Source organism: Oncorhynchus nerka, linkage group LG18, assembly GCF_034236695.1.
Source record: "Oncorhynchus nerka isolate Pitt River linkage group LG18, Oner_Uvic_2.0, whole genome shotgun sequence".
Taxonomy (NCBI): domain Eukaryota; kingdom Metazoa; phylum Chordata; class Actinopteri; order Salmoniformes; family Salmonidae; genus Oncorhynchus; species Oncorhynchus nerka.
In genome coordinates, this window is record NC_088413.1 from 62,063,748 (window position 1) to 62,128,496 (window position 64,749).

A 64,749-nucleotide genomic window follows, 5' to 3' on the forward strand; every position below is an offset into this window, starting at 1 on the left:
ATAAACCCTCACACTAGACCACTGCAACACCGTTACTCCTGCCATAAACCCTCACACTAGACTACTGCAACACCGTTTCCCCTGCCATAAACCCTCACACTAGACCACTGCAACACCGTTTCTCCTGCCATAAACCCTCACACTAGACTACTGCAACACTGTTTCCCCTGCCATAAACCCTCACATTCAACTACTGCAACACTGTTTCCCCTGCCAAAACCCCTCACACTGGATTACTGCAACACCGTTTTCCCTGCCATAAACCCTCACATTCAACTACTGCAACAATGTTTCTCCTGCCATAACCCCTCACACTAGATTACTGCAACACCGTTTCTCTACCATAACCCATCACACTAGACGACTGCAACACTGTTCCCCCTGCCAAAACCCCTCACACAAGACTACTGCAACACTGTTCCCCTGCCATAACCCCTCACATTCAACTACTGCAACAATGTTTCTCCTGCCATAACCCCTCACACTAGATTACTGCAACACCGTTTCTCTACCATAACCCATCACACTAGACGACTGCAACACTGTTTCCCCTGCCATAAACCCTCACATTGAACTACTGCAACAATGTTTGCCTTGCCATAACCCCTCACATTCAACTACTGCAACACTGTTTCCCCTGCCATAACCCCTCACATTCAACTACTGCAACACTGTTTCCCCTGCCATAACCCCACACACCAGACTACTGCAACACCGTTTCCCCTGCCATAAACCCTCACATTCAACTACTGCAAACTGTTTCCCCTGCCATAACTCCTCACACTAGAGTACTGCAACACTGTCTTCCCTGCCATAACCCTCACACTAGAGTACTGCAACATTGTCTTTCCTGCCATAACCCCTCACACTAGACTACTGCACCACCGTTTCCCCTGCCATAAACCCTCACATTCAACTCCTGCAACACTGTTTCTCCAGCCATAAACCCTCACATTCAACTCCTGTAACACTGTTTCTCCTGCCATAAACCCTCACACTAGACTACTGCAACACCGTTTCTCCTGCCATAAACCCTCACACTAGACCACTGCAACACCGTTACTCCTGCCATAAACCCTCACACTAGACTACTGCAACACCGTTTCCCCTGCCATAAACCCTCACACTAGACCACTGCAACACCGTTTCTCCTGCCATAAACCCTCACACTAGACTACTGCAACACTGTTTCCCCTGTCATAACTCCTCACACTAGACTACTGCAACACTGTTTCCCCTGCCATAAACCCTCACACTAGACCACTGCAACACCGTTTCTCCTGCCATAGCCCCTCACAGTTGACTACTGCAACACCGTTTCCCCTGCCATAGCCCCTCACAGTAGACTACTGCAACACCGTTTCCCCTGCCATAGCCCCTCACACTAGACTACTGTAACAATGTATCTCCTGCCATAACGCCTCACACTAGATTACTGGAACACCGTTTCTCTGCCATAACCCCTCACACTAGACGACTGCAACACAGTTTCCCCTGACATAACCCCTAACACTGGACTACTGCAACATAGTTTCCCATGCCAAATCCCTCACATTCAACTACTGCAAAAAAATGTTTTCCTTGCCATAACCCCTCACACTAGCCTACTGCAACACCATTTCAACTGCCATAAGCCCTCATACTAGACTACTGCAACAATGTTTCCCTGCCATAAACCCTCACACTAGACTACTGCAACACCGTTTCCCTGCCATAAACCCTCACATTCAACTCCTGCCACACTGTTTCTCCTGCCATAACCCCTCACACTAGATTACTGCAACACCATTTCTCTACCATAACCCATCACACTAGACGACTGCAACACTGTTTCCCCTGCCATAAACCCTCACATTCAACTACTGCAACAATGTTTGCCTTGCCATAACCCCTCACACTAGACTACTGCACCACCGTTTCCCCTGCCATAAACCCTCACATTCAACTCCTGCAACACTGTTTTTCCTGCCATTACCCCTCACACTAGACTCCTGCAACACTGTTTCCCCTGCCATAACCCCTCACACTAGACCACTGCAACACCGTTTCCCCTGCCATAAACCCTCACATTCATCTCCTGCAACACTGTTTCTCCAGCCATAAACCCTCACATTCAACTCCTGCAACACTGTTTCTCCTGCCATAAACCCTCACATTCAACTCCTGCAACATTGTTTCTCCTGCCATAAACCCTCACATTCAACTCCTGCAACACTGTTTCTCCTGCCATAAACCCTCACACTAGACTACTGCAACACCGTTTCCCCTGCCATAAACCCTCACACTAGACTACTGCAACACCGTTTCCCCTGCCATAAACCCTCACACTAGACTACTGCAACACCGTTTCCCCTGCCATAAACCCTCACACTAGACTACTGCAACAGTGTTTCCCCTGCCATAACTCCTCACACTAGACGACTGCAACACTGTTTCCCCTGCCATAAACCCTCACACTAGACCACTGCAACACCGTTTCTCCTGCCATAGCCCCTCACAGTTGACTACTGCAACACCGTTTCCCCTGCCATAGCCCCTCACAGTAGACTACTGCAACACCGTTTCCCCTGCCATAGCCCCTCACACTAGACTACTGCAACAATGTATCTCCTGCCATAACGCCTCACACTAGACTACTGGAACACCGTTTCTCTGCCATAAACCCTCACACTAGACCACTGCAACACCGTTACTCCTGCCATAAACCCTCACACTAGACTACTGCAACACCGTTTCCCCTGCCATAAACCCTCACACTAGACCACTGCAACACCGTTTCTCCTGCCATAAACCCTCACACTAGACTACTGCAACACTGTTTCCCCTGTCATAACTCCTCACACTAGACTACTGCAACACTGTTTCCCCTGCCATAAACCCTCACACTAGACCACTGCAACACCGTTTCTCCTGCCATAGCCCCTCACAGTTGACTACTGCAACACCGTTTCCCCTGCCATAGCCCCTCACAGTAGACTACTGCAACACCGTTTCCCCTGCCATAGCCCCTCACACTAGACTACTGTAACAATGTATCTCCTGCCATAACGCCTCACACTAGATTACTGGAACACCGTTTCTCTGCCATAACCCCTCACACTAGACGACTGCAACACAGTTTCCCCTGACATAACCCCTAACACTGGACTACTGCAACATAGTTTCCCATGCCAAATCCCTCACATTCAACTACTGCAAAAAAATGTTTTCCTTGCCATAACCCCTCACACTAGCCTACTGCAACACCATTTCAACTGCCATAAGCCCTCATACTAGACTACTGCAACAATGTTTCCCCTGCCATAAACCCTCACACTAGACTACTGCAACACCGTTTCCCCTGCCATAAACCCTCACATTCAACTCCTGCAACACTGTTTCTCCTGCCATAACCCCTCACACTAGATTACTGCAACACCATTTCTCTACCATAACCCATCACACTAGACGACTGCAACACTGTTTCCCTGCCATAAACCCTCACATTCAACTACTGCAACAATGTTTGCCTTGCCATAACCCCTCACACTAGACTACTGCACCACCGTTTCCCCTGCCATAAACCCTCACATTCAACTCCTGCAACACTGTTTTCCTGCCATTACCCCTCACACTAGACTCCTGCAACACTGTTTCCCCTGCCATAACCCCTCACACTAGACCACTGCAACACCGTTTCCCCTGCCATAAACCCTCACATTCATCTCCTGCAACACTGTTTCTCCAGCCATAAACCCTCACATTCAACTCCTGCAACACTGTTTCTCCTGCCATAAACCCTCACATTCAACTCCTGCAACATTGTTTCTCCTGCCATAAACCCTCACATTCAACTCCTGCAACACTGTTTCTCCTGCCATAAACCCTCACACTAGACTACTGCAACACCGTTTCCCCTGCCATAAACCCTCACACTAGACTACTGCAACAGTGTTTCCCCTGCCATAACTCCTCACACTAGACTACTGCAACACTGTTTCCCCTGCCATAAACCCTCACACTAGACCACTGCAACACCGTTTCTCCTGCCATAGCCCCTCACAGTTGACTACTGCAACACCGTTTCCCCTGCCATAGCCCCTCACAGTAGACTACTGCAACACCGTTTCCCCTGCCATAGCCCCTCACACTAGACTACTGCAACAATGTATCTCCTGCCATAACGCCTCACACTAGACTACTGGAACACCGTTTCTCTGCCATAACCCCTCACACTAGACGACTGCAACACAGTTTCCCCTGACATAACCCCTAACACTGGACTACTGCAACATTGTTTCCCATGCCAAATCCCTCACATTCAACTACTGCAAAAAAATGTTTTCCTTGCCATAACCCCTCACACTAGACTACTGCAACACCATTTCAACTGCCATAAGCCCTCATACTAGACTACTGCAACAATGTTTCCCCTGCCATAACCCCTCACATTAGACGACTGCAACACTGTTTCCCCTGCCATAACCCCTCACATTCAACTACTACAACAATGTTTCTCCTGCCATAACCCCTCACACTAGATTACTGCAACACCGTTTCTCTACCATAACTCCTCACACTAGACGACTGCAACACTGTTTCTCCTGCCATAAACCCTCACATTCAACTACTGCAACACTGTTCCCCCTGCCATAACCCCTCACACTGGATTACTGCAACACCGTTTTCCCTGCCATAAACCCTCACATTCAACTACTGCAACACTGTTCCCCCTGCCATAACCCCTCACACTGGATTTCTGCAACACCGTTTTCCCTGCCATAAACCCTCACATTAGACTACTGCAACACTGTTCCCCTGCCATAAACCCTCACATTCAACTACTGCAACAATGTATGCCTTGCCATAACTCCTCACACTAGACTACTGCAACACCGTTTTCCCTGCCATAAGCCCTCACATTCAACTACTGCAACACTGTTTCCCCTGCCATAACCCCTCACATTCAACTACTGCAACACTGTTTCCCCTGCCATAACCCCACACACCAGACTACTGCAACACCGTTTCCCCTGCCATAAACCCTCACATTCAACTACTGCAAAACTGTTTCCCCTTGCCATAACTCCTCACACTAGAGTACTGCAACACTGTTTTTCCTGCCATTACCCCTCACACTAGACTCCTGCAACACTGTTTCCCCTGCCATAACCCCTCACACTAGACCACTGCAATACCGTTTCCCCTGCCATAAACCCTCACATTCAACTCCTGCAACACTGTTTCTCCAGCCATAAACCCTCACATTCAACTCCTGCAACACTGTTTCTCCTGCCATAAACCCTCACACTAGACTACTGCAACACCGTTTCTCCTGCCATAAACCCTCACACTAGACCACTGCAACACCGTTACTCCTGCCATAAACCCTCACACTGACTACTGCAACACCGTTTCCCCTGCCATAAACCCTCACACTAGACCACTGCAACACCGTTTCTCCTGCCATAAACCCTCACACTAGACTACTGCAACACTGTTTCCCTGCCATAAACCCTCACATTCAACTACTGCAACACTGTTTCCCCTGCCAAAACCCCTCACACTGGATTACTGCAACACCGTTTTCCCTGCCATAAACCCTCACATTCAACTACTGCAACAATGTTTCTCCTGCCATAACCCCTCACACTAGATTACTGCAACACCATTTCTCTACCATAACCCATCACACTAGACGACTGCAACACTGTTCCCCCTGCCAAAACCCCTCACACAAGACTACTGCAACACTGTTCCCCTGCCATAACCCCTCACATTCAACTACTGCAACAATGTTTCTCCTGCCATAACCCCTCACACTAGATTACTGCAACACCGTTTCTCTACCATAACCCATCACACTAGACGACTGCAACACTGTTTCCCCTGCCATAAACCCTCACATTGAACTACTGCAACAATGTTTGCCTTGCCATAACCCTCACATTCAACTACTGCAACACTGTTTCCCCTGCCATAACCCCTCACATTCAACTACTGCAACACTGTTTCCCCTGCCATAACCCCACACACCAGACTACTGCAACACCGTTTCCCTGCCATAAACCCTCACATTCAACTACTGCAAAACTGTTTCCCCTGCCATAACTCCTCACACTAGAGTACTGCAACACTGTCTTCCCTGCCATAACCCCTCACACTAGAGTACTGCAACATTGTCTTTCCTGCCATAACCCCTCACACTAGACTACTGCACCACCGTTTCCCTGCCATAAACCCTCACATTCAACTCCTGCAACACTGTTTCTCCAGCCATAAACCCTCACATTCAACTCCTGTAACACTGTTTCTCCTGCCATAAACCCTCACACTAGACTACTGCAACACCGTTTCTCCTGCCATAAACCCTCACACTAGACCACTGCAACACCGTTACTCCTGCCATAAACCCTCACACTAGACTACTGCAACACCGTTTCCCCTGCCATAAACCCTCACACTAGACCACTGCAACACCGTTTCTCCTGCCATAAACCCTCACACTAGACTACTGCAACACTGTTTCCCCTGTCATAACTCCTCACACTAGACTACTGCAACACTGTTTCCCCTGCCATAAACCCTCACACTAGACCACTGCAACACCGTTTCTCCTGCCATAGCCCCTCACAGTTGACTACTGCAACACCGTTTCCCCTGCCATAGCCCCTCACAGTAGACTACTGCAACACCGTTTCCCCTGCCATAGCCCCTCACACTAGACTACTGTAACAATGTATCTCCTGCCATAACGCCTCACACTAGATTACTGGAACACCGTTTCTCTGCCATAACCCCTCACACTAGACGACTGCAACACAGTTTCCCCTGACATAACCCTAACACTGGACTACTGCAACATAGTTTCCCATGCCAAATCCCTCACATTCAACTACTGCAAAAAAATGTTTTCCTTGCCATAACCCTCACACTAGCCTACTGCAACACCATTTCAACTGCCATAAGCCCTCATACTAGACTACTGCAACAATGTTTCCCCTGCCATAAACCCTCACACTAGACTACTGCAACACCGTTTCCCCTGCCATAAACCCTCACATTCAACTCCTGCAACACTGTTTCTCCTGCCATAACCCCTCACACTAGATTACTGCAACACCATTTCTCTACCATAACCCATCACACTAGACGACTGCAACACTGTTTCCCCTGCCATAAACCCTCACATTCAACTACTGCAACAATGTTTGCCTTGCCATAACCCCTCACACTAGACTACTGCACCACCGTTTCCCCTGCCATAAACCCTCACATTCAACTCCTGCAACACTGTTTTTCCTGCCATTACCCCTCACACTAGACTCCTGCAACACTGTTTCCCCTGCCATAACCCCTCACACTAGACCACTGCAACACAGTTTCCCCTGCCATAAACCCTCACATTCATCTCCTGCAACACTGTTTCTCCAGCCATAAACCCTCACATTCAACTCCTGCAACACTGTTTCTCCTGCCATAAACCCTCACATTCAACTCCTGCAACATTGTTTCTCCTGCCATAAACCCTCACATTCAACTCCTGCAACACTGTTTCTCCTGCCATAAACCCTCACACTAGACTACTGCAACACCGTTTCCCCTGCCATAAACCCTCACACTAGACTACTGCAACACCGTTTCCCCTGCCATAAACCCTCACACTAGACTACTGCAACACGTTTCCCCTGCCATAAACCCTCACACTAGACTACTGCAACAGTGTTTCCCCTGCCATAACTCCTCACACTAGACGACTGCAACACTGTTTCCTGCCATAAACCCTCACACTAGACCACTGCAACACCGTTTCTCCTGCCATAGCCCTCACAGTTGACTACTGCAACACCGTTTCCCCTGCCATAGCCCCTCACAGTAGACTACTGCAACACCGTTTCCCCTGCCATAGCCCCTCACACTAGACTACTGCAACAATGTATCTCCTGCCATAACGCCTCACACTAGACTACTGGAACACCGTTTCTCTGCCATAACCCCTCACACTAGACGACTGCAACACAGTTTCCCCTGACATAACCCCTAACACTGGACTACTGCAACATTGTTTCCCATGCCAAATCCCTCACATTCAACTACTGCAAAAAAATGTTTTCCTTGCCATAACCCCTCACACTAGACTACTGCAACACCATTTCAACTGCCATAAGCCCTCATACTAGACTACTGCAACAATGTTTCCCCTGCCATAACCCCTCACATTAGACGACTGCAACACTGTTTCCCCTGCCATAACCCCTCACATTCAACTACTACAACAATGTTTCTCCTGCCATAACCCCTCACACTAGATTACTGCAACACCGTTTCTCTACCATAACTCCTCACACTAGACGACTGCAACACTGTTTCTCCTGCCATAAACCCTCACATTCAACTACTGCAACACTGTTCCCCCTGCCATAACCCCTCACACTGGATTACTGCAACACCGTTTTCCCTGCCATAAACCCTCACATTCAACTACTGCAACACTGTTCCCCCTGCCATAACCCCTCACACTGGATTTCTGCAACACCGTTTTCCCTGCCATAAACCCTCACATTAGACTACTGCAACACTGTTCCCCTGCCATAAACCCTCACATTCAACTACTGCAACAATGTATGCCTTGCCATAACTCCTCACACTAGACTACTGCAACACCGTTTTCCCTGCCATAAGCCCTCACATTCAGCTACTGCAACACTGTTTCCCCTGCAAAAACCCCTCACACTGGATTACTGCAACACCGTTTCCCCTGCCATAGCCCCTCACACTAGACTACTGCAACACCATTTTCCCTTCCATAAACCCTCACATTCAACTACTGCAACACTGTTTCCCCTGCCATAACCCCTCACATTCAACTACTGCAACAATGTTTCTCCTGCCATAACCCCTCACACTAGATTACTGCAACACCGTTTCCTACCATAACCCATCACACTAGAACTGCAACACTGTTTCCCCTGCCATAAGCCCTCACATTGAACTACTGCAACAATGTTTGCCTGCCATAACCCCTCACACTAGACTACTGCAACACTGTTTCCCCTGCCATAAACCCTCACATTGAACTACTGCAACAATGTTTGCCTTGCCATAACCCCTCACACTAGACTACTGCAACACTGTTTCCAATGCCAAAACCCTCACACTGGATTACTGCAACCCGTTTCCCCCTGCCATAGCCCCTCACACTAGACTACTGCAACACCATTTTCCCTTCCATAAACCCTCACATTCAACTACTGCAACACTGTTTCCCCTGCCATAACCCCTCACATTCAACTACTGCAACACTGTTTCCCTGCCAAAACACACTGGATTACTGCAACAACGTTTCCCCTGCCATAAACCCTCACACTAGACTACTGCAACACTGTTTCCCCTGCCATAACCCTCACACTAGACTACTGCAACACTGTTTCCCCTGCCATAACCCTCACACTAGACTACTGCAACACCGTTTCCCCTGCCATAAACCCTCACAGTAGACTACTGCAACACCGTTTCTGCCATAGCCCCTCACACTAGACTAATGCAACACTGTTTCCCCTGCCGTAACCCCTTACACTAGACTAATGCAACACTGTTCCCCTGCCATAAACCCTCACATTCAACTAATGCCATACTGTTTCCCCTGCCATAACCCCTTACACTAGAGTACTGCAACACTGTTTCCCCTACCATAATCCCTCACATTCAACTCCTGCAACACTGTTTTTCCTGCCATTACCCCTCACACTAGACTCCTGCAACACTGTTTCCCCTGCCATAACCCCTCACACTAGACTACTGCAACACCGTTTCCCCTGCCATAAACCCTCACATTCAACTCCTGCACCACCGTTTCCCCTGCCATAAACCCTCACACTAGACCACTGCAACACCGTTACTCCTGCCATAACTCCTCACACTAGACGACTGCAACACAGTTTCCCCTGACATAACCCCTAACACTGGACTACTGCAACATTGTTTCCCATGCCAAATCCCTCACATTCAACTACTGTAAAAAAATGTTTTCCTTGCCATAACCCCTCACACTAGACTACTGCAACACCATTTCAACTGCCATAAGCCCTCATACTAGACTACTGCAACAATGTTTCCCCTGCCATAACCCCTCACATTAGACGACTGCAACACTGTTTCCCCTGCCATAACCCCTCACATTCAACTACTACAACAATGTTTCTCCTGCCATAACCCCTCACACTAGATTACTGCAACACCGTTTCTCTACCATAACTCCTCACACTAGACGACTGCAACACTGTTTCTCCTGCCATAAACCCTCACATTCAACTACTGCAACACTGTTCCCCCTGCCATAACCCCTCACACTGGATTACTGCAACACCGTTTTCCCTGCCATAAACCCTCACATTCAACTACTGCAACACTGTTCCCCCTGCCATAACCCCTCACACTGGATTTCTGCAACACCGTTTTCCCTGCCATAAACCCTCACATTAGACTACTGCAACACTGTTCCCCTGCCATAAACCCTCACATTCAACTACTGCAACAATGTATGCCTTGCCATAACTCCTCACACTAGACTACTGCAACACCGTTTTCCCTGCCATAAGCCCTCACATTCAACTACTGCAACACTGTTTCCCCTGCAAAAACCCCTCACACTGGATTACTGCAACACCGTTTCCCCTGCCATAAACCCTCACATTCAACTACTGCAACACTGTTCCCCCTGCCATAACCCCTCACACTGGATTTCTGCAACACCGTTTTCCCTGCCATAAACCCTCACATTAGACTACTGCAACACTGTTCCCCTGCCATAAACCCTCACATTCAACTACTGCAACAATGTATGCCTTGCCATAACTCCTCACACTAGACTACTGCAACACCGTTTTCCCTGCCATAAGCCCTCACATTCAACTACTGCAACACTGTTTCCCCTGCAAAAACCCCTCACACTGGATTACTGCAACACCGTTTCCCCTGCCATAGCCCCTCACACTAGACTACTGCAACACCATTTTCCCTTCCATAAACCCTCACATTCAACTACTGCAACACTGTTTCCCCTGCCATAACCCCTCACATTCAACTACTGCAACAATGTTTCTCCTGCCATAACCCCTCACACTAGATTACTGCAACACCGTTTCTCTACCATAACCCATCACACTAGACGACTGCAACACTGTTTCCCCTGCCATAAGCCCTCACATTGAACTACTGCAACAATGTTTGCCTTGCCATAACCCCTCACACTAGACTACTGCAACACTGTTTCCCCTGCCATAAACCCTCACATTGAACTACTGCAACAATGTTTGCCTTGCCATAACCCCTCACACTAGACTACTGCAACACTGTTTCCCCTGCCAAAACCCCTCACACTGGATTACTGCAACCCCCGTTTCCCCTGCCATAGCCCCTCACACTAGACTACTGCAACACCATTTTCCCTTCCATAAACCCTCACATTCAACTACTGCAACACTGTTTCCCCTGCCATAACCCCTCACATTCAACTACTGCAACACTGTTTCCCCTGCCAAAACCCCTCACACTGGATTACTGCAACAACGTTTCCCCTGCCATAAACCCTCACACTAGACTACTGCAACACTGTTTCCCCTGCCATAACTCCTCACACTAGACTACTGCAACACTGTTTCCCCTGCCATAACTCCTCACACTAGACTACTGCAACACCGTTTCCCCTGCCATAAACCCTCACAGTAGACTACTGCAACACCGTTTCCCCTGCCATAGCCCCTCACACTAGACTAATGCAACACTGTTTCCCCTGCCGTAACCCCTTACACTAGACTAATGCAACACTGTTTCCCCTGCCATAAACCCTCACATTCAACTAATGCCATACTGTTTCCCCTGCCATAACCCCTTACACTAGAGTACTGCAACACTGTTTCCCCTACCATAATCCCTCACATTCAACTCCTGCAACACTGTTTTTCCTGCCATTACCCCTCACACTAGACTACTGCAACACTGTTTCCCCTGCCATAACCCCTCACACTAGACTACTGCAACACCGTTTCCCCTGCCATAAACCCTCACATTCAACTCCTGCAACACCGTTTCCCCTGCCATAAACCCTCACACTAGACCACTGCAACACCGTTACTCCTGCCATAACTCCTCACACTAGACTACTGCAACACCGTTTCCCTTGCCATAAACCCTCACACTAGACTACTGCAACACTGTTTCCCCTGCCATAACTCCTCACACTAGACTACTGCAACACTGTTTCCCCTGCCATAACTCCTCACACTAGACTACTGCAACACCGTTTCCCCTGCCATAAACCCTCACAGTAGACTACTGCAACACCGTTTCCCCTGCCATAGCCCCTCACACTAGACTAATGCAACACTGTTTCCCCTGCCGTAACCCCTTACACTAGACTAATGCAACACTGTTTCCCCTGCCATAAACCCTCACATTCAACTAATGCCATACTGTTTCCCCTGCCATAACCCCTTACACTAGAGTACTGCAACACTGTTTCCCCTACCATAATCCCTCACATTCAACTCCTGCAACACTGTTTTTCCTGCCATTACCCCTCACACTAGACTCCTGCAACACTGTTTCCCCTGCCATAACCCCTCACACTAGACTACTGCAACACCGTTTCCCCTGCCATAAACCCTCAGATTCAACTCCTGCAACACCGTTTCCCCTGCCATAAACCCTCACACTAGACCACTGCAACACCGTTACTCCTGCCATAACTCCTCACACTAGACTACTGCAACACCGTTTCCCTTGCCATAAACCCTCACACTAGACCACTGCAACACCGTTTCTCCTGCCATAGCCCCTCACAGTAGACTACTGCAACACCGTTTCCCCTGCCATAGCCCCTCACACTAGACTACTGCAACACCGTTTCCCCTGCCATAGCCCCTCACACTAGACTACTGCAACACCGTTTCCCCTGCCATAGCCCCTCACACTAGACTACTGCAACAATGTTTCTCCTGCCATAACCCCTCACACTACACTACTGCAACAATGTTTCTCCTGCCATAACCCCTCACACTAGACTACTGCAACAATGTTTTTCCTGCCATAACTCCTCACACTAGACTACTGCAACACTGTTTCCCCTGCATTAACCCCTCACACTAGACTACTGCAACACCGTTTCCCCTGCCATAGCCCCTCACACTAGACTACTGCAACAATGTTTCTCCTGCCATAACCCCTCACACTACACTACTGCAACAATGTTTCTCCTGCCATAACCCCTCACACTAGACTACTGCAACAATGTTTCTCCTGCCATAACCCCTCACACTACACTACTGTAACACTGTTTCCCCTGCCATAACTCCTCACACTAGACTACTGCAACACTGTTTACACTGCCATAGCCCCTCACACTAGACTACTGCAACACTGTTTCCACTGCCATAACTCCTCACACTAGACTACCTCAACACTGTTTCCCCTGCCATAACCCCTCACACTGGACTACTGCAACACTGTTTCCCCTGCCATAACTCCTCACACTAGACTATTGCAATACTGTTTCCACTGCCATAGCCCCTCACACTAGACTACTGCAACACCGTTTCCCCTGCCATAAACCCTCACAGTAGACTACTGCAACACCGTTTCCCCTGCCATAGCCCCTCACACTAGACTAATGCAACACTGTTTCCCCTGCCGTAACACCTTACACTAGACTAATGCAACACTGTTTCCCCTGCCATAAACCCTCACATTCAACTAATGCCATACTGTTTCCCCTGCCATAACCCCTTACACTAGAGTACTGCAACACTGTTTCCCCTACCATAAACCCTCACATTCAACTCCTGCAACACTGTTTCTCCTGCCATAAACCCTCACATTCAACTCCTGCAACACCGTTTCCCCTGCCATAAACCCTCACATTCAACTCCTGCAACACTGTTTCTCCTGCCATAAACCCTCACATTCAACTCCTGCAACACCGTTTCCCCTGCCATAACCCCTCACACTAGACCACTGCAACACCGTTACTCCTGCCATAACTCCTCACACTAGACTACTGCAACACCGTTTCCCCTGCCATAAACCCTCACACTAGACCACTGCAACACCGTTTCTCCTGCCATAGCCCCTCTCAGTAGACTACTGCAACACCGTTTCCCCTCCCATAGCCCCTCACACTAGACTACTGCAACACTGTTTCCCCTGCCATAAACCCTCACACTAGACCACTGCAACACCGTTTCTCCTGCCATAGCCCCTCACAGTTGACTACTGCAACACCGTTTCCCCTGCCATAGCCCCTCACAGTAGACTACTGCAACACCGTTTCCCCTGCCATAGCCCCTCACACTAGACTACTGCAACAATGTATCTCCTGCCATAACGCCTCACACTAGACTACTGGAACACCGTTTCTCTGCCATAACCCCTCACACTAGACGACTGCAACACAGTTTCCCCTGACATAACCCCTAACACTGGACTACTGCAACATTGTTTCCCATGCCAAATCCCTCACATTCAACTACTGCAAAAAAATGTTTTCCTTGCCATAACCCCTCACACTAGACTACTGCAACACCATTTCAACTGCCATAAGCCCTCATACTAGACTACTGCAACAATGTTTCCCCTGCCATAACCCCTCACATTAGACGACTGCAACACTGTTTCCCCTGCCATAACCCCTCACATTCAACTACTGCAACAACGTTTCTCCTGCCATAACCCCTCACACTAGATTACTGCAACACCGTTTCTCTACCATAACTCCTCACACTAGACGACTGCAACACTGTTTCTCCTGCCATAAACCCTCACATTCAACTACTGCAACACTGTTCCCCCTGCCATAACCCCTCACACTGGATTACTGCAACACCGTTTTCCCTGCCATAAACCCTCACATTCAACTACTGCAACACTGTTCCCCCTGCCATAACCCCTCACACTGGATTTCTGCAACACCGTTTTCCCTGCCATAAACCCTCACATTAGACTACTGCAACACTGTTCCCCTGCCATAAACCCTCACATTCAACTACTGCAACAATGTTTGCCTTGCCATAACTCCTCACACTAGACTACTGCAACACAGTTTTCCCTGCCATAAGCCCTCACATTCAACTACTGCAACACTGTTTCCCCTGCAAAAACCCCTCACACTGGATTACTGCAACACCGTTTCCCCTGCCATAGCCCCTCACACTAGACTACTGCAACACCATTTTCCCTTCCATAAACCCTCACATTCAACTACTGCAACACTGTTTCCCCTGCCATAACCCCTCACATTCAACTACTGCAACAATGTTTCTCCTGCCATAACCCCTCACACTAGACTACTGCAACACCGTTTCCCCTGCCATAAACCCTCACAGTAGACTACTGCAACACCGTTTCCCCTGCCATAGCCCCTCACACTAAACTAATGCAACACTGTTTCCCCTGCCGTAACCCCTTACACTAGACTAATGCAACACTGTTTCCCCTGCCATAAACCCTCACATTCAACTAATGCCATACTGTTTCCCCTGCCATAACCCCTTACACTAGAGTACTGCAACACTGTTTCCCCTACCATAATCCCTCACATTCAACTCCTGCAACACTGTTTTTCCTGCCATTACCCCTCACACTAGACTCCTGCAACACTGTTTCCCCTGCCATAACCCCTCACACTAGACTACTGCAACACCGTTTCCCCTGCCATAGCCCCTCACACTAGACTACTGCAACACCGTTTCCCCTGCCATAGCCCCTCACACTAGACTACTGCAACACCGTTTCCCCTGCCATAGCCCCTCACAGTAGACTACTGCAACACAGTTTCCCCTCCCATAGCTCCTCACACTAGACTACTGCAACACTGTTTTTCCTGCCATAACTCCTCACACTAGATTACTGCAACACTGTTCTTCCTGCATTAACCCCTCACACTAGACTACTGCAACACCGTTTCCCCTGCCATAGCCCCTCACACTAGACTACTGCAACAATGTTTCTCCTGCCATAACCCCTCACACTACACTACTGCAACAATGTTTCTCCTGCCATAACCCCTCACACTAGACTACTGCAACAATGTTTTTCCTACCATAACTCCTCACACTAGACTACTGCAACACCGTTTCCCCTGCCATAAACCCTCACACTAGACCACTGCAACACCGTTTCTCCTGCCATAGCCCCTCACACTAGACTACTGCAACACTGCTTCCCCTGCATTAACCCCTCACACTAGACTACTGCAACACCGTTTCCCCTGCCATTGCCCCTCACACTAGACTACTGCAACAATGTTTCTCCTGCCATAACCCCTCACACTACACTACTGTAACACTGTTTCCCCTGCCATAACTCCTCACACTAGACTACTGCAACACTGTTTCCACTGCCATAGCCCCTCACACTAGACTACTGCAACACTGTTTCCACTGCCATAACTCCTCACACTAGACTACTGCAACACTGTTTCCCCTGCCATAACCCCTCACACTGGACTACTGCAACACTGTTTCCCCTGCCATAACTCCTCACACTAGACTACTGCAATACTGTTTCCACTGCCATAGCCCCTCACACTAGACTACTGCAACACTGTTTCCCCTGCCATAACCCCTCACACTAGACTACTGCAATACTGTTTCCCCTGCCATAGCCCCTCACACTAGTCTCCTGCAATACTGTTTCCCCTGCCATAACCCCTCACACTAGACTACTGCAACACTGTTTCCCCTGCCATAACCCCTCACACTAGACTACTGCAATACTGTTTCCCCTGCCATAGCCCCTCACACTAGTCTCCTGCAATACTGTTTCCCCTGCCATAGCCCCTCACACTAGTCTCCTGCAATACTGTTTCCCCTGCCATAGCCCCTCACACTAGTCTCCTGCAATACTGTTTCCCCTGCCATAGCCCCTCACACTAGTCTCCTGCAATACTGTTTCCCATGCCATAACCCCTCACACAAGACTGCTGCAACACTGTTTCCCCTGCCATAACTCCTCACACTAGACTACTGCAATACTGTTTCCCCTGCCATAGCCCCTCACACTAGTCTCCTGCAATACTGTTTCCCATGCCATAACCCCTCACACAAGACTGCTGCAACACTGTTTCCCCTGCCATAACCCCTCACACAAGACTGCTGCAACACTGTTTCCCCTGCCATAACCCCTCACACAAGACTGCTGCAACACTGTTTCCCCTGCCATAGCCCCTCACACTAGTCTCCTGCAATACTGTTTCCCCTGCCATAACTCCTCACACTAGTCTCCTGCAATACTGTTTCCCCTGCCATAGCCCCTCACACTAGTCTCCTGCAATACTGTTTCCCATGCCATAACCCCTCACACAAGACTGCTGCAACACTGTTTCCCCTGCCATAACCCCTCACACAAGACTGCTGCAACACTGTTTCCCCTGCCATAGCCCCTCACACTAGTCTCCCGCAATACTGTTTCCCCTGCCATAACTCCTCACACTAGTCTCCTGCAATACTGTTTCCCCTGCCATAACCCCTCACACTAGTCTCCTGCAACACTGTTTCCCCTGCCATAACTCCTCACACTAGACTACTGCAACACTGTTTCCCCAGCCATAACCCCTCACACTAGTCTCCTGCAACACTGTTTCCCCTGCCATAACCCCTCACACTAGACTACTGCAACACTGTTTCCCCTGCCAAAACCCCTCACACTAGTCTCCTGCAATACTGTTTCCCCTGCCATAACCCCTCACACTAGTCTCCTGCAACACTGTTTCCCCTGCCATAACCCCTCACACTAGTCTCCTGCAACACTGTTTCCCCTGCCATAACTCCTCACACTAGACTACTGCAACACTGTTTCCCCTGCCATAACCCCTCACACTAGTCTCCTGCAACACTGTTTCCCCTGCCATAACCCCTCACACTAGACTACTGCAACACTGTTTCCCCTGCCATAACTCCTCACACTAGACTGCTGCAACACTGTTTCCCCTGCCATAGCCCCTCACACTAGTCTCCTGCAACACTGTTTCCCATGCCATAACCCCTCACACTAGACTGCTGCAACACTGTTTCCCCTGCCATAGCCCCTCACACTAGTCTCCTGCAACACTGTTTCCCCTGCCATAGCCCCTCACACTAGTCTCCTGCAATACTGTTTCCCCTGCCATAGCCCCTCACACTAGTCTCCTGCAACACTGTTTCCCATGCCATAACCCCTCACACTAGACTACTGCAACACTGTTTCCCCTGCCATAGCCCCTCACACTAGTCTCCTGCAATACTGTTTCCCCTGCCATAGCCCCTCACACTAGACTACTGCAACACTGTTTCCCCTGCCATAGCCCCTCACACTACACTACTGCAACACTGTTTCCCCTGCCATAGCCCCTCACACTAGACTACTGCAACACTGTTTCCCCTGCCATAGCCCCTCACACTACACTACTGCAACACTGTTTCCCTGCCATAGCCCCTCACACTACACTACTGCAACACTGTTTCCCCTGCCTAGCACACTAGACTGCTGCAACACTGTTTCCCCTGCCAAGCCCCTCACACTGACTACTGCAACACTGTTTCCCCTGCCATAGCCCCTCACACTAGACTGCTGCAACACTGTTTCCCCTGCCATAGCCCCTCACACTACACTACTGCAACACTTTTTCCCCTGCCATAGCCCCTCACACTAGTCTCCTGCAATACTGTTTCCCTGCCATAACCCCTCACACAAGACTGCTGCAACACTGTTTCCCCTGCCATAACTCCTCACACTAGACTACTGCAATACTGTTTCCCCTGCCATAGCCCCTCACACTAGTCTCCTGCAATACTGTTTCCCATGCCATAACCCCTCACACAAGACTGCTGCAACACTGTTTCCCCTGCCATAACCCTCACACAAGACTGCTGCAACACTGTTACTGCATAACCCCTCACACAAGACTGCTGCAACACTGTTTCCCTGCCATAGCCCCTCACACTAGTCTCCTGCAATACTGTTTCCCCTGCCATAACTCCTCACACTAGTCTCCTGCAATACTGTTTCCCCTGCCATAGCCCCTCACACTAGTCTCCTGCAATACTGTTTCCCATGCCATAACCCCTCACACAAGACTGCTGCAACACTGTTTCCCCTGCCATAACCCCTCACACAAGACTGCTGCAACACTGTTTCCCCTGCCATAGCCCCTCACACTAGTCTCCCGCAATACTGTTTCCCCTGCCATAACTCCTCACACTAGTCTCCTGCAATACTGTTTCCCCTGCCATAACCCCTCACACTAGTCTCCTGCAACACTGTTTCCCCTGCCATAACTCCTCACACTAGACTACTGCAACACTGTTTCCCCAGCCATAACCCCTCACACTAGTCTCCTGCAACACTGTTTCCCCTGCCATAACCCCTCACACTAGACTACTGCAACACTGTTTCCCCTGCCATAACCCCTCACACTAGTCTCCTGCAATACTGTTTCCCTGCCATAACCCTCACACTAGTCTCCTGCAACACTGTTTCCCCTGCCATAACCCCTCACACTAGTCTCCTGCAACACTGTTTCCCCTGCCATAACTCCTCACACTAGACTACTGCAACACTGTTTCCCCTGCCATAACCCCTCACACTAGTCTCCTGCAACACTGTTTCCCTGCCATAACCCCTCACACTAGACTACTGCAACATTGTTTCCCCTGCCATAACTCCTCACACTAGACTGCTGCAACACTGTTTCCCCTGCCATAGCCCCTCACACTAGTCTCCTGCAACACTGTTTCCCCTGCCATAACTCCTCACACTACACTACTGCAACACTGTTTCCCCTGCCATAGCCCCTCACACTAGTCTCCTGCAACACTGTTTCCCCTGCCATAGCCCCTCACACTAGTCTCCTGCAATACTGTTTGCATAGCCCCTCACACTAGTCTCCTGCAACACTGTTTCCCATGCCATAACCCCTCACACTAGACTACTGCAACACTGTTTCCCCTGCCATAGCCCCTCACACTAGTCTCCTGCAATACTGTTTCCCCTGCCATAGCCCCTCACACTAGACTACTGCAACACTGTTTCCCCTGCCATAGCCCCTCACACTACACTACTGCAACACTGTTTCCCCTGCCATAGCCCCTCACACTAGACTACTGCAACACTGTTTCCCCTGCCATAGCCCCTCACACTACACTACTGCAACACTGTTTCCCCTGCCATAGCCCCTCACACTACACTACTGCAACACTGTTTCCCCTGCCATAGCCCCTCACACTAGACTGCTGCAACACTGTTTCCCCTGCCATAGCCCCTCACACTAGACTACTGCAACACTGTTTCCCCTGCCATAGCCCCTCACACTAGACTGCTGCAACACTGTTTCCCCTGCCATAGCCCCTCACACTACACTACTGCAACACTTTTTCCCCTGCCATAGCCCCTCACACTAGACTACTGCAACACTGTTTCCCCTGCCATAGCCCCCACACTAACTACTGCAACACTGTTTCCCCTGCCATAGCCCCTCACACTACACTACTGCAACACTGTTTCCCCTGCCATAGCCCCTCACACTAGACTGCTGCAACACTGTTTCCCCTGCCATAGCCCCTCACACTACACTACTGCAACACTGTTTCCCCTGCCATAGCCCCTCACACTAGACTACTGCAACACTGTTTCCCTGCCATAGCCCCTCACTAGACTACTGCAACACTGTTTCCCCTGCCATAGCCCCTCACACTAGACTGCTGCAACACTGTTTCCCCTGCCATAGCCCCTCACACTAGACTACTGCAACACTGTTTCCCCTGCCATAGCCCCTCACACTAGACTGCTGCAACACTGTTTCCCCTGCCATAACCCCTCACACTAGACTGCTGCAATACTGTTTCCCCTGCCATAACCCCTCACACTAGACTACTGCAACACTGTTTCCCCTGCCATAACTCCTCACACTAGACTACTGCAACACTGTTTCCCCTGCCATAACCCCTCACACTAGACTGCTGCAATACTGTTTCCCTGCCATAACCCCTCACACTAGACTACTGCAACACTGTTTCCCTGCCATAACTCCTCACACTAGACTACTGCAACACTGTTTCCCCTGCCATAACCCCTCACACTAGACTACTGCAACACTGTTTCCCCTGCCATAGCCCCTCACACTAGACTACTGCAACACTGTTTCCCCTGCCATAGCCCCTCACACTAGACTGCTGCAACACTGTTTCCCCTGCCATAGCCCCTCACACTAGACTACTGCAACACTGTTTCCCCTGCCATAGCCCCTCACACTAGACTGCTGCAACACTGTTTCCCCTGCCATAACCCCTCACACTAGACTGCTGCAATACTGTTTCCCCTGCCATAACCCCTCACACTAGACTACTGCAACACTGTTTCCCCTGCCATAACTCCTCACACTAGACTACTGCAACACTGTTTCCCCTGCCATAACCCCTCACACTAGACTGCTGCAATACTGTTTCCCCTGCCATAACCCCTCACACTAGACTACTGCAACACTGTTTCCCCTGCCATAACTCCTCACACTAGACTACTGCAACACTGTTTCCCCTGCCATAACCCCTCACACTAGACTACTGCAACACTGTTTCCCCTGCCATAACCCCTCACACTAGACTGCTGCAACACTGTTTCCCCTGCCATAGCCCCTCACACTAGACTGCTGCAACACTGTTTCCCCTGCCATAGCCCCTCACACTAGTCTCCTGCAACACTGTTTCCCCTGCCATAGCCCCTCACACTAGTCTCCTGCAATACTGTTTCCCCTGCCATAGCCCCTCACACTAGTCTCCTGCAACACTGTTTCCCATGCCATAACCCCTCACACTAGACTACTGCAACACTGTTTCCCCTGCCATAGCCCCTCACACTAGTCTCCTGCAATACTGTTTCCCCTGCCATAGCCCCTCACACTAGACTACTGCAACACTGTTTCCCCTGCCATAGCCCCTCACACTACACTACTGCAACACTGTTTCCCCTGCCATAGCCCCTCACACTAGACTACTGCAACACTGTTTCCCCTGCCATAGCCCCTCACACTACACTACTGCAACACTGTTTCCCCTGCCATAGCCCCTCACACTACACTACTGCAACACTGTTTCCCCTGCCATAGCCCCTCACACTAGACTGCTGCAACACTGTTTCCCCTGCCATAGCCCCTCACACTAGACTACTGCAACACTGTTTCCCCTGCCATAGCCCCTCACACTAGACTGCTGCAACACTGTTTCCCTGCCATAGCCCCTCACACTACACTACTGCAACACTTTTCCCCTGCCATAGCCCCTCACTAGACTACTGCAACACTGTTTCCCCTGCCATAGCCCCTCACACTACACTACTGCAACACTGTTTCCCCTGCCATAGCCCCTCACACTACACTACTGCAACACTGTTTCCCTGCCATAGCCCCTCACACTAGACTGCTGCAACACTGTTTCCCCTGCCATAGCCCCTCACACTACACTACTGCAACACTGTTTCCCCTGCCATAGCCCCTCACACTAGACTACTGCAACACTGTTTCCCCTGCCATAGCCCCTCACACTAGACTACTGCAACACTGTTTCCCCTGCAACTAGACTGCTGCAACACTGTTTCCCCTGCCATAGCCCCTCACACTAGACTACTGCAACACTGTTTCCCCTGCCATAGCCCCTCACACTAGACTGCTGCAACACTGTTTCCCCTGCCATAACCCCTCACACTAGACTGCTGCAATACTGTTTCCCCTGCCATAACCCCTCACACTAGACTACTGCAACACTGTTTCCCCTGCCATAACTCCTCACACTAGACTACTGCAACACTGTTTCCCCTGCCATAACCCCTCACACTAGACTGCTGCAATACTGTTTCCCCTGCCATAACCCCTCACACTAGACTACTGCAACACTGTTTCCCCTGCCATAACTCCTCACACTAGACTACTGCAACACTGTTTCCCCTGCCATAACCCCTCACACTAGACTACTGCAACACTGTTTCCCCTGCCATAGCCCCTCACACTAGACTACTGCAACACTGTTTCCCTGCCATAGCCCCTCACACTAGACTGCTGCAACACTGTTTCCCCTGCCATAGCCCCTCACACTAGACTACTGCAACACTGTTTCCCCTGCCATAGCCCCTCACACTAGACTGCTGCAACACTGTTTCCCTGCCATAACCCCTCACACTAGACTGCTGCAATACTGTTTCCCCCTGCCATAACCCCTCACACTAGACTACTGCAACACTGTTTCCCCTGCCATAACTCCTCACACTAGACTACTGCAACACTGTTTCCCTGCCATAACCCCTCACACTAGACTGCTGCAATACTGTTTCCCCTGCCATAACCCTCACACTAGACTACTGCAACACTGTTTCCCTGCCATAACTCCTCACACTAGACTACTGCAACACTGTTTCCCCTGCCATAACCCCTCACTAGACTACTGCAACACTGTTTCACTAGACCTGCCATAACCCTCACACTAGACTGCTGTGTTCCCCTGCCATAACCCCTCACACTAGACTGCTGCAACACTGTTTCCCCTGCCATAACCCTCACACTAGACTCCTGCAACACTGTTTCCCCTGCCATAACCCCTCACACTAGACTACTGCAACACTGTTTCCCCTGCCATAGCCCCTCACACCTGCTGCAACACTGTTTCCCCTGCCATAGCCCCTCACACTAGACTGCTGCAACACTGTTTCCCCTGCCATAGCCCCTCACACTCTGTTTCCCATGACTCACACTGCAACACTGTTTCCCCTGCCATAACCCCTCACACTAGACTACTGCAACACTGTTTCCCCTGCCATAGCCCCTCACACTAGTCTCCTGCAACACTGTTTCCCTGCAGCCCCTCACACAGTCTCCTGCAACACTGTTTCCCATGCCATAACCCCTCACACTAGACTACTGCAACACTGTTTCCCCTGCCATAGCCCCTCACACACTCCTGCAATACTGTTTCCCCTGCCATAGCCCCTCACACTAGTCTACTGCAACACTGTTTCCCCTGCCATAGCCCCTCACACTACACTACTGCAACACTGTTTCCCCTGCCATAGCCCCTCACTAGACTACTGCAACACTGTTTCCCCTGCCATAGCCCCTCACACTAGACTACTGCAACACTGTTTCCCCTGCCATAGCCCCTCACACTACACTACTGCAACACTGTTTCCCCTGCCATAGCCCCTCACACTAGACTGCTGCAACACTGTTTCCCCTGCCATAGCCCCTCACACTAGACTACTGCAACACTGTTTCCCTGCCATAGCCCCTCACACTAGACTACTGCAACACTGTTTCCCCTGCCATAGCCCCTCACACTACACTACTGCAACACTGTTTCCCTGCCATAGCCCTCACACTAGACTACTGCAACACTGTTTCCCCTGCCATAGCCCCTCACACTACACTACTGCAACACTGTTTCCCCTGCCATAGCCCCTCACACTACACTACTGCAACACTGTTTCCCCTGCCATAACCCCTCACACTAGACTGCTGCAACACTGTTTCCCCTGCCATAGCCCCTCACACTACACTACTGCAACACTGTTTCCCCTGCCATAGCCCCCCACTAGACTACTGCAACACACACTAGACTACTGCAACACTGTTTCCCCTGCCATAGCCCCTCACACTAGACTGCTGCAACACTGTTTCCCCTGCCATAGCCCCTCACACTAGACTACTGCAACACTGTTTCCCCTGCCATAGCCCCTCACACTAGACTACTGCAACACTGTTTCCCCCTGCCATAACCCCTCACACTAGACTGCTGCAATACTGTTTCCCCTGCCATAACCCCTCACTAGACTACTGCAACACATAACTCCTCACACTAGACTACTGCAACACTGTTTCCCTGCCATAACCCCTCACACTAGACTGCTCACTGTTTCCCCTGCCATAACCCCTCACACTAGACTACTGCAACACTGTTTCCCCTGCCATAACCCCTCACACTAGACTACTGCAACACTGTTTCCCCTGCCATAACCCCTCACACTAGACTACTGCAACACTGTTTCCCTGCCATAACCCCTCACACTAGACTACTGCAACACTGTTTCCCTGCCATAGCCCCTCACACTAGACTGCTGCAACACTGTTTCCCCTGCCATAGCCCCTCACACTAGACTACTGCAACACTGTTTCCCTGCCATAGCCCCTCACACTAGACTGCTGCAACACTGTTTCCCCTGCCATAACCCCTCACACTAGACTACTGCAACACTGTTTCCCCTGCCATAACCCCTCACACTAGACTACTGCAACACTGTTTCCCCTGCCATAACCCCTCACACTAGACTACTGCAACACTGTTTCCCCTGCCATAACCCCTCACACTAGACTGCTACTGTTTCCCCCCATAACCCCTCACACTAGACTACTGCAACACTGTTTCCCCTGCCATAACCCCTCACACTAGACTACTGCAACACTGTTTCCCCTGCCATAACCCCTCACACTAGACTACTGCAACACTGTTTCCCCTGCCATAACCCCTCACACTAGACTGCTGCAACACTGTTTCCCCTGCCATAGCCCCTCACACTAGACTGCTGCAACACTGTTTCCCCTGCCATAGCCCCTCACACTAGTCTCCTGCAACACTGTTTCCCTGCCATAGCCCCCTCACACTAGTCTCCTGCAATACTGTTTCCCTGCCATAACCCCTCACACTAGTCTCCTGCAACACTGTTTCCCATGCCATAACCCCTCACACTAGACTACTGCAACACTGTTTCCCCCTGCCATAGCCCCTCACACTAGTCTCCTGCAATACTGTTTCCCCTGCCATAGCCCCTCACCCCTCACACTCACACTACACTACTGCAACACTGTTTCCCCTGCCATAGCCCCTCACACTAGACTACTGCAACACTGTTTCCCCTGCCATAGCCCCTCACACTACACTACTGCAACACTGTTTCCCCCTGCCATAGCCCCTCACACTAGACTACTGCAACACTGTTTCCCCTGCCATAGCCCCTCACACTAGACTGCTGCAACACTGTTTCCCCTGCCATAACCCCTCACACTAGACTACTGCAACACTGTTTCCCCTGCCATAACCCCTCACACTAGACTGCTGCAACACTGTTTCCCCTGCCATAGCCCCTCACACTAGACTACTGCAACACTTTTTCCCCTGCCATAGCCCCTCACACTAGACTACTGCAACACTGTTTCCCCTGCCATAGCCCCTACACTACACTACTGCAACACTGTTTCCCTGCCATAGCCCCTCACACTACACTACTGCAACACTGTTTCCCCTGCCATAGCCCCTCACCTAGACTGCTGCAACACTGTTTCCCTGCCATAGCCCTCACACTAGACTACTGCAACACTGTTTCCCCTGCCTAGACTACTGCAACACTGTTTCCCCTGCCATAGCCCCTCACACTAGACTACTGACTGTTTCCCCTGCCTAGCCCCTCACACTAGACTGCTGCAACACTGTTTCCCCTGCCATAGCCCCTCACACTAGACTACTGCAACACTGTTTCCCCTGCCATAGCCCCTCACACTAGACTGCTGCAACACTGTTTCCCCTGCCATAACCCCTCACACTAGACTACTGCAACACTGTTTCCCCTGCCATAACCCTCACACTAGACTACTGCAACACTGTTTCCCCTGCCATAACTCCTCACACTAGACTACTGCAACACTGTTTCCCCTGCCATAACCCCTCACACTAGACTGCTGCAATACTGTTTCCCCTGCCATAACCCCTCACACTAGACTACTGCAACACTGTTTCCCCTGCCATAACTCCTCACACTAGACTACTGCAACACTGTTTCCCCTGCCATAACCCCTCACACTAGACTACTGCAACACTGTTTCCCCTGCCATAGCCCCTCACACTAGACTACTGCAACACTGTTTCCCCTGCCATAGCCCCTCACACTAGACTACTGCAACACTGTTTCCCCTGCCATAGCCCCTCACACTAGACTACTGCAACACTGTTTCCCCTGCCATAGCCCCTCCCTCTGTTTCCCCCTGCCATAACCCCTCACACTAGACTGCTGCAATACTGTTTTGCCATAACCCCTCACACTAGACTACTGCAACACTGTTTCCCCTGCCATAACTCCTCACACTAGACTACTGCAACACTGTTTCCCCTGCCATAACCCCTCACACTAGACTGCTGCAATACTGTTTCCCCTGCCATAACCCCTCACACTAGACTACTGCAACACTGTTTCCCTGCCATAACCCCTCACACTAGACTACTGCAACACTGTTTCCCCTGCCATAGCCCCTCACACTAGACTACTGCAACACTGTTTCCCCTGCCATAACCCCTCACACTAGACTGCTGCAACACTGTTTCCCCTGCCATAACTCCTCACACTAGACTACTGCAACACTGTTTCCCCTGCCATAACCCCTCACACTAGACTACTGCAACACTGTTTCCCCTGCCATAGCCCCTACACTAGACTGCTCACTGTTTCCCCTGCCATAACCCCTCACAGACTGCTGCAATACTGTTTCCCCTGCCATAACCCCTCACACTAGACTACTGCAACACTGTTTCCCCTGCCATAACTCCTCACACTAGACTACTGCAACACTGTTTCCCCTGCCATAACCCCTCACACTAGACTGCTGCAATACTGTTTCCCCTGCCATAACCCCTCACACTAGACTACTGCAACACTGTTTCCCCTGCCATAACTCTTCACACTAGACTACTGCAACACTATAACCCCTCACACTAGACTACTGCAACACTGTTTCCCCTGCCATGCCCCTCACACTAGACTACTGCAACACTGTTTCCCCTGCCATAGCCCCTCACACTAGACTGCTGCAACACTGTTTCCCCTGCCATAACCCCTCACACTAGACTACTGCAACACTGTTTCCCCTGCCATAAGCCCCTCACACTAGACTACTGCAACACTGTTTCCCCTGCCATAACCCCTCACACTAGACTGCTGCAATACTGTTTCCCCTGCCATAACCCCTCACACTAGACTACTGCAACACTGTTTCCCCTGCCATAACTCCTCACACTAGACTACTGCAACACTGTTTCCCCTGCCATAACCCCTCACACTAGACTGCTGCAATACTGTTTCCCCTGCCATAACCCCTCACACTAGACTACTGCAACACTGTTTCCCCTGCCATAACTCCTCACACTAGACTACTGCAACACTGTTTCCCCTGCCATAACCCCTCACACTAGACTACTGCAACACTGTTTCCCTGCCATAACCCCTCACACTAGACTGCTGCAACACTGTTTCCCCTGCCATAACCCCTCACACTAGACTACTGCAACACTGTTTCCCCTGCCATAGCCCCTCACACTAGACTACTGCAACACTGTTTCCCCTGCCATAGCCCCTCACACTAGACTGCTGCAACACTGTTTTTAACCCCTCACACTAGACTGCTGCAATACTGTTTCCCCTGCCATAACCCCTCACACTAGACTACTGCAACACTGTTTCCCCTGCCATAACTCCTCACACTAGACTACTGCAACACTGTTTCCCCTGCCATAACCCCTCACACTAGACTGCTGCAATACTGTTTCCCCTGCCATAACCCCTCACACTAGACTACTGCAACACTGTTTCCCCTGCCATAACCCCTCACACTAGACTACTGCAACACTGTTTCCCTGCCATAACCCCTCACCTCACTGCAACACTGTTTCCCCTGCCATAGCCCCTCACACTAGACTACTGCAACACTGTTTCCCCTGCCATAACCCCTCACACTAGACTACTGCAACACTGTTTCCCCTGCCATAACCCCTCACACTAGACTACTGCAACACTGTTTCCCCTGCCATAACCCCTCACACTAGACTGCTGCAACACTGTTTCCCCTGCCATAACCCCTCACACTAGACTACTGCAACACTGTTTCCCCTGCCACCCCTCACACTAGACTACTGCAACACTGTTTCCCCTGCCATAACCCTCACACTAGACTACTGCAACACTGTTTCCCCTGCCATAACCCCTCACACTAGACTACTGCAACACTGTTTCCCTGCCATAACCCCTCACACTAGACTACTGCAACACTGTTTCCCCTGCCATAACCCCTCACACTAGACTACTGCAACACTGTTTCCCCTGCCATAACCCCTCACACTAGACTACTGCAACACTGTTTCCCCTGCCATAACCCCTCACACTAGACTACTGCAACACTGTTTCCCCTGCCATAACCCCTCACACTAGACTACTGCAACACTGTTTCCCCTGCCATAACCCCTCACACTAGACTACTGCAACACTGTTTCCCTGCCATAACCCCTCACACTAGACTACTGCAACATTGTTTCCCCTGCCATAACCCCTCACACTAGACTACTGCAACACTGTTTCCCCTGCCATAACCCCTCACACTAGACTACTGCAACACTGTTTCCCCTGCCATAACCCCTCACACTAGACTACTGCAACACTGTTTCCCCTGCCATAGCCCCTCACACTAGACTACTGCAACACTGCCATAGCCCCTTAGACTACTGCAACCTGTTTCCCCTGCCATAGCCCCTCACACTAGACTACTGCAACACTGTTTCCCCTGCCATAGCCCCTCACACTAGACTACTGCAATACTGTTTCCCCTGCCATAACCCCTCACACTAGACTACTGCAACACTGTTTCCCCTGCCATAGCCCCTCACACTAGACTACTGCAACACTGTTTCCCCTGCCATAACCCCTCACACTAGACTACTGCAACACTGTTTCCCCTGCCATAACCCCTCACACTAGACTACTGCAACACTGTTTCCCCTGCCATAACCCCTCACACTAGACTACTGCAACACTGTTTCCCCTGCCATAACCCCTCACACTAGACTACTGCAACACTGTTTCCCCCTGCCATAACCCCTCACACTAGACTACTGCAACACTGTTTCCCCTGCCATAACCCCTCACACTAGACTACTGCAACACTGTTTCCCCTGCCATAACCCCTCACACTAGACTACTGCAACACTGTTTCCCCTGCCATAACCCCTCACACTAGACTACTGCAACACTGTTTCCCCCTGCCATAACCCCTCACACTAGACTACTGCAACACTGTTTCCCCCTGCCATAACCCCTCACACTAGACTACTGCAACACTGTTTCCCCTGCCATAACCCTCACACTAGACTACTGCAACACTGTTTCCCCTGCCATAACCCCTCACACTAGACTACTGCAACACTGTTTCCCCTGCCATAACCCTCACACTAGACTACTGCAACACTGTTTCCCCTGCCATAGCCCCTCACACTAGACTACTGCAACACTGTTTCCCCTGCCATAACCCCTCACACTAGACTACTGCAACACTGTTTCCCTGCCATAGCCCCTCACACTAGACTACTGCAACACTGTTTCCCCTGCCATAACCCCTCACACTAGACTACTGCAACACTGTTTCCCCTGCCATAACCCCTCACACTAGACTACTGCAACACTGTTTCCCCTGCCATAACCCCTCACACTAGACTACTGCAACACTGTTTCCCCTGCCATAACCCCTCACACTAGACTACTGCAACACTGTTTCCCCTGCCATAACCCCTCACACTAGACTACTGCAACACTGTTTCCCCTGCCATAGCCCCTCACACTAGACTACTGCAACACTGTTTCCCCTGCCATAGCCCCTCACACTAGACTACTGCAACACTGTTTCCCCTGCCATAACCCCTCACACTAGACTACTGCAACACTGTTTCCCCTGCCATAACCCCTCACACTAGACTACTGCAACACTGTTTCCCCTGCCATAACCCCTCACACTAGACTACTGCAACACTGTTTCCCCTGCCATAACTCCTCACACTAGACTACTGCAACACTGTTTCCCCTGCCATAACCCCTCACACTAGACTACTGCAACACTGTTTCCCCTGCCATAACCCCTCACACTAGACTACTGCAACACTGTTTCCCCTGCCATAACCCCTCACACTAGACTACTGCAACACTGTTTCCCCTGCCATAGCCCCTCACACTAGACTACTGCAACACTGTTTCCCCTGCCATAGCCCTCACACTAGACTACTGCAACACTGTTTCCCCTGCCATAGCCCCTCACACTAGACTACTGCAACACTGTTTCCCCTGCCATAGCCCCTCACACTAGACTACTGCAACACTGTTTCCCCTGCCATAGCCCCCCCCTCACACTAGACTACTGCAACACTGTTTCCCCTGCCATAGCCCCTCACACTAGACTACTGCAACACTGTTTCCCCTGCCATAGCCCCTCACACTAGACTACTGCAACACTGTTTCCCTGCCATTTAGACTACTGCAACACTGTTTCCCTGCCATAGCCCCTCACACTAGACTACTGCAACACTGTTTCCCCTGCCATAGCCCCTCACACTAGACTACTGCAACACTGTTTCCCCTGCCATAGCCCCTCACACTAGACTACTGCAACACTGTTTCCCCTGCCATAGCCCCTCACACTAGACTACTGCAACACTGTTTCCCCTGCCATAACCCCTCACACTAGACTACTGCAACACTGTTTCCCCTGCCATAACCCCTCACACTAGACTACTGCAACACTGTTTCCCCTGCCATAACCCCTCACACTAGACTACTGCAACACTGTTTCCCCTGCCATAACCCCTCACACTAGACTACTGCAACACCCTGCCATAACCCCTCACACTAGACTACTGCAACACTGTTTCCCCTGCCATAACCCCTCACACTAGACTACTGCAACACTGTTTCCCCTGCCATAACCCCTCACACTAGACTACTGCAACACTGTTTCCCCTGCCATAACCCCTCACACTAGACTACTGCAACACTGTTTCCCCTGCCATAACCCCTCACACTAGACTACTGCAACACTGTTTCCCCTGCCATAGCCCCTCACACTAGACTACTGCAACACTGTTTCCCCTGCCATAACCCCTCACACTAGACTACTGCAACACTGTTTCCCCTGCCATAACCCCTCACACTAGACTACTGCAACACTGTTTCCCCTGCCATAAACCCTCACACTAGACTACTGCAACACTGTTTCCCCTGCCATAGCCCCTCACACTAGACTACTGCACACTGTTTCCCCTGCCATAAACCCTCACATTGGTGCCACAAAAGAGAGAATATGAAAAAAGCGTGTGCTGTTTTTGGATATTGATTAGTGATTGTCAAGGATACACAGAAAATTCAAAATATGTGTGTAGTTTTTAGCTCATATTATTTGTTTGCAATATGTTGATCTGTAGGCTAAGAGAGATTCATAAGCTGTTTTTTCAATTGTGGGGTTTGAATAAAGCTTGCCAGCTTGTAGTCCTAAAAAACAAATGATTGACTTCTGGTTCTCTGATCCATTCTTATGAGTAGAACAAATGAGGAAAGAATAACAGTCAGTTAACATGGCCTTTTATGAATTATGAAGCCTTTATGTGTGTTGTGTTTTTTTAAATTACTTAAATGCTTATAGATGTCATTTTCCCATAGGCTTTGTTACTATTACTCCCTAAGGTGTGAGAAGACAACAACAACATATTTGGTAAGCATGACAACGTAAGGTGCAAAATCTATGCTAGCTCTTAAAAGGGCAGTAGCCTACATTGGGTGCACAATTTTCAGTTAGGCCTACAGCATTTTTATATCTGCAGTAATTATTCTGCTATTTCATCTGTTATCAATGATATTTGCATGTTAATATTATCTTCTGATTACAATTATTATGTCTAATCTTTTAACTAAATACAATCTAGTAGCTTCCAAAATGTAAGTAGGTATATCTAGCTGTCCGATAACACATTCTGATTAAATGGTTTGTCCTGTACTTTTACCCAGTGTAATTGAGTGAAGTTTGGGAAAAGATCTTGATCCCTTTCTAAACATAGCAATATGAATGGAGAGAGAACTGAGTTCTTTTGCTCTTTAAAAAAAAACCTGAGTTCACTTAAAAGAAGACTGAAATCGCTTCTTTTAAAGAGGACTTTATGTGAAAACACAATTACATACTGCCATTTACAGTCTGTGGTAAATTTATATAATAGCTCCTGTCAGCCTTAATTCGTTGAATAATGCCTGCGATGGTCAAGCTTTTACAGTTTAATCCGCCTGGATGCAGCCAGTGAAACAAGGCTAGACAGAGACTGGCCCTCCGCTCCACACTGCAGTTCTACAGCAACACTCTCATACCCACTGTCTGGCTGAGATGGGGGCGTGTGTGGTCCTCTGATGAGAGCAGGGAATGAAACAGTGTGTGAGACATAAATGGATCTGCTGGTGTCCCAGAGCAGGAGATAGGAGTCTGGGGATGGTAATGAATGAAGAAGAATGGAGCAGGCAGGAGGGATGGAATGTTCAGAATGGAGGGACAGAGAGAGGAACTGGAACAGGACTAAGATGCCTGGACAGGTCGGTGGGAGAGGGCTGTCTACTCAACTCGCATGCATATGCACACACACACACACACACACACACACACACACACACACACACACACACACAGTCATACAAACTGCATATTTTCACACACTCTTTCAAACATGTACAAACATACTCATAAAAAAACATATGAGAATAAGATGTCTAGCCTACATGTATGCTTACAATAAGAACACAAACCTGCCGGGAACCATTTATCTGAAGGGAGGGGGAGTTATCATTGCTTTCGACCATCCCCTGCCCTCCCAACTCAAACCCACATTGCTCTCCAACACCACTTAGCAGAAACAAATTGGCCAGCTCCTTCGCTGAACTTTGAGAAATTCAAAGTTTGTTCAGAAAAGGTCCGAAGCATCTCAAGAGCCCTTCAGGAGTCCTGCTCAAAGCCAACAGAGACCTTATTCAATTGGACAGACTGTCTCTCTGCCATGTAGTCTAGTGAGTGGTAACTTGACATATCTCAGATTGCACACATTTTTCATCAAGACAATTGTTAATAGTCAAGTGTCTGTGTGTGTAGCAGAGAGCACACTCCCACATGTACATCACTGTGCACGCACACACACTCTCACACTCACAGATGTGTGAATTTGGAGGTCTACTCAGTCTCAAAGCCCTGGTTACACATTCCATAGTGCTCCACCTCCTCCCCCAATGGGAGTCTTTTGTGCCTGTTGAAAGGCACTGAGGTTACAGGGTTTCTTGTGCCCAGTATAATACTCTCTCTCAAGACAATGACCTCATCGTGATCCCCCCCCTCTCTCTTTGTGTGTGTGTGTGTGTGTGTGTGTGTGTGTGTGTGTGTGTGTGTGTGTCACAGAGAGAAAGGGGGACAGAGTTGGTGAGAAAATGGAGAGGCAGAGCACTTTTGAAGAGTTGGAGGAAAGACCGTACTATGTCACTTTGGAGGGGTGTTAGGGGGCTGACTACCTACAGTAGGTATAGAGGCAACTGTGTCACGTTTACGTATGTTTAAAATCTTGCAAGCAAATCCATGAACCATCCAAATAAGTTATTTTCTTTTAAAGGTGCAGCCAAGTTAAAACAACTCCGCATTTTGGGTGTGGCCAACAACAGATAGGGAGTGCAGGTTGAGCAGCAGAGTAGATAGGATAATCTAGGCTCTCACTGGATGGTTCAGTAGGCTATATTATATTGTTTTATTACAATCCATCTCTACCATCTTTCTTATGGGGTTATTCAATTACTGTAATAGGAGTCTTCTGAGCTTAGTCTCATCTGTCATTCATCTACAGTAGCCTACATTCCATACAGTCAGTAACTACTTCTAAAACAGTCTGCTGTACTTACCATTAACAACTGTGGTACCAATGCCTTGAGAGTTGAGACTATAGTAATGTAAAACACACATACAATCAAGCCACGGGAGCAGTCATTCCCGACAGGAAATTCCTACAGAGCACTTCTGCTGACTAAAGGCCTCAAAGAGTGAATAGTTTAAGAGAATGTTTGATTTGATTTAATTAACCCACTATTATGGGTAACCTGCATGGAACATTATTGCATATTCTACTCTGCAGTACTTCACAGAATAGTGTTGCATAGACCCCATCCTGAAATCTCCTATAATGTCTAAGGACTGTAATACATTCCGCTGAACATAGAGAGCATATACATTACATTCTTAAAGGTTATATCCAGCCCTTTTAGCAATATTTATAGCTGAAGTAATACATCTCACATTTTCTCTACCAGAGATCAAAGTAAGAGAATCAAAAAAAGAAAAGGTCTGAGCAGAGCTCTCCATCCATTGCCAGTGAACTTGTCTCTCTGTTAAGATATAAGCGAAATGGGAGAGAGTCATGCACTACCCAGAGATAGCAAGACAAATCAATGACCGTCACTCCCCCTCCTTCCCCAGAACCACACCCACCAAACAATTCCTATTGTGTCAGGGGCGGCCGCAAGTGATATCACAGAGATTATGGGATGGTGTATGCATGATTGTGTGCGCGAGTGAGAGAGAGAGAGAGACATGTGTATGTGTATTCTTCATGTCTACAACGGCCATTTCTTGACAAGGGCTATGATAGCATCCATGTTAGAAAACAAGAGGGTAAAAATAACAGGCTCTGCAGGTGTTCTGTGTGACCTAAATGAATCACTCTGTCTCATGCACACACACGCCACATTTGCCATCATAATCAAACACAAGCCAAGCCCATACACTCTCATGTCAACCAATATAAAATGGGGGAACAAGAGACAAAATACCTCAGATATTAAATGTACTATGATGGGTTCATATTCATCCCTTTCTGGGGAAAACTATATAATTAAAGCAGCATTTTTCCAATGAAGGATTTCTGCTGTCGCTCCATCCTACTAGTAAAAAAATGAAAGATGGTATTGGCACAAATACCCATTACAGCTTTGGACACAGAGAAAATTGTGATCTATAGTGACAGGGTAAACTGTGAATCATAAATACCAATTCAAAATTAGCTCCAGTGGTTTTGACGGATAAACAATGGTGCTACATCAACCATTGGGAAGAAGTAGAAAGTAGTGTCATGATCTGAATTTTAGGTAAATGGAACAACACTGCCACACGGTGGCTTACTTTGAAATAAACATCATAAGCATTCTTTAGCCCCGTTACTACTGTCGTGTTTTTGGCTATGCCGGATTAAGTGATATGACATGCTATTCTATAAAATAATTTCTCCGTAATTAATATTACCTGATTGAGCTAATCATGTAAATGTAATTAACTAGAGAGTCAGGGCACCACAAAATAATATTTATAGAGCTGTTATCTTCCGAATAAACTCTTAAAGACCTAGTAATATAGCAGTCAATATTAATCGTCACCTTAATTCAGTCTAATCTGAAAGTTGTAAATATCTTCACGAACCCTGGCTAACAAGTTGAATCAGCAATACAAAATTGGGTTTCATTATTTATTTACTAAATACCTAACTATTCACACAGAATTACATATACACAGAATTAATCATACCTTGATTACAAATTACGTCATAAAGGAAAACGTCTCTAGCGGGCAGAACAGATATGACAGCTGGTTACACAAAAGAAAAGAGCTGGGTTTGAGTGAAAGAGCGGGAAGACTGAGGACCAAAGGAAGAAGCTATGCTATCGTAAATACAGTATTTTATGCATTCTAAATTACCGCCCATTTGGAAAAGGAAAATGCAATAAATATTTACTCTGAGCTGTGCTTTGGTAGGCTGGGTGGTAGATGGAAGGCCGTGTTGCCAAACCGATTCCTTTGTCCTTTGAAGAATGTCTCTGGTGGTCAATTGGATACGTTGTAGTAACGTCGTTGTCTGATAGAAAGGATACTCTGTCTGTTCCTTCCTAACCCTCGTTTGCAGCTGCTGTTGCTCACTCAATGGCTAGGAGGTATCACTTCTGTAGTGAATAAGAGTTCAAAGATCATACCATTCGCAACCAAAGCTCACGCTGATGTTGGCTTCATTCTGTAGTTATTATCTGAACCATTCTGACATCGGACTGTCCTCACATCCTCGGAACAGAAGGTTATATTGTCAAGTCTTTATATAGGAAGGGAGAGGAGGGTGTGTCTGAAAAGTTTTATAACCCATGTCTCTTCACAGGGGCGGGCCACTGATTGAGCATAGCCCTAACCTTATGAAAACCCAAATCTCTCATTTGGAAGCTAAAATTACATTTAATCTCTTCACCAATAATGTTATATTCAAACATTTAAATTGAACAACAATTCCATGTGAATCCGATAACTACAATGTGCAGACTTTCCACTGTAGAGTTTATGTCATCTTATCATTGATGAGAATGTCTCAGATCACAACCGAACTGACATCATATTCATTAAGTACCACCGCATATGTTCAATTGGTCGGATTATCAGAATATAGTTTATTTCCCCCCACCTTCTGATGTTCCCAGAATCTCTATGTTAACCAAGGGGTTTTAACATTTCACATCAGTAGGCTAGAGAGGTAAACAGGGGGGATAGGTATTTATGACTGTCATAAACCTACCCCCCAGGCCAACGTCATGACACTCCATTGCTCCTCCAAAAAGGAGGCAAGACATCCATCAGTGTATTTTTTGAATACCTTCATTTAACTAGGCAAGTCAGTTAAGAACACATTCTTATTTACAATGACGGCCTACCCCGGCCGATGCTGGGCCACTCTATGGTACTTAGCCATACCAGACAGAAATCAATACAACTACATAAGAAAAAAAACGGTTTAACAAAGGATAATAGTTGGTTCGATTTAAAAGCGAATGTCCCCTAATTATACAGTAGCTCTCACATTTGTATCACCTGCAATTGAACTGCTAGGTTCCCTTTATAGGCAAGCTGGTCGGCCTCCCTACTCAGTTCTCGGTGCTTTGCGAGGCCTCGCTCACATTGGGCTCCACACATGCCTCATCACGCCAAATGGCCAGGCAGAGGTTACCCTGGACTCCTACGCAGCTGGCTATCAGTGAGAAAGAAAAAAAACTTGCTCTGACATATTTTAATTGTTGAATGTCTGATTTGTGGCCTACTAGGACTGTAGACTATGGAAGCCTTAATGACCGAGATGGCAGGACATTGATGTTTGTTGATTGGTATGTCTTTGCCGCAAAAAGGAAGTTTAGTACACCTACATGGCTTTCCGGGCAGCGAACTCTTCCTGCAAACTCTAGTCTGGTAGTGGTCCCTGTTCATGTTGGATATTCTCAATCTCTACAAATCATATGGTTTGTAGGATTTGACACGTTTAGGCTACAACTATGATTAATATGCTAGTTGCTTAGGGTCTACTGATGTACTTACCTTTTTACACGGTAATCAAACTTTATATTTTCCCGCAAAAGGAAATTAAACGTTCAACCAAAATAAACTGTCAACCTTCCATGTGGTGCGTAAAACCAGAATGATGACACCTGTCTAACTGACGACGTTACCTTGGCAAGGTGTGTGCCAACATAATGGCAAAGATGATGCCCTGAACGTTCAGCTCTTGATGAGTTCACATTTCTAGCATTTTCTAGAAACCCAGCGATAGCTGGGAGTCAAACTCCACTTTAGCATTTTTTTTCTTCTAAAAGTGTACCTCTTAGGAACATGATCTTTTTTGGAAATCCAACTCACATTGACTATTCATTTACATGAGACTCTTTTTAATGACAATGATCATTTGAAAAATAGAGGAAAATATAATTGCCTAAAATTAACAGCTTTAAACGTATTGTTTAAAGAGCAAATATATGTATTAATGTGAAATACATAGATAACTTGAGACATGCAAACTATCAAACAATTCATTATAAACAGGTCATTCCTTTAGCATCTACAAGCTAGTAAGCGACCTTACAACTTAAAACAGTACATCTGCTGTACAACAGTTTGCATAAGTGATTGCACTGACATGCAAAACAATGCTCAGAGAAATAACATTCACATGAAAAGCAGTAATTGTAGAGATCTATACACTAAATCTTTATGCTTTGAGTCTTGTCCACAGTTTACACTGATGAAGACAATTATGACAATAAAATAGCAGAATAGTATGAAGCGATACTGCAGAATGAAGCTAGTCTATACTGTATTGTTAAATAAATCAAGCAGACAAAGCCCTCATTTCCTCTTGGCTCTCTGCAACTCCATACTCAGAGCTATTGTGCAGTATATATGTCCATACTAAGCAGGCTGTGGGATCTCATTAATTATTTAACATCAGAAATAACATGACAACAGGCCATACCTCCTCAGACATCCAAGCCCAATACTCTGGCACCATGACACCTGAAACATTTTGCAGCCTCTTTATTGCATCATCATCTTCTCTTTTGACGATTGACAATAAATGAGACCCTTTCCCATCCAGAATAATATTAGACTGATCGAATAATAGATTATTGTAGCAGAGACAGGAAATAAAGCAGAAACGTGGCCCCTGGAGGTCACAGAAGAGCTGATATGTTCAGGTCAATTACTTAGCAGGGCAGGGATGAAAACAGACAGAATAGAAAATGTGTGACAAAACATTTGGATATCTTGTCCACACTATCGCTCGTCTGTCAAGGTCATATGTATCTGGGGTTGGGAGTGAATCCAAAAAGAATGCGCTCTATAAAGGCCAAAATATGTTCCCTTATGAATATTCACTTGCATAAGATAGATGAGTTAATTTCTTTTTTTTAAAGTTTAAATCAATATATTCACCATTCAATAAATCACATGAAGAATGTCATCTCATGAAAGGTGATAGGCAGCGTTACAGCTTAATGGCTATTCTTCAGCCTAAAGTGAAGTAATAATTCCCGCCACTCATAACTTTGAAGAAGCTCACTAGCAACAATTTACATGTACTTAATGGCATTTCAGAAGATAGAGAGGGAGCAGCAGCTTTCAAGAAATAACCAAAAAGACTGAGTAAATCAGCATTGAAACCTATATGCACAAACTGACAGCTGATGGTGCCTTGGCTCTAATCGTATTGTCTTGGATGGCCATTGCTATGCTAGCGCCTTCAGCAACATGGTCCAAACCAAAGGGACATTCCCCTACGAACAAACGTGACACGGTGACGGCGTGGACAGAGGTAAAACACGTTAAGCATGGTTCGTCTGCCGAGAACTCGCTTTAATGGCGGGATAGAAACAGTACGCCACAGCAATCATCAGTTCCAGTTCTCCCAGTCCTCCTCCAGCTGAAAAATAAAACATTTCATTTAGTTCAACATAATTTAACTAACTAGGCATGTTCTTTAATGTTACAGTTTGGGGTTAGAAGAAATGCAACAGGAACATTTTGTATTTATTGCCCACCTCTCCTGTAGCCTCAACTCTAGAGAGCACCATCTGGACCTCGTCTTCTGTCATGTCCAGGTCAAAGTCCTTCTCCCAGTCCTCACTGACATCTGTGCTGGACCCTGCAGGGGTCAGGGTGAAGCACAGGATCAGATGGGACCACTTAACACTCTTCTAGAATACTATTCTTGCACTGGCTCTATGCACGCTCACTGAACTTTACCCACACATACTACACTGACACTCCAACACACACACGCATGCATATTGATCATACACACACACACACACACTTTATCTATCCTGATTGCCTAGTCTCTTTTACTCCTACCTACATGTACATATTACCTCAACTACCTCGTACCCCTGCACATTGACTCTGTATCAGTACTTCTTATATATTCCCTGGTTGTTGTTGTTTTATTGTGTTACCGTTTCCATTTTTCCCTTCTTATTCACTAATTAGAACAGTTTTCTTACTTTTAACTCTGCATTGTTGGGAAAGTGCTCATATGTAAGCATTTCATGGTAAACTCTACACCTACTGTATTCGGCGCATGTGACAAATAAAAATGTGTTTGATTTTGATTTGATGAACAGCTTAGGCCCTATTCAATCAAACCCTGTTACCACAGTCACACCAATAACTGAATAGAAGTGTCCTTTTACCTTTCTTGCCATTGTTTGAAGGTGTAGACTTTCCGCTGTCAGAGTTGAGCTCAAACACCCTCAGGTCCTGGGGCCCCTCGGTCTCTGGTCTGATGGTGGTAGCTGGGGCCTGGACTGTTAATCTCTCAGCTGTAGCCTTCTCTGTGGGCTCAGGCTGGGCTGGGGCCTCTAACTGAACCCTCTTCTCCTCCTCCTGCTGCCCCTCTGGCTCTTTCTCCTCCAGGCTGGCCTTGTTGAGTTTCTGGGACAGCTCCACGACTGCAGGCTGTGGCCTGGCTGGTCTCACCTCCACCTGGGTGGGCAGGCTGCCGCTGTCGCTGCTCAGGGAGAGGGGAGAGGAGCGCTCCCCGCTCGGAGACGGGATGGGGCTGAGTGGGGTCGTCGCCATTGTGACTGGTGTAAGTGGGGACAGCTGGGTAGCAGGGTCGTCCAATGGGGGCGTGAAGTCCAGGCGAGATGAAGACGTGGCGCCAAGGAAGTCATCTGGGGTAGAAATAAGGGAGAAAACAGTGAGTCACGAGACAGACCTGACTAGTCTGACTGACTTCTTTCAGGTCACATCTCACAGAAGACATTTCACCATTGTGAAATTCCCTATCCAACATACCTTCATCCTCCTCCTCCCAGCCCAGAGCCTCTGTGTGGGAAGTCTGCTCTGCTCTCTGCTTCAAGGCCACTCGCCTGGCCTCCTCCTGGTGGTCAGTCACATTAGTAACCCATCAGCAGAACACTACCGGCTTTTTAGTGTATCTATTTATCGGATAAGGTGATGATATGAAGTCGGGACAGGGATTTTAACTGGGAAATTCTCTAATAAACATAGCTTACCTGTGAAATAGTTGCACTGAATACATTGTCTGATACCTCCATTTTGTCAGCATGCAGCACACAAAATATCATAAAAACACATGCACTTTCCAGAAAGGGAGGGAGAGGATTGGAATGAGCTTTGGAAGAGGGGGCCTGGGCTTTGTTAGGACACACAGGAAAGTGTCCGAATCCAAATCAAATAGCGGGAGATTTGGTTCTGGGTGCCAAGATTAGTCTTCCAAGAGTCTACTAAGCTACCAGAGCTCTGAGGTAGAGTCCTGCACAAGCATGAATTGTAAGCCAGAGCCCTACCCATGCATGCTACGTTCAAACCCTTATCCTACCCAGGCCCGATTGACTCTGCCAAATATAAGGCCCTCTCGGCCCGAAATAAGAAACAACTTCCTCTGTTAGTAAATCCATAAGCTACTCAGGGAGCTCTGAGTATCCATAGCAACAGCTCCGCTAGGGCTCACTGACGAGACAGAGAGCAGTTAGCTGTTCGTCACTCTAAACTAACAACACTCACGAGAATATTATTCTTTTCTGTGAAATCATCTCTCCTGTCTTATATTTGATGAGGTTGAAGCACTTCTGACAATGTTATGATCTTAGTCAGATATCACTGTACTGCGCAGCATAGCACTAGCAAATGGCTCAGTTTCAAAATGTTAGTGATTCATTTATATGCATTTGAATTAACCTTCATTTAACTAGGCAAGACGGTTAAAAACAAATTCTTATTTACAATGACGGCCTACCCCAACCAAACCCTAACTCGGACGAAGCTGGACCAATTCTGCGCCGCTCTATGAGATTCCCAATCACGGCCAGTTGTGATAGAGCCTGGAATCGAACCAGGGTCTGTAGTGACGCCTCTATTACTGAGATGCAGTGCCTTTCTGCCCCTGAGCAAGGCAGTTAACCCACTGTTCCCTGGGCAGAGGGGTTGGGTTAAATGCAGAAGACACATTTCAGTTGAATACATTCAGTTGGACAACTGACTAGGTAACCCCCTTTGCGTTTCCATTTAAACCGCTGCGCCACTCGGGAGCCTCAAAATCCTCTTTAGTGATACTCAAGCTCTGCCCGTAACCTAGTTATTGATGAAAAAAACAGCCACTATCTAGCCCTAACCCTACGTATAATATCGGGGGCTCGGGTTGGGTAGCAGAGCTCTACTCTGAGGTAGGAGCCTCTCTCCAAAATGATCTACAACTGGCCAGCAGGGGCGCAGTTTACATTCTAACATGGGATTCTGATAGAAGAGGGTGCATGATGGTTCATGAGAGCTATACATGCCAGTAACAAAACAAAAAAAGTGAGCGAATTACCTGGTCCAACTGAAAGACTTTGTAGAAATACCGCTGCCAGAATTCAGAATGGGCTACAGCTGCTGGCACCTATGGATGAAAATACTTACTCTTACACAACGCACAGAGCATTTAAAAAAGTGATTCACTTCTATCTAACTTCTATGAGATAAGGTCTGAACAGGAGGATTATAAAGTAGGGTTGGGCGATGTCAATCTTTGTCCTATCGTGATTATGTACTCATAAAACATTGTGATGTATGCTGGTATTGGCCAACAAAAAGATAAACAAATATAAAACATGACTAAAGATAACGCTGAAAGCCTGGCAGACGCTAAGTGCAGGCAAATCTTTTCTAATATTTCTTTCTGGTGGAGTTCCAGCATGGAACAGGTGTGTGTGTGTGTGTGTGTGTGACTCGTACACATGACGGAGCAAAGTGACATTCAACTGAAGATGAACGGGCTGTCTTACTGCAGTAAGAGTTAGGTTATAAATCATTGGGTGGATAAGAAATCCAAGGCTTAAAAACAAAGGTGTCCATGTATGCCAATGACTCAAGTTTTATATTAAGTCCGTAAACTAGATCCCTGCAATGTCTCATTGAAGATCTATATAGTTTTTCTGTACTCTCTGGACTAAAAACCTAATTATGATAAGTGTATAATATTAGGTATTGGATTCAAAAAATATATACAACTTTTACATTACCCTGCAGTTTACCTATAAAATGGGCTGACGGTGAAGTATACATAGTTGGTATGCATATTACAAAATATATAAATGTGATCTCCACAATGAATTTCAATAGAAAACGTGTAAAAATAGACAAGATTCTGCAACCATGGAGAAGTAAATTCCTGTCTATTTTATGGAAATATTGCCCTGATTAACTCCTTAGTCATATCTCAGTTCTCACTTATGGTGCTGCCTACTCCTGATGATTCGTTTTTCAAATTATATGAGCAAGAAATATTTTGCTTTATCTGGGTTGCTTAATTAACCAGACAAGATAAAGCGTGCCTATCTCTATAATGAATATGAAGTGGGTGGGTTGAGATTATTAAATCGAAAAGAACTAAACCGCTCTCTAAAGCTTCACTTATTCAAAGCGTCTACCCCAACCCATAAGACTGCGGAACAATTAATCAATTGGCCACCCAGACTACTTACATTGGCGACCTCCCCCCTTTGTTATTAACATTGCTGCTACTCACTGTTTATTATCTATGCATAGTCACTTTATGACTACCTACAAATACAAATGACCTCAACTAACCTGTACCCCCGCACACTGACTGGGCACCGGTACCCCCTGTATATAGCCTTGCTATTGTTATTTTATTGCTTATTTTTTGTTTACTTTAGTTTATTTAGTAAATATTTTCTTATGTTTATTGAACTGCATTGTTGGTTAAGGGATTGTGAGTAAGCATTTCACAGGAAGGTCTACAACTGTAGTATTTGGAGGAGGTGACAAATACAATTTGATTTGACTTCATGCTTCTCAGCTAAAATTATTGTACAGAATTCTTGCCACCAACAAAATGTTGAATATTTGGAACATATAGTCATTGCAGCTCTACAGATGTTTTTGTGAGGATACAGACTCTATAGACCATTTGTTTTGGTATTGCCCTCAGGTACCCTGTTTCTGGTCTCAGGTTCAGGAATGGCTGAAAATGCATAACATGAATCAAAATTTTACCCAAGAAATAGAATTGTTGGGAGAACTGGTCAGTCAATTACTAATACCGTAATTGCTGGACTATTAAGCGCACCTGAATATAAACCGCACCCACTGAATTATTAAAAAATATGTATTTTGTACATAAATACGCCGCACATGTCTATAAGCCGCAGGTGCCTACCGGTACATTGAAACAAATGAACTTGGTCACTATCTTCCTCCTCCTGTGCACCGAAACCACTGAAGTCATCTCCTTCGGTGTTGGAGATGAATAGCCTCAGAATTGCTTCATCCGATGTTGGATCGTTTTCATTGTCGCTCTCGTCACTTTCATCCGGAGGCAAATACCCCGCTGAGCTCATACTGCCCCTTCAAAACGCAGCAGTCCAGCCTTTCGAAACCCGTTGATGATAGTGGATTTTTTGACAATGCTCCACGCTGTCAGGACCCACTGGCAGACTTGACCATAAGTTGCTCTTCGCATGCAGCCCGTTTTAGTGAAGGATTTCTCCCCACTTGTCATCCAAGCCTCCCACTGAACAAGGAGCGCCACCTTAAATGCACGATTTACACTGATGTCGAGTGGCTGCAAATACTTTGGGCCATCTGCTTTTCTTCCCTCTGAAAGCCTTTGTTGTCTTTTTGCACTGAGTCAGTTCCTCACGCTGCTGTTTCCAACGTCTTATCATCGACTCATTAAGGCCAAGCTCCCGTGCAGCAGCTCTCTTTCCTTTTCCAACAGCCAGATCGATCGCCTTCAACTTGAAAGCTGCATCATATGCATTTCTCCGTGTCTTTGCCATGATGAGGGTGACAAAATTACTACCGTAATCAGAATGATGGGAAGTTTGAGCGCGCTCGATTTTACGTCACAGTGTCTCCGGATGGGGCCACAGTGTCTCCTGACCCCTCCTGTCTCAGCCTCCAGTATTTATGCTGCAGTAGTTTATGTGTCGGGGGGCTAGGGTCAGTTTGTTATATCTGGAGTAGTTCTCCTGTCCTATTCGGTGTCCTGTGTGAATCTAAGTGTGCGTTCTCTAATTCTCTCCTTCTCTTTCTTTCTCTCTCTCGGAGGACCTGAGCCCTAGGACCATGCCCCAGGACTACCTGACATGATGACTCCTTGCTGTCCCCAGTCCACCTGGCCGTGCTGTTGCTCCAGTTTCAACTGACCTGAGCCCTAGGACCATGCCCCAGGACTACCTGACATGATGACTCCTTGCTGTCCCCAGTCCACCTGGCCGTGCTGTTGCTCCAGTTTCAACTGACCTGAGCCCTAGGACCATGCCCCAGGACTACCTGACATGATGACTCCTTGCTGTCCCCAGTCCACCTGGCCGTGCTGCTGCTCCAGTTTCAACTGTTCTGCCTTATTATTATACGACCATGCTGGTCATTTATGAACATTTGAACATCTTGGCCATGTTCTGTTATAATCTCCACCCGGCACAGCCAGAAGAGGACTGGCCACCCCACATAGCCTGGTTCCTCTCTAGGTTTCTTCCTAGGTTTTGGCCTTTCTAGGGAGTTTTTCCTAGCCACCGTGCTTCTACACCTGCATTGCTTGCTGTTTGGGGTTTTAGGCTGGGTTTCTGTACAGCACTTTGAGATATCAGCTGATGTACGAAGGGCTATATAAATACATTTGATTTGATGGTGCTCAGTTTTTTTGGCGGCATGAATCTTGTGAAAGCGGGAAAAATCCATAAATTAGCCGCGTCATTCTATAAACCGCGAGGTTCAAAGCGTGGGAATAAAGTAGCGGTTTATAGTCCAGCAATTACAGTACTCTCATTTAAAGTATTTAACTTTAACTCGCAATTTTGTGGATTCTATTCAATTATATGTTAAACATCACACAGTTGAAAGATATAGAAATCCGAAGAGGGTGGCCAGCAGAGATCGGTGGGATGGGCTGAGGGAAGCTGAGGGTTGGGATGTGGAATTGGAGACAAGTGGGAGTGGAGTTGCTGGGAGGGGGATAGAATGACGGACAACGTTTTTACATCTAATGCTTGTTTGCCTAAGGCTGATGCCGTGCAGGTGTCCGTACTCGTATGCACATGCATATACACACTCTCATTCAAACGCACACACATGCACAGACACACATGTAAATAGTGTCATAAATGCACTCAAATGTATTCAGTTGGTCCTGGCGGTTGGGAGCCTCCCCCACAGTTCTCGGGAACTGTGGGGGAGGGATCCTGGAGGGCTGGTAGCCTGGCGGTTGGGAGCTTGGGCTGGTGGCTGATAGGTTGCTGGTTTGGGTCCCCGTTTTTGACCTTGTGGGAGACCTGTCGACGTGCTTTGAAGGGAGTTGACCCTGTTTGCTTCTGTGGACCCCACACGGATCATTTCTTTCTTAATAAGCTTAAACTTTTCATTCCATTTTTTTATAGTCCATTGATATATTGTTTGTTCTCTCCCATTATTAGTCCACCTTATGTTTTTAGACTATTCAAACAACTTTGAGATGAAAGTCAATATATATAAAAAATATACAAAATAAAGAGTTCTTAACAGGGTGTGTTTTTTGTTTACCCTCGCTGGTGTCGTCTCCTTCAGACATGAGCTCGTCGTCAGAGCAGATGTTGAGCACGTTAACCAGATGAATTCATTGTTTGAAAGAGAAAGCTTGCATGCATAAAACGATGAAAGCATACTAGCCCAAAGTCATATTCATAATGAATGGCGAGACAAGGGAATATACCCAATGTTTTTGAAAACAGCTAAACACAATATAGTTAAGGTGTCCGTTATAATTGTTTTATAGATTTAGGCTATAAGGCCCACGCATCTGACAAAGTGAGAGAAACAATTCTTTCTGACTGGACATTTTGCAAAGCTTTGGTGAAATTCCTCGCTCTGTCTAGCCTACATTAATTTATTGCGTTCTGAAGGCCTATATAGCATAGGCTATTTATTGAATTACTCGGAATGTCACTCATGCGCTGCCCGATTCCGTTAGGCCTACTGCGCGGCACCAGTCAGGTTCAAATAAGATAAACCATTGTCTGTCACATCACAATGTTTTCACCATTGACAACGGCTGTCAATCATTATTGATAAATTAACATATTGTAATTTGGCCCAACCCTATTAGAAAGTGTACCATTCTGGTGTAAAGGGCCCTGATAGAGGGGGTGTTGACCAGGAGGTCAGAGATCTCTCCTTTCCTCTCCTCCAGGCTGAAGCTGGAGAGCCACGCATCAAACTGCTCTAGGGAACCTGGGACAGAACACAGGAAATACAATTAAAAACACAAAACAATATTTTCATGACCGTTTAAGAACTGCATGAAAATAAGTGGCATAGCAAACTACCCATGTCTTGTCCTGCCAAGTTATTTGCATTCATTGTAATAGGAGTTGACTTTGACCATGATTTATAAAGTCTTAGAGTGCAGCTGAGGGTAGAGTAGAATGAGTAATTTTATGGGTGTAAGTCCCTTGTCATTGCCATTCTGACGGCTTTTTTATGTTTTGAGGGAATGAAGCCGGGTTAGTGACGTTGCATGGCACATGACCTTTTCTTTAATGAGAATAGTGAAGACAGATAGAAAAGAAACATGTGTACTGCCTCACCATCAGGCTCATTGCAGTATGTAGCAGGGTCAGCCTGCAGACTGTAGAGACGAGCCTAGGGAACAAAACACACACTGTAACCCAAATGATCATGTGACATAACATGTGTTCTGATATCTAGTATTGCAACAAAAAGAGACCGTATTTTGTTTGTTTAGTATATTGATAACGTTATGCTAATGCTTTCAACAGCCTAATATGCTGTAAACTATTGTCTTTTAACAGTTACATCTCAATATATACACTACCGTTCAAAAGTTTGGGGTCATTTAGAAATGTCCTTGTTTTTGAAAGAAAATTTAAAATAATGTAAATTAAAATAACAGCAAGTTGATCCGAAATACAGTGTAGACATTGTTAATGTTGTAAATCACTATTGTAGCTGGAAACGTTTGATTTTTTATGGATTATCTACATAGGTGTACAGAGGCCCATTATCAGCAACTATAACTCCAGTGTTCCAAAGGCACATTGTGTTAGCTAATCCAAGTTTATAATTTTAAAATGCTTATTGATCATTAGAAAACCCTTTTGCAGTTATGTTAGCACAGCTGAAAAGTGTAGTTCTGATTAAAGAAGCAATACAACTGGCCTTCTTTAGACTAGTTGAGTATCTGGAGCATCAGCATTTGTGGGTTCGATTTACAGGCTCAAAATGTCCAGAAATAATGAACTTTACGGAGGCATTTTGGATATAAAATTATCTGGATATAAAAATAATCTTTACGGAACAAAAGGAACATTTGTTGTGTAACTGGGAGTCTCGTGAGTGAAAACATCCGAAGATCAAAGGTAAACTATTAATTTGATTGATTTTCATGACCAAGCTACCTGATGCGAAGTGTACTTAATGTTTTGTCATGCGATCGATAAATTTACACAAACGCTTGGATTGCTTTCGCTGTAAAGCATAATTTCAAAATCTGAGACGACAGGTGGATTAACAAAAGGCTAAGTTGTGTTTCGTAATATTGCACTTGTGATTTCATAAATATTTTTAGTAATATTATTTGACTGGGGTGCTATGCTATTCTGCAGCTGCTGATGACAATTATCCCGCTTAATGGATGGGTAGCGTCAAGAAGTTAAAATGATCAACTTGGATTAGCTAACACAACGTGCCATTGGAACACAGGAGTGATGGTTGCTGATAATGGGCCTCGGTACGCCTATGCAGATATTCCATAAAATAAATCTGCCGTTTCCAGCTACAATAGTCATTTACAACATTAACAATGTCTACATTGTATTTTGGATCAATTTGATGTTATTTTAATGGACAATTTTTTTCTTTTCTTTCAAAAACAAGGACATTTCTCAGTGACCCCAAACCTTTGAACGGTAGTGTATATATAAATTCTATGTGTTATTTCATAGTAGTTTTAAGGTCTTCACTATTATTCTACAATGTAGAAAATAGTAAAAATAAAGAAAAACCCTGGAATGAGTAGGTGTGTCCAAACTTTTGTGAGTATTTATTTTATTTTATATTTTGAGATAAAAAAACAAACATTTTGATTTCTTTGATTTGCGTATTTTAGGGCAAAAGCTAAATCCTGTGGATTAACCATCCTCTACTCTGGAGCTCAGTAACACTTCTAAACCTGACCACTCTTACATGTTTGAACAGATTGGGGAAAAATTATAACACATGATGTTAATACATCATTTCTGAGAAACATTCTGGTATATTAGCAGTAAATGTAAAACAGCATGGTATCTAGTCCTTAATTTGTTAAATCACACTGTCATAGTGATAAGCTGAACACAGTATTAACATACTCACCTTGGTGCTGTCATACACCTCTGTGGTGCCTGCTGGAGTTGCCACTAGCGTGATGACATCACAGTCGATGGTCATGTCCTGGGGAGGAGCGAGGGTGTCTGTTATCACTCCTAAGAAACTGGATAGGCTCTTCTTCACCTTCTCTGTGGTATCAGAGGAGCCCTCCACCTGAAACAAAGTGGGACAGGTGACATACCACAGTCAGGACGTATATGCCTATAAATAACCAAGTAGTAATTCATATGAACTTATCTAATATGGGTCACTATGACCCATAGCTAACAAATTGGCTACACAGCCTGAGTTGACCCTTGTATTTATTTATTGGATTGTAGTTGCACTCACAGGGCCCTACACACGCCAACCCTCCAACATTTGCTCACACACACACTCATTTATACTGACTCTACACACACCAACTCATATACAATCATCATATACACTGCTGCTACTCTGTTTACCATATATTCTGATGCCTGGTTACCTTACCCCTATATACATATATATATATATATATATATCTACCTCTATCACTCCAGTATCCCTGCACATTATAAATATGGTACTGGAACTGACCCTGTATATAGTATGTTTGCTTACTTTCTCATGTTCTAGTTATTTCTATTTCTCGTGTGGTTTTGCTCTACCTTATGTTATCTTTAGTGTTACATTTTTATTGATTACTGCATTGTTGGGTTTAGAACTAGCAAGAAAGACATCTCACTTTACTTATGCACGTGACATTAAAACTTGAAACTAGTGAAGAACCAAATGGCCTACCGCTAGTTTGGTTCTAACGGCGCTTGCTGTGGCCACGATGGAGCACGCAGCGTCATGTTGCACCACGTTGGAGAACTCTGTGAGGTCACGCTTTATAAATTCGTATGCCTCTGATGACTGCAAAAACAATAAAATGTTGGAGTTACATTGACAAGTGCAAACAGAGTACAGTAATATGCCTGCATTATCAGTGTACTCGGATGTCACAAGCATATTGATTTTCACCTTGTTTTATAATGAGTCATATTGAAGATATTAAATTAGCATTTTTGATGCACAAAACATAACACAATAGTTTGCGGCTCATTGTGATACTAGAGAGATCATCTGGGGATCCGTGCAGGCTAGCATGGACGTCTACCTTATCTTTAACGGCCTGGAAGCTTTGTTGAAGCCATCCTCCCCACCAACCGTCACAGCTTTCTCTGAAGTAAAGAGACATAGTGATGACAGAGTATTCAAACGTGATCAACAGGTACTAATGGTGAAATGCATAGCTTACATTTTAGTTATATAACTATTTGGCTAGGGCCATTAACGACCAGGTCAGGCCGGATGACAGTGCGCATGGCGCCGACAGAGATGGTCGCCTCGCTTCGCGTTCTTAGGAAACTATGCAGTATTTGATAACAATCTAGCCAGCTTAGCTGAATTGCTAACCAACACCAGTGAATTTGCATTAGCTGTTAGCTTGCTAGCTAGATAGCGAACAAAGCTACGGTGGAAACCATGGAACTGTATTTTTCCAATCACTGTTAATATTTACAACACACTATTAATACGTCTGTCTCCGCGAATAGGCAGCAAACAGTTTGCTAGCCACTGCTAGCTAGCCATCGAGCTAAACAGCTGGTGCAACATTTTTGGTAAACAAAACCCGATTGACTCGAGAACAGACAAAGCAACTGATTGCATCGTTTTGAAATAGATGAATGTGGCAATAGCTAAATATGAAGGGATGAATATATTACATGAAAGAAAAACATGCTGAGAGTGGGATATATTACGATGGTTAATTTATAAAACAAAAACTATTTTGCGACTTCACACTCACCCTTCAGCCATCTTCAGACCATGACATCACCAATATTTACTGAACTCTGACCCCACTGAATGAGGAAGAAGCTTGTAAAATGCAGTTTTTCAATTTGTATCTTCTTCTAGTAAATACAGTTTTAGGATAGATAGCTGATGTAAAATGTATTATTATTATTTTCCAAATTAATCCTGCTAGCTACGCTCTTGGGCATTTCTTTAGGACTACGGTGTCTGCAAAGGATCAAGCTTCGCGTTGGTAGGCTGCTGCGCTGGCGTTGCTGGTGCAATAACTTTATGAAAACTAAATCTAACATTGCGTTCAAATTCTCCTTACAAAATGTATCATAATTGAACACCAACCTTGCACCCACTTGTATTTATTATCAAGTCCAGCTAAAGTGAAAGTTATCAAAATATTTCAGAATAAGCCTTTAGGGCTGAGCCAGTTGTTATAGGTTTCCATATTTGGCTAAGTATGCCCTTTCATAGTTTGTATCACTCATTTGAATGGGATGCACATTATGCAATTACTTTTTAAAGTTTCTGAAAATGTGCATGGTCTATGGTCTATCCTTTTTAATTAGTTTGAGCTTGTTCAGTATTATACATAAGGTCAAATGTGGCCTGCCAGTCAATAGCACTCTCCTAGAGAGAGGTCTGAAAATGTAGGTTATGAAGCAACACATTATAAGATTTAACTCACCTAGCCACATGATTAGTAATCAAATCCGCCCGTATGTGACTCTATCTTTAATGGGTCTACATTAATTCCCAGACCAGTGGGTTGTTGACCCTATCCCAGCTGCGTTTCCCCCTCAATCAGTATGCAGGGTGAAGGGATCCCGACTTTACTGAACTGATAGTCAAATGGTCAGGCTGCGAGCTTCTGGAGGAGAGCTCTCCCCTAATTGAAGATCCCCTGTATCCAGACGCAGCACAATGTGTGCGTATGTTCTCCAATATGTCTCTCCTGTCCAGACCCTCAATCCCCCTAATTGGCTCCTTCAGTTCCCTAATTAACGCTGTCGATCCTGTCTACTGCTGAGCCCAGGGTAACACACACCCTTCTATTGATTAGCATTCCCTCCTGTTAACTCATCCATCTGTGTCTATGGGGTGGGGGCCATCAGCTATCATGATCATGACGACTGCATACAATAGTGAAAATTCTGACCACACAGTCTTTACTCTCCACTCATTTGAAAAAAACGTGGGACTTTTATTTTCTCTGATGCTGCAGTGTATTGTGTCGCTTTCAGATATTTTTCTTCCTACTGAAAAAGCTGTTGAATTTTAGAATGTTTTTGCCCTTAATGTTTATATTTTGTTTTTGAGTGTCATTTTTTATGGATAAGGGCCAAATATTGTCAAGCTGTTCGTGGTAATGTAGAAATAGGCCTGCAGTCATTAAACATGACAAAACCTTTACATTTAAAGCCCTTTTACATTCACACATCCTATGTTATATGTGTTTGATGTGGATTGCCCTAAACGTGGTAGCATATTCACAGCATATGCTCCCAACATACTGTATATACTTCAGACAGCACATAACAGGTCAGCATATGGCAAAAACACTATGATGACAACAGTGGCTGGTCATAATGGCCCAGAAAGGCACTGTCAGTATTGTATGATTTAAGATGCATATCAATTGCACACCACACAGACACACACCCTCACACCCTCACACACTCCCGCACCCTCTCCATCCTGCTGCTGCTGCTCCGTGGGTTAACACCATCTGCTAACGATCAGGAAACACCAGCTTTGCACAAGTCAATGTCCCTAATTATCCACCTAAAGGAGGGAGGACACCAAAGGGAGGCCGACCCCACTAATCCCCACAATGTGTTCTACTTCCCATTCCCACCTGTGCCCAAATAAAGGGGGGCCTAGTGGGAGGACCCAGGATCCAAGTGTCAGGGGACCAGGGACCAGGTGATGCCAGAGCGCCTGTCCCCACCACAGAAGGCCCCTCCCCGGGCTAGGCTGGCAGCTGCCTCCCCCCACTGGGACGTCCCACAGCTGACAGTCCCAGAGTACTGACAGGGGTTCTTTACAGTGTCAATAGCCCCATAAATTAGAGCTAACCGCCTTTGTGGCGGGCGATGTGTCAGGCCTTTTGGCCCAACAGCGCTTGTTACCATGATGAAATGTAGATTGAATGGAGGGGGCCTGTGTCCCAGGCACGAGAGCTTGGCCTCCCCCGGTCTTTGTGTCCCGTGCATGGCTATTGTCCAGCTCTATTCAGAGCTCTCATGGAGAAGGGGGTTGAAGGGGGACTGAGGAGTTACATCTCTTTATTTCTCCCCTGATCTCGACCTCATCCGTCAGCCATGGGAGGATAAGCATGTATTTTACACGCTTGATTTGTTGCTAAGTGAGGGTGAGCCATTGTTGTGGGTTTGAGTAAATACACGTCTGTGTCATCCATCCCACATATGTCATTGTGCTGAAGTGTTTGGTATAGTTAGTCAATCATTGACTATAACGTTTTAAAATATCATTGATTTCATGAAAATAGATATTTTTTGATCTTTTAAAAACTGAAAAACAAAAACTTTGATATTCTCTGTTTTGATCTGTTGGTTTTCAAACACTTGAAATTGCAATGGTGCCATATGAGACTTGGTGTGTATTCTTACGCTGAAACATCCTAAGTAAAAACGGCACGTATTTACTCTTATTGTTCTGATGTGTCATAGGTATGAATACAGGGACAGTGACAAATCCTCTGGCCCATAGATGAGAGGGCCACAGCCCTGTCCCCTGCCTGTGCCAGACAAAAGTGACGCGCCGTCCTGGCGCCCGCACTGCCCTTTCATCTCCCACACCCTGTTGAGGTGAAGATGGATGATCCCAGAGCTCAGAGTGTCATATTCAGCCTCCCTCTGCAGCATTGCATTGTCTGGCCCTTCTCTCTCTCTCTTTAGCTCAGGGTAGACTTCTCCTCTCCCACCCCTCCCCTACCCTGCTCAGCACCACTAACTACTGCACCTCCCTGTGCAGTGCACAGGGATGGTAAACTGATAGGGATATCGTTCTTTGTGTTTTACTGTTGTAGCGCTACGTAGCCTGTTTCAGAATGAGAAAGACAAAAGACATGCTGAAAAACACATACAAATCGAATGGAAACAGAAGTAAATAGATTTACAGCAATTTATGTCTCAAGCAAAACAGCAGAAGATGTATTTTTTAAAAGGTTTAATTTAGGGAAATAAGACACCTGCAGAAGGACACAGCACTTTCCATCTTTGTCATTTGTTTCAGTAACACTGAATTTCCGATATTGAATAGCAATAGCAGATATTATCGCTGTTACATTCAAAAAAGAGCTTCAAGAACAATAGTATGAAATACAAAGCATAACCAAATTATCTGGCTTAAATGATCTAAGTGTTTCTGTGTGTGCATTTAAATGTTTTCAATATAATCAAGGAATGTAATTTAGAAAAATAGCAGCGGAATACTCAATAGAAGATATATACAAAATATGTACAGGTCCTGGGGGCTACCAATGTTTTTTACAGTTCAACCAACAATTTATCTCAGTCCTCAGTCCACTACTTAGTCCTGGGGTGGGCACTGGGCCTCAACTACAGAGCCCAGTCCTGGATGTCACCTGCTCACTTGCCCATGGAAAAGCTATGCAGGGTGGATGCGGTGGTTGGTAGAGGCTGGCAGAGCGAGCAGTGACAGGGCATACCAGGAAAGTGCCTGTAGGAGCTGGCTAGGTGGAGAGGGTCTTTCAGCAGGCTCTGTACGGGTGCATGGTGGAAGCCCAGGTAGCTTGCAGAGGGTGGTGAGTGTGGGGCTGGAGCCGGGAGAGGCGAAGGGTGGTGGAGAGCCGAGGCCGTGCTACCCACCAGGGAGTGCAGGGACTGGGCCAGGGGGTGTAGGGGGAGGTGAGCTGTGGGGGCCGGAGGGTTGATCCGGCGGTGGCTAGTGCGACTCTGGGAACCACCACCTCCATACACGTCCCCCACCAGCTTCTTCATCTCCTCCAGGGAGCTGGACAGCATGAGGATGTAGTTACGGGCCAACATCAGGGTGGAGATCTTGGAGAGCTTGCGGACGGAGGGCCCCTGGGCATAGGGCATGACCTCCCTCAGGCCGTCCATGGCCTGGTTCAGGTCGTGCATCCTCTTCCTCTCCCTGCCGTTCACCTTCAGCCTCAGGTCCTGCACGTCACCCTCTTTGAGGGTCTTGCTCTTGCCTCCCCCAGCACAGCGGTCAGTCCTGCCCTGCCCAGCGGCCCTGGCTGCCCCCTCCTCCCGGCAGTAGGCTTGGAACATCTTGTTGGAGAAGAAGTTGCCCATGGAGTCATCCACCACCAGATCTGGAGATGAGGAGCGGCTGGAGTTGGAGCCAGCGTCAGAGTCCATCTCAACAGATGATGTTTAGAAAATAAATGTAAAACACGAAAGTGGAAAAAAACAACTAAAACCACAAAGCAACTGAGGTTAGAGCCAAAGATGTTTGTGAAAGGTTCTTGAAAACAAAAAACAAAAAGCTGGATCTTTCTTCACTCTCTGTTGTCTGAGTAGGAAAGCTCACAGTTCCCTGAGGGCCGATGCTCTCTCACTGTCACTTCTGTCAGAGTTCAGTAGATAGCTAGATACAGCAGGCGCAGGCTGTGTCTGGTTCTAGTCGGGGTCTGTCCCCCTGCAGTCCTACAGGAGTGAATTTATACCCCCAAACCCAACAAAGGAACAATGAGGCGCATAATGAGACATTTAGACTCGCAGCCAATTGCAGAAGGGACACAATTTCACCCCTTGCAGCCCCACCCCGCCCTTACAGCCCCCACCTCCCTACGCCCACACCCACGTTTAACTCCCCTTCATCTCCTTACCTTCTTCTGATCATCTCATACACAGTAGCCCTTCCCTGCAATCAAATGACCTAGTGGCCTCGTGGGTGGAATGTTATTAATATTTTTCATAATTTCATAATTAACATAATTTTTTTAAAGACGCAGAAAATCCGGTGTTTCTATGTCAAACGGTTTTGTTATATTTCAGTCTTCTGTGATGTATATAAAGTGTCAAATTGGAATGCAACCTCAAAATGAAAGACTATAATAACCATGAGTGTGAGGTGTATACTATTGTTCCAAAGTAGATTTGTTTGACTACCAAGAAACACTCTGTGTGACCCTGATTTAGCCCATTGCAGTAAAGGTTTTTAACTAGAGCAAGCAAGTATTCACACGTACGTGTTAAGGCATACACAACACTGTGTTAACTTAACACAAGACATCTCACAGTCCATCAGACAACCCACACATTGGACTGACTCATAATGGTCCTCACGTGTTCGTGTGAAGATCAAAGGACACAGTTTGTCATCAGGGGTCTACATTTGCAAGTATGTGAAGGCGTTAATGTAATGGTTATGGTGTGATAAACTATGTTTAAATGACTAATGATTATTCCCCCATTAGAGTCAGTGCCAGTGGGACACTGAAATATGTGTTGAATTCTGACATTCACCCAAGCAATGCGTAATGTAGTCAACATTAAAATGTATGTGCTGCCAGTGCTGGACATTGATCACAGTGCTGGACATTGATCACAGTGATGGACATTGATCACAGTGCTGGACATTTATCACAGTGCTGGACATTGATCACAGTGCTGGACATTGATCACAGTGATGGACATTGATCACAGTGCTGGACATTGATCACAGGGATGGACATTGATCACAGTGATGGACATTGATCACAGTGCTGGACATTGATCACAGTGATGGACATTGATCACAGTGCTGGACATTGATCACAGTGATGGACATTGATCACAGTGATGGACATTGATCACAGTGCTGGACATTGATCACAGTGATGGACATTGATCACAGTGATGGACATTGATCACAGTGCTGGACATTGATCACAGTGCTGGACATTGAACACAGTGATGGACATTGATCACAGTGCTGGACATTGATCACAGTGATGGACATTGATCACAGTGCTGGACATTGATCACAGTGATGGACATTGATCACAGTGATGGACATTGAGTACAGTGATGGACATTGAGTACAGTGATGGACATTGATCACAGTGCTGGACATTGATCACAGTGATGGACATTGATCACAGTGATGGACATTGATCACAGTGATGGACATTGAGTACAGTGATGGACATTGAGTACAGTGATGGACATTGATCACAGTGATGGACATTGAGTACAGTGATGGACATTGAGTACATGTAATGTTTGATCTGTTGCATTTCATTTGGAGGGAAATGTAACCAAATATTCAAAAAATACCTCCATCTCAATAAGAATGTGAAAATTAGGTCAGTAATGAACCTGAAATATTTAGTACTGCTTCTTGTCCTCACTTAAAGACTAACATAGTATTCTTGACATGGTCATATAAAATACAGTTATATGAAACCCTGCATGTGGTGCTTAAACCTAGACAAGAACGGTGTTAATGGCAGGCTAAGTACAATTCAACTGTGGATAAAGACAATGGGATCAGATTCAATAAGACTTAGCCCCCAAACAGTCTGCGAAATCACATCACTATCACTGGAAGGGGGTCCTGGAGAGGGGAGGAGGTAGTTAAAAAGATACTAAAGAGTGGGCGATGCATTGTCGTGCTCTCATTCAGCCGCAAAGCCCTTCAGATTGGGCCGGTTACCTTTCTAAGATCCAGTGTAGCGTGGCTATTCCTCCATGGCTCTGCAGTGGCCATAGAGGCTTCATTAACATCACTGCTGGTTCATACGGACTCTGATTACTCACACAACACAGCTTATAACACTTTCCTGAAGTGACACAACACAGAATTTATGTAGATGTTATATGCCATGGACACTTCTGAAAAGAGTGAGGATAATATCAACATGTATGTACAGTATATATGTACAGTATGTATGCCCACAACATGCTGAATTGCTTGAGAATATACCACACATTTGCTATATTCAAAGCCTACTGGGCACACGCTGGGTTTAATCAACATTGTTTCCAAGTAATTTCAATGAAATTACGTTGAACCAGCGTAGAATAGACATTGAATTGACATCTGTGCCCAGTGGGAGAGAATCCTTTTCATTTGGTTGCATATTATCATGCATGGCTCCAGCATGCTGTCCAGATGTCTGGCTGTTTCTCTAATCACATGGCTCAGATATGAAGCCCAGCTCGATATTTTCTCCGAATCACTCCTCTTATTTTCACTAGCACATTTTTGTCTCTTGCTCTGGAATTTCCTGTGAAATGATGCCAACGTTAACCTAGGGGAAGTATTGTGGGTGGGACTGTTGGTGAATACACCAGTGCTTTGTGTGTTATGTTGTGTAGTTTCAGTCCTGATTAACAATGTCCCGATGGGCAGAAATGAGAAGTGTAACTCACTTTTGTAACTATTCCTCCCGCTTGTCTAATGCAATATCAACCACGACTCTGCTACTTAGCTTCTCTGACTGGTGCACTGGTACTTCGGTCTCTCTGACTAAGCCTGGCTCTAAGCCTGACTCTAAGCCTGGCTCTAAGCCTGACTCTAAGCCTGGCTCTAAGCCTGGCTCTAAGCCTGACTCTAAGCCTGACTCTAAGCCTGACTCTAAGAAGTCGACGGTCTTATCGGTGCAGACAGCTGTTGTATTTGTGGACACATTTAAATAGTGTTAGTGAAAACGGACCATAATGAAAATATATTGTTGTTGTCATTGTGATTCTTTGTGCTTTGGTTGCAATCACTGAAGAGGTAGGCTACCGCATTTACAGTGTGTGTATTTTGATAGCCTGTGATGATTGACTGTTTGAATGTAGTCTGTTCTGTAGTACAGGGGTGTCAAAGTCATTCCATGGAGGGCCTTGTATGTGCTGGCTTTGGTTTTTCCTTTAAATTAAGACCTAGACAACCAGGTGAGGGGAGTTTCTTACTAATCAGTGACCTTAATTCATCAATCAAGTACAAGGGAGAAGCAAAAACCCACAGACATTCGGGCCTCCGTGGAATGAGTTTGACAAGTGCTGTAATACATACATTTACTCTGTGTGAGTGCATGCATGTGTGTCTGTGTGCTCGTCAAACACACATGCGCAAACATAATTCAAGAGAGAATCAAGTGGGTCTACAGGACCCCCTACCTCTGTTCCTATAGGGGGGCTCTGCAGGGTTCCAAGGCTTGGCCAAGTCTCAGGGATCTTATAATTGGATAAACCTTGAGAGCCAACTTGGGCCATTTGTTCAGAACATATGGATTTGACCATCATTAGGCTGCTAGCCAAAATGGCTGCAGGGGACTCAGACTCCTAATTGGGTTCGGTCCTAATTAAGTATGTGGGACACAATGGCTCTTATTTCGCTCTTTATTAGTCACACACACTTTATAATGGCTGATTTGACTTTCAAACAGGGACGATGTTCCACACTTCACATCAGGGATACCACTGTTCCATCTACTGTTAATCCTTTCAGGTCTATGGTCTACATATTTCTCTTCTTGAGGGAAGAGCATAAAGGTGACAACATTACCCCTTTTGATGACAACAAGATTTATGAAAATTATGAATCATTACAATAGCTTGTATTTATACAATTAGACCCCTCAAATTCAACTCTGGACCTCAAAGCCAGTGCAACTGCTTTTTTAAATTGTTCCCCTCTAATCAGGGACTGATTTAGATCTGGGACACCAGGTGTCTGCAATTAATTATCAGGTAGAACAGAAAACCAGCAGGCTCTAGACCTTGTAAGAGTTGAATAACCCTGCCATATACTCCAGCCAGTACCGGGACATGAACTCAGTCACTGTCACTAGCCGACTACCACCCGGTTATTCAACCCTGCACCTTAGAGGCTGTTGCCGTATGTACATAGATATGGAATCAATGGTCACTTTAATAATGTTTACATACTGTTTAACTAATTTCATATGTACTGTATACACTGTATTCTAGTCAATGTCCAACCTAGTCAACTATTGCTGTACATATACTGTTGTATTCTACAGATATATTAAATATTCTATCCACATACTGTCCATAAGGTCTATACATCCCTGTCCATACACATATATGTATATGTCACGCCCTGGTCTAAGTATTTTGTGTTTTCTTCATGTATTGGGTCAGGCCAGGGTGTGGCATAGAGTTTTTGTATTGTGGTGTGTTTTGTCTTGGGATTTTGGTATGTGTGTATAGTGGGATTGTAGCTTAGTGGGGTGTTCTAGGAGAGTCTATGGCTGTCTGAAGTGGTTCTCAATCAGAGGCAGGTGTTTACCGTTGTCTCTGATTGGGAACCATATTTAGGCAGCCATATTCTTTGGTTGTATTGTGGGTGATTGTCCTGTGTGTCTTGATGTCCTTGTTAGAGGTTAGTAGACACTTGTATAGGCTGTTTTCGTTTTGTAGTGTTAGTGTTTTGTTGTGTGTTACGTTTGTTTATTAAAGATGAAGCGCAATAGACACGCTGCAGTTTGGTCCGACTCTCCTTCACCATTAGGAAGCCGTTACAGTATAAATTCCACAGTACCAGTCAAAGGTTTGGACACAGGTTTTTTCTTTATTTTTTACTATTTTCTACACTGTAGAATAATAGTGAAGACATAAAAACTATGAAATAACACATATGGAATCATGAAGTAACCCAAAAAGTGTTAAACAAATCCAAATATATTTGAGATTCTTCAAAGTAGCCAGCCTTTGCCTTGATGACAGCTTATCCTCTTCAGCAGAGTTAACTCTGGGTCTTCCTTTCCTGTGGCGGTCCTGTGGCGGTCATGAGAGCCAGTTTCTTCATAGTGCTTGATGGTTTTTGCGACTGCACTTGAAGAAACTTTCACTGTTGAATTTGAGACTGGTGTTTTGCGGGTACTATTTATTAAAGCTGCCAATTTAGGACTTGTGAGGTGTCTGTTTCTCAAACTAGATACTACTACTGTATTTGTATTTGTCTTCTTGCTCAGTTGTGCAACGGGGCCTCCCACTCCTCTTTCTATTCTGGTTAGAGCCAGTTTGCGCTGTTCTGTGAAGGGAGTAGAACACAGCGTTGTATGAGATCTTCCCTTTCTTGGCAATTTCCCGCATGGAATAGCCTTGATTTCTCAGAACAAGAACAGACTGATGAGTTTCAGAAGAAAGGTCTTTGTTTCTGGCCATTCTGAGCCAGTAATTGAAGGCTAAAGAAGGCCAGTTTTATTGCATCTTTAATCAGAACTACAGTTTTCAGCTGTGCTAACATAATTGCAAAAGGGTTTTCTAATGATCAATTAGTCTTTTAAAATGATGAACTTGGATTAGCTAACACAACGTGCCATTGGAACACAGGAGTGATGGTTGCTGATAATGGGCCTCTGTTCGCCTATGCAGATATTCCATACTAAAAAATCTGCCGTTTCCAGCTACATTAGCCATTTACAACATTAACAATGTCTACACTGTATTTCTGATCAATTTGATGTCATTTTAATGGAAAATAATGTGCTTTTCTTTTAAAAACAAGGACATTTATAAGTGACCCCAAACATTTGAACGGTAGTGTACATATATATATAATATAATACTCCAGATTCAAACATCGCTCATTCTAATATTTATATATTTCTTAACTGCATTCTTTTACTTTTAGATTTGTGTGTAATGTTGTGATTTGTTAGATATTACTGCACTGTTGGAGCTAGGAACACAAGTATTTTGCTAAACCCGCAATAACAATGGCTAAATATGTGTATTCGACCAAAACAATTTGATTTGATTTGATTAATGAACAACATGTGAAAAACACATTAACAACGAGAGTAGGTGAACAGTCCTGCTCTGTCTGCATGTGTAAATGTGAGAGCCTCGTAAAACCCTCTCTCCTTCATTGTTATTCATGTGTTTACAGAAGCGATGGGCCACACACAGAGAGAGAAGGGATGAAAGAGCAGCCAACCTCCACTCTCTTTTACCCTGAATTAAAGTGTTTGACTTTCCTCTCTGACCGGTGCCTTTAAAGACCTCTCTCTCTATTCAGGGCCTCCGTGAGGTTTAGGGACCCCTTCGGCCACCTCTTGGGGTTCACGTCCTATGAAAGTGCTCAGGTGACCAGAAAATGAGGGCATTATAACAGGCATATGCTTGTAGCGACAGAGGATCAGGCCAGATTAGACCCATCATGGCTCAATAAAGTACTAAACTGAGGAGTAAACACTGGCCTGTGTACCGTGTGGCTCCGCTACTCTCTCTCTGACATTGTTGAACAGGATCAGTAGAGATGCTCTGTACACATCAGGCCTTAATCTGGACCTACGGGTGACAGGACAACACCACAGAAGACAACAGAATCAAAACCAAAGACAACAACAGTAACGACAGAAAGAGAGATAGACTGGCTAGAGACTCATCATCTCTCCATCTCAAACCCTCACTTTGTTTTTGAAGTTTGCCGTGGGACAGATTCGCCAAAAGCCGACCGGCAATGTTATCAGAAAAATATATTTAGGGTTTGATTCATTTGCTCACTTCAACTGTCTGCAAAAGAGTTATCAAGTTGTTTCAGAGTTTAGATGAACAGCCTTACAAGTGTTCTGTGAACAGGGAGCGCAGCCCATTGTCATCACAGAGCACTAGCACAAACAGCACTGTGATTTATTCATTTACACAGTCTGAAACAATTGCATTATCTCAACCATAAAAACAAGACAAGGATGCTATGAAATTCCCCCGGGATGTTTATGAGTCACTTAAGAGTCCAATAACTTTCCCTGCACGCTGTTCTTTAGGTCCCTTAATCTTTAAGCGGCTGTGGCTGGGACCCTGCTGTGGGGACTTGAGGGAGAGGGTCCCTGCCGCTCCCTGGGCCCAGGGACAGAGGCTGATTATGGGGGGATGAAAGGAGCCGTGGCCCTGTCCTCTGGACCTGAATGGAGCTCAGTCAGCAGGCTGTCCCATATACAGCTCTGCTCCATGCTGCTAGCGCTTCATAAATTACACCACAACTACCACAGAGAGCGCAGGGGAGCCCGGCGGGGAATAAAGAGAGAAAGGGAGAGAAAAGAGAGAGGGTTGTCAGAGACATTGAGGGGACAAGCCCAGGTCCAGTAGAGGAGCAGACCCTTGTCAGGGTGAGAAGGCCCAGTCCAGCAGCTCTCCATCAGGTGTCAGAGACCACCATCACTACCCCCTCCCTGGGTCGCTCACACACATTGCCTGGTGGTCTCTGGCTCAAAATGCCACAAAAAATGAAGGGTACACTACATACCTAATTTTACCTACTTCAGTGGTTTACTTTCTGTTAGGCATACACTATCTGTGGTTGGTTGCCTACAAATGCTACAAGGCCATTTGCAGAGAGACACATACAGTAGTTCTCCCTGCAACACAGTGCAATCTTCTCAACTGTCCATCCTGTGACGTCATCTTCTTTGCCATGTGAATGATGTGACAATACCTTCACCAACACTTGATCCTGGATAGTCTAGTCTGTGAGTAGATTAGGAAACAGATTAAGCCAGTGCAGTATCGATCTAGAATCATGACTACCAATAAAGTCCTGGTACCTATTGATCTATTCTAACAAGGACATTTCTTGCATCATATAGTGTGAATTCAATTGGCTGATCAAATGATCTCTCCATCGTTGTATTGGATAAGACATTTATCACAATCTCTTTCATCACAAACAAAAAAAACACACATACACAACACACACACTTCTTTTCGGAGCCCAGTGTATCAGAGTACCATTGTGCCGGTCACACTTTTGAACAGTTGGCTGCTCACTGGTGCGTGGAGAACGCTTTGTGTCCCCAATCTGCACACTTCTGCCACAGTGCAGTCCCTCTGTCCCCTCCACATGCCCCTCGGTGTCATCCTGCCTGACAACAAGGGGACCTG

The 64,749-nt window shown here is 46.3% G+C and overlaps 2 protein-coding genes across 2 annotated transcripts; both read right to left on the reverse strand.

Moving 5' to 3' along the window:
- Positions 1-39,220: 39,220 nt before the first annotated feature.
- Positions 39,221-52,121, reverse strand: LOC115146294 (BSD domain-containing protein 1-like). The gene is made up of 11 exons (XM_029688289.2): positions 51,912-52,121; positions 51,219-51,282; positions 50,858-50,974; positions 50,078-50,245; positions 48,292-48,346; positions 47,820-47,935; positions 43,035-43,103; positions 41,498-41,582; positions 40,891-41,373; positions 40,240-40,343; positions 39,221-40,121 (listed from the first exon to the last, which is right to left on the reverse strand). Exons 1-11 carry the CDS (start codon positions 51,920-51,922, stop codon positions 40,092-40,094), a joined length of 1,302 nt encoding a protein of 433 aa, XP_029544149.1. The 5' UTR covers positions 51,923-52,121; the 3' UTR covers positions 39,221-40,091.
- A 3,403-nt stretch (positions 52,122-55,524) lies between these two features.
- Positions 55,525-56,283, reverse strand: LOC115146659 (oligodendrocyte transcription factor 3-like). The gene has a single exon (XM_029688725.2). It carries the CDS (start codon positions 56,281-56,283, stop codon positions 55,525-55,527), a length of 759 nt encoding a protein of 252 aa, XP_029544585.1.
- Positions 56,284-64,749: the final 8,466 nt, after the last annotated feature.

Bases quoted from the DNA above. Each gene is read 5' to 3' on its own strand.
- LOC115146294 (XM_029688289.2), bottom strand. The intron at 41,583-43,034 runs GTAATTCGCTCA...ACTGACCACCAG, and splicing joins AAGTCTTTCAGTTGGACCAG to GAGGAGGCCAGGCGAGTGGC. The intron at 40,122-40,239 runs GTGGGCAATAAA...TTTATTTTTCAG, and splicing joins GAGTTGAGGCTACAGGAGAG to CTGGAGGAGGACTGGGAGAA.
- LOC115146659 (XM_029688725.2), bottom strand. From the start codon at position 56,283: ATGGACTCTGACGCTGGCTCCAACTCCAGCCGCTCCTCATCTCCAGAT.